Genomic DNA, 72089 nt, shown 5'->3' on the forward strand with positions numbered 1-72089 from the left:
CAATAAATAAGGATATAATTTATTCAATTTGAATTTGTAACTTGATTCTCGCAACTCATAAACAGGCATTAAAATCCTAATTCAGAAGGCATAAATTAAAGATAGATAAACAAATCTATTATAGACATTGGACCATAGTAAAGAAGAGCTATTGGAACTTATTTTGGTAGCTAAAGTTTTGAGGGTTGTTGGTTGAAAGTTTAAAATCAGGAATTCAAACTTTGTGCTTTGCAAGAAATGTAAATTAGGATCATTAGTTACCAAATTCAAGTTGAGTAATTGCAGGTGAAAAGACATGAATATATAATACTTGAAATCATACAACACTTTGAAAACAAATTATTTGAATCAAAAGTTAGATATACATTCAATTTGTTTGTTGGTGCTTTGATGTCAAAAAAACATAATAATAATTTTGTTTGTTGGCGCTTTGTGTATTGGTCTAATTTTTAAAATATTAATTTTAAAGTTACAAAAATTGAAATATGACTAAGAAATCTAATAAACTTTCACTTCTATTTTGAACAATTAGCACAAATTTCAAAAAAAAAAAAATATGATTAAGTATTGTGGAGATTGTATTTATTCATGTACATAACTTAAAATGATTATGCATAATAAAAAGTGAATATGTACAAAGTTTAGCATATCAAAATGAAATAGAATGAAACTAAACAAAATTGATCATTTTTTTTACATATTGATATATTAAGCAAGTTAAGAAGTTTGGGAAATGATTAAGAGGAACAAAGATTATTTATAGGCGGAGGAGAGTTCCCAAGAGGTTGAAAACCCCTCGAAATCCCACTCTTTTTTTTTTTTTTATCATTACAAGTGCTTAAGTTCAAGTTTATTGCATGAAAATTTCTCATTGAAGTATATATGTGATCAATCACAAATCAATAATTTTTAGAAAGAATTGGGCTTGTGTTTAGGAACATCAATTTCATATCTTGAATTTTAAATATATTTGAATAAAATACACAAATAAGAATGAAATGGGATATAATAAAATTGGTTTAAAAATTTTCATTCCATTTCATTGATGACATTCCACCAAATATTTTAAAATTATTTTATATTTTAAGTCTGCGGATGAGTGCATATCTATTGCCAACACCAATGGTTCCCAACTTGTATAATTTCAATTAGTGCCTAATTAGTGAAGTTTGGTGTTTTATTAGTACTAATATGAATTTTTTTTAAAATATTTATCAAGATTATGTGTCATAGTAAGACCCATTTGTTTGATTCGTTAGTTTCTAGACATTCGATACGATTAGTAAGAACGCAGTGACCCAATTGGAATTTCGATCTTGACATGTCAGTGGTTAAGGAAGGAACTAAACCCTAATCATATCGCACTAAACCATAGTGAATCTTCACTTGTCACCCATTTAAATAAAAATTGATGCCAAATATTTACAAATATTTACATAAAGCTTAGATAAATTAGAGCAAATATGCACATTATTCTATCCAAAGTGAAATTAAACAAATATAGCATTCATGCAATAAAATCTAAAATTGCAGTTCTTTTATGCTTAAAAATAACATAAACCAAAATCGTTGTGGCAACAAGCTTTTTCTGCTTCCTAAAACCCTCTTCCTCGGTTCCCCTTAACATCCCATCCCACAGCAGAAGTGGGTGAGGTGGGGGGTTCCTCTTTTCTTGCTTCATTATTTTTACAAATGTATTTGATCATCAGAGCTAAATTAATTCAAATTATACCAGGAATTATTTTAAAACAAATTGATTCATATTCTTCAAAAATATACATGTAAAATAATTGACAAAAACCTGCAAATAAGAACAAAATAAATAAATTCTATAATCAAGTACTTGTCAATTCTTCTTTTTTTTTTTTTTTTTTTTTTTTGTGTGTTTTCGGTTCAGCTCTCCTCCAAGATTGACTTGAAACCGCAAACTAATTTTTCATAGATTGAAAAAAAAAAACAAAACAAAACCGAGAGTCGTACCCGAACAATTGAAGAAAAATGAAAGAGGTTTGGTTTTCATCAGGTTTTTGGTTTTTGGGTAAATTCTACTACACACCTACCAACCGTCTTTGGAGCTCTTCAACAACCTTGCTTCTGGGGACTACCTCCTCCTTATTGGCCTCGATGTCCTTCAGTTTTACAATCCCTTCATTTATTTCCCGCTCTCCCACAATTATCATCCAAGGGATCCTCGACTCTTTAGCACGGTCGATGTGTTTCATCACTCTTTTATTTACCATGTATTCTGCTTTCAGTTTGGCATTCCACAGCTCGCTTACCAGCTCTGCCGCTTGGGACAGGTCATCTCCCAAAATAGCTACCAGGACTTGGGTTTCCGTGGCTCGAGTTGCCTGCCAACACCCAAAAGACCACCCAATAGCACATCAACAAGTTGGAATAGAAAACAAAATTCAAGTAGATGAATCAGAAGTAGACTAAATGTAAGAACCACAGATACTGTGTGTCAAGTTGTCAAGGCACAAGGAATCAACAAAACTAAAGCAATTCATTTCTTAATAAAATGGAGAAAAGAAGGAATCAACCTTGCCTGAATATTTAACCTTTTCAATTTTATTGCGTCATGTTCTACTGTCTTTAAGTTTATCTTCCACATGGAAAACAATACTCCATAAAATTTATAACCTCAGATAAATGAAGAACGAGGTCTAACAATAGAGAAAGAGACGCAAAGATACGTGCAAACTGGATTCTAGTTGTCATTGAGAAAAAGGAAGTCAATCAGATTCATGTATCCCTAAAAACCATACATAGAAGTTCAAGGCCTCATACAACCGCAAATGAAAGATTCTGAGGTATCTCTAGTGTATAGTTGCATGTTTTTATGGCTTCATCCTTTTCAAAGTTACAGGATGGTGGTCCTCAATAACGAAATACATAATGCAAGATCTTCCTTCCTGTTCTTTATTTCTCTTTACAGCCATCATGAACAGACAACCAGCTCATAAGGCAGCCACTTCAGTGCAGTCAAATTATCAAGGTTCACTGGCTAGGAAGGTTTGGACAGGTGAACAGTATGATGACACACATAAGGGGACACAAAATTCTAAAAGGTTTGGACATTACTCAACAAGAACATGGGAATCAATAAATGTACAACTAAATATAAATAATATAATATGATAAATCTTAGGCTTCTAACACAACCATAAATAAATTCTTAATATATGACTTCTTCCATTATAAATACCCAAGTTTATTATAATTTGTATTATATTAAATAATAATTATTAATTCTTTTATGAATATAATACAAGTTTAATTACAATAAGCCATTTATTATGCTAAAATTGTTAAGAAAAATATGTAGAGCAGTGTTTTGGGGTGTTAAGTATCAAGGTCTGATGTGCTCACTGGCATAGCTACATCACAGAAGTATCTGTGCTACGTAACTCAGCAGGGTGGTTCTAGTTTGAATATACTAGATAAGAAAAACATACAATCAAGAAGAAAATATTTTAGTGGTGCTGTTGCGGCACATAACCACAGATGCACTTCAACAACAAACTGATTTTTAACATATCTATATTAGAGACTACACTAATTTAGCACATGATCTTATCACCTGTTTCTGGTCTTTCTGAAGCTGCTCCATTATAGTAAATACTCTCTCAATTCCTAGACTAACACCAACTGCAGGAACTTGCTTCGTACCAAACATTCCGATAAGGTTGTCATAGCGCCCACCAGCCGCAATTGAACCAACCTGAGGGCATAAAAGTTGATTGTATTCTTTGAGACACAATTATCAAGACAAGTGACCAAAACACCAGTTCAAATACATATTTAATTAGAACTTGGGGATAAATTCCATTATCTACTTTATTCCTCTACACATCATCTAGCCCATGCATAGAAATCAAATGGAATATGAGGCACAAACTTGCTCTGACATTTTTACAGTATTTTCTTAAGTCAATGCCTTGCACATCTCATAACTTGGAGGGCTTACAATGATCATTCAAATGTTGTAAATTGTCTACACTCCATGACACATAAGAAGTAACCCCTTCAAAACAGCTATGTAACCTCGTAAGGCAAAATAAAATGTAAGAGAAAATCCATCAACAAAAATATACATTACCTGTGTAACCCCTTTAAAAACAGCTTCACAAATGACTCCAGTATAATAATCAAGACCTCGGGCAAGGCTCAAGTCAAAAACCACTTTGCCTATACACTTTGACTTTTCCAAAGCTTTGAATAGTATCTCCAATTCATTCAAAGCAAGAACAGACACATTATGTGTTAAAAATTTGCTGCCCTCCTGTTTAAGCTTAGATAATAGTTCTAAAGGAGATCCTCTTTCCTTCACAAAAGTACCAATTTTATCAGCTGTCTCAACACTTAAGCCCTTCTCTTCCACCTAATAATCAAAACCAATATGTTCATCAGAAGAAGACCAAATAATCACAAATAACAAAATTACACATGATACAATAATAAAACAAAATCAAGACATGAAAGGGGAAAATTTTGGAAAAGATAAAAAGAACTTAAAACATCTACTAGATAGATAGATAGGCCTGGTATATGTCAATGTAACAAACAAGCATCTGGAAATGCAACTAGTTAATATAATTAAACAATAAAAAAACAAAATGCATATCAGTAAATAATTCTACAATCCAGCTGACCATATGCGAGCATAATCAAACATGATAACTTATTATGACAAGAGTCCAGAAACACAAAAGAAGCATTAGCATCAGGACAGGCTTCCGCTCAGCAACATGTAGCATAGAAATCACCAAAGACTTTAATGCATTTCAAAAATGGCCAAAAAAGTTGAAAAAGCAAAGGATCAGTAAAAATGTTCAGTAACAAATAATCTATGGGTTAGTAAACATTCTTAACAATATGATAGCAGAAAAACCTTCAGTCCACCAAAAATTTAAGCAAATAAGGAGATTACTACAGAGCAGGGACAAAAGATTCGCCCCAAACTGACTCTCAATCACTCTGACAACAAACTATTCCAGTCCTCCATATAACCAAAATAAACACAGCAATGAATTAAGGACACCCTTGCTGAAATGATGCAGGGGCAGCATCAAGGATCTGCAGCCATGGGAAGAAAATAGAAGAAATTGAAGAGAGGAAGAGGGGTGGAAGACAGAAAGCGATACAAGGGGGAAACTCAATCTATTTTCAAACTCAAATTCAACAATTTAATTAACTTTCATACACTATTTATAAGAAATACTTTACACATCAAATCACACATATACCAATAAAACTACATTACATTACACACACACCCATACAATACACAAATATTACAAACAAGCTTCTAAAATCCCCAATACACATAATACTATATCAATTAAATTAAACACACAATAAACTACTAACTAAACCCAACAATCCTTTGATCCAATTCTTTTTAATTATTCTCCAACAAGGATCTTCCCAAGAGCTTGCTTCATATCCTACATCAAATCTACCCTTATTAGAAAAACTTTGGCCATGGATTTTGAAACATTGGAGGATCAGAAGTAAGAAGACAACTTGGACTCTTCGAAATCCTGCACTTGAGTGAGACAAGAAACCACGCTCCATCGCCAGCACCATAGACATGAATTGAGAATTAACATCAATAAACTCATCGAGGATGACAAACTCTACAATAGGAATGTTTGAAAGACCTCGTACGTCTTCAAACACATTCATTTCCTTCATTGTTGTGTCTTCAAGGTGAGTAACTCTTATTCTTTGTCCTTTTCACACCCAAAATGTCCAATCAAGGAGCACCAAGGAGTACATGGCAAATATTCATGGGTATGATATCATACCATACATTATCAAAATAGTAAACCATGAGGATAGGAACCAAACATCTTTCACAAACATGTAAAGTTATCAACCCAAGATATCTTATAAGGCGCTGGGTGAGGTTTGACAAAAGCCGTAAGCCATTCATTTTTCCAGTAAGCTGTTACCATATTGCTGGACTTATTTATATATAATGCAATTATATATCACCAAAAGCCCTTAACACAATTGCCCTCAATTCTCAATCTACTCTTGCAAAACCGCAAATTTGACTTGTAATTTCAAGAACTATCCTCAAATCACCTTTGATCTTGAGCGTGGTCCAGAAATGAAAATTTTACTTTGAAAATTCACAAAATGCAGCAAAAAAAACTAATTTTTAATGCTGGAGTGATAATTTCTAGCCTTTCATACCAAATAGTTGCACTTTCTTGCAATATATCATGTCTGCAATAAAAAAATTATGCAAAAAATATTATCTAAGGAGAAAACACCAATTTCTCGTAGCTGGAACCAATTTCTTGCGATCCTAGAAGCTGCAGGGAATTCTGGCAAGTTTTCTCAAGCACATCGCCAGTTTGTGAGGTGCGTGAGTTGCCAACAGTGAGCCTCTGGTGACGAAACTTGGAGCAAAGGGAGATCAGGGGATGGGGATTGCACTGATGGTGGTGTTGTGATGAGAAAAGAGTAGGAAATTACGGTTTCAAAGGGCTAACGACTGGGCAATCTTCTGCTGATGCATGGTACCATACAAGTGGTCTGAAGGAAATGAAAAAAAGTTGCACGTAGGCCTCTTGGTGATGTCTGTTTCTGATGGTGTGGGAGGTGTGATGAAAATCATCAAGGCAAATGGTATTCAAAAGTTTGGGGGAGCAACTAGAAATATTGAAAAAGTCTAGAAATGCCCTTTTTTTTCTTTTGAAATTTTAGAACAGAACAAAAATCAGAATCAAAAAGAGAGAGAAGAATTGAATGAAGAAGAGATAATAAAGATAGGATAATGGAGAAGAAGAAAGGAGGGAGGAGGAAGAAAGATCAGAGAAACAGAAAAGAACAGAGTTCGTTCAGATCAGGAAACAGGAAAGGCACAAGATTTGAGAAAACTAAGGGAATTATAAGGAGAGAAATAGAATAACAGGAGAAGAGGAGAAAACAAAAGTACAGAGATATAGAAACAGAAAGGCAAAATTACAGAGTAGAAAGTACAAGGCAGCAAAGAGTCAGAGAAAGAACAAAGAAGAACAAAAGGAGAAGAAGAAGAAGAGAGGACAAAGAAAAGAAGAGAAGAAACAAGGGGAAAATGGGGGAGTGGACAAACAGATATCGATATTGGGCTCTGATACCGAATGATGCAGGGGCAGCATCAAGGATCTGCAGCCATGGGGAGAAAATAGAAGAAATTGAAGAGAAGGGAGGGGAAGAGAAGAGAGGAGATACAAGGGGGAACTCCCGTTCACTTCAACTTCAAATTCAACAACCTACTTACAACATGGCTTTCACACACTAATTATAAGAAAACCTTAACACATGAAATTACACATGTACTCCTAAAACTACATAACATTACAAACACACCCTTACATTACACAAATGTTACAAACAAGGCCCCAAATACTGCTAACTAAACTAAAAGCATAATAAACTACTAACTAAACCCAACAATCCCATGACTCAATTCTTCTTAATTATTCTCCAACAAGGATCTTCCCAAGGGCTTGCTTCTTGTACTACATCTAGAAGACTTCTTGAACCATAGTTACGCAAACTGGTAGCAGGAGCAACAAAGCAGGGAGATGTAGAAGACTCTAAAATTAGAAATATCTGGGAACCATCTGCATAAAGTAATGTATAATAGTGGAAAATACATATGAAATCATTAAATGCAAACTACATATTTTCAGAAAACAATGTCTAACTCCTACACATAATTACATAAAAATAGCATTTTCACATATTAATGCCTAAGAAGTAGCAAAATTCTACTGTACATAAGAGCATCTATATTTCACCCAAAATAAAGAAGGCTTCAACATATGGCCTATCAAAAGCATTTGGAGTCTTAAAACAATTGGTGCAATATTTTAACAAGATTCAGCGTAAGTGCCAAGTTGAGGTTTTGTTATGGAGGTGTTATCTAGCAAGATGATTCCCCAAACTGCACAAAAATTCTGTTGTCATGCTCTTTATCACGACAATTGAAGTAGCAAAATCTTATTCTACTACATCTATATTTCAGCCAAAATAATAAATGCTTCAGCATATGGCCTACCAAAAGCATTTTGAGTTTTCAAACGATTGGTGCAATATTCTAACAAGATTCAGTGTAGGAAGTGCCAAGTTGAGGTTTTGGTATGGAATTTTTATCTAGTAAGTCCTCGAACTACACAAAAATTCTGGTGTGATGCTCTTCATCACAACAATTGAAAGGGCCTAAATTTAGGTGGTCTGATGCTCTTTATCACAATAATTGAGGGGCTCAATTTAGGGATTGCAAGTACACAGTAATCTAACCCAACCATTATACAACCCATTTACTGTATCCTGAATTTTTCATTTGAAAAGAAAAATACTACTGACCACACAACCATGACTGTCTTGATTGAAACTTGAAAGTAGGCTCAAGTTCTCAACTTCAAATTCCCAAGCCAAAACACTCATGATCCAAAGAAACTTCCAGATCAACTTCTACAAAGGAATTTTGAGACTCAACAACACATCACCAATCAACCTCTGAATCCAAAGGTCACGACCCTAAACACCAGCTTATACACAGTATATACAAGAACAACTGTGCAAATTCAAGCTTCTCAGTTCAAGCTCAGGCAAATTAGTCCATTGAACAATATCTTCCAAGCTCAAACACAAGTTGATGCTAATCTTCACAAACATTGAGCATTGTATGATGACTTAAGTTGCCCCCCAACCTCTGCATACTAACTACTACTAGCGCTAATTTTAACTAATGACCTGCCCACAGATTAACAGGTTGGTGAACATAATCCACCACCCTCCCAAACCATTGTTCTATAAAAGGACAGATGATGAAAAAAAACCCAGTACATTGTCATGCACCCAGGCTATTCAAGTATCCCAAATAATTATGATGTCCCTTGAAGCCCCAAAAGATGGAAAAACCCAATCCTTGAACTAGAATCCCAAACACTTATGCTCAAAAAACCATCTAATTCCTCCAACTTACACTCCACTAACCACCTCCCTAATAACCCTCTTTTTATTCCACTCCTAAATTTTGAATGTTCCAAGAATCCTCATATTGGTCAAAATAGGTTTGGAGGCAATCTTATTCCCTTTTTCTCTTTATTTCTAGACAAAGAAAGCCAATTCCACTTCCTATTTAATCTCCTCTTCGTTCTAATAGCCACCGCGCATAACCCTTCCCCAACCTAATTCCAACCCCAAAGGACTTGTCATCTGAAAAATCATAGCATCAAGAAAAGATTAAATGCACAGTGATTTTCTTCATCACCATCATCCTTAAAGACAAAGGAGATATAGTATCATTATTCTCCAACAATGGAACAGGAAATATGCTGGACTTAAAACCCCTATTATCAACATTAACCACTACATATTCTCCACTTTTCAGATGTTGAGAAATCATATTTGAACACTACGTAAGAGTCAGGAACAGGACAAGAATATGGAGGTGGTAGAGAAGATATAGAAGAGAATCGAAGCTACAGATTCCTTCAAATCATGGACGCTTCCCAATGCTTAATCCTTCCTATCACCAATACCATGTTGCTTGGATGGATGAGAACCCAAAAAACGAATTGGGGCAACCCCTAGCCATGGAAACTCTGTCTGAACTTGGAACATGAAAATCCTTCGTCTGAAGATATGTCCTGTTTGTTCATACCTTCTTTAAAAATTCAAACCCATTCTCTTTACTGCAGTTCTAACCATTTCTATTAGAAGCTCTGAATCAGAATCTGAGAATGATGGAACAACATCATTATCACCTTTGGCAGCTTGATCGACCTTGTTAGCTTTGCCCAGCCCATTGGACTTGTTCTGAAAGTCATAAGCAGTTGATTTTCATTCTGCCATATGCTTCACAATTTCAAAGATCTCCAAGAGCATCATTAAAGCCTTCAGCATAGTGCATCAAAGAACTGGCCCCTTTCTGCAAGGAAGCATCGTCTTTTGAAGAAGAAGACAACACATTTGATTCATTAAAAACATGGGCACATTTAATCTTCTCCAACCATTCTGGTTGGGTTTTCTAATTGCATAATCTATCACAAAACTTCTCCAGTTGGGGTTCTAGTAACTGCCCCCTCCTCTAAAAAGCTTATTCCAATTAATAGAAGATTGGGCCCTGGAACCATTAAAAGGCTTGTTATGATGCTGTTGGGTGTCCCTCCTTGTGGGGCCCATATCTTAAAAAAGGTTCCAATAAATTTATTAGATTGATAGCTTCCCAGTGAAAAGAAAGTTTGCAGCATGTTCTGGAACTCCCCAAAAAGGCTTCACGCGCAGCTGGGGTGACTCCTCTTCCTTCTCCATTTTTTTGCAGCAACTACCTCCACCTGCAGCAGCTCCTCAAGCCTGCAGAGCTGCCTGTTATCTTCTCCAGCAGCTGTGTCATCTTTCTCCAGTGAGCTGCCCTCCTTCGTGCAACTCTGGCTGTGGATTATTATCAGTATATTGGGATTTTCCGGTTGTGCTCTACTTTGATTGGTTTTTTGGACCTTTGTTCACAACATTTGGTGAGGTTTTTTTCATCTTGCTACATTCGTTATGCACTTTTGTGTATTTGTAAGGCTTGTGCCTTTTTTGTGCCCACTTTGTACGAATTTGGTGATAGTGGATTTGAACCGTCGTGTCCCATGGACGTACCTCAATATCAGAGGGAACCACGTTAAATTTCTTGTGTCTCATTTTATTTATTTATTTGCACTACATCATTGATTTACTTGTGTGAATCATTCATATATATTTTTCCCAATAAGTGGTATCAGCGCCGTGTTATTTGGACTCATTAGGATTGTGTAAATCATGGATGGTAATGTTGGCCATATGATTAGCTTCAACGGAAGCATTTGGATAACTTGGAAGATAAAAATGCAAAATCTTTTATTTTGCAAAGATTTGGATGGACCTATTGAGGGTGATAGCCGAAAGCCTCAAAACATGAATAATGATGAGTGGAATAGGCTTAATATAAAAGTTGTTGGTGTCATCCATCAATGGATCTATGAGAGTGTTTTCATCATGTTTCTATCGAAACCTCGGCATATGAATTATGGAAAAAATTTGAGGATCTTTATGATAGAAAGTTGGCTACAAATAAAGTTTTTCTTTTCCAAAAATTGGTGAACTTGAAATATAAAGATGGTGGTCTTATTACCGAGCATTTGAATGAGATGAAAAATATTATCAATCAACTTGCTACTATGAAAATAGTTTTTGATGATGAGTTGCAGGCCCTAATGCTTCTTAGCTCTTTGCCGGAAAGTTGGGAGACTTTGGTTGTAACAGTCAGTAATTCGGCTCTCGATGGAATTGTTAGTATGAACCAAGTAACTAGTAGCTTGTTGAATGAAGAAATTAGAAGAAAATCAGTTGGGCTCTTCTCATTCAAAGGCAGTTGTGACAAAAAACCGGGAAAGAGGTAGAAGCAAGAGTAGATCTTCTCACCATAGTGATAAATCAAAAGGTCGATCTAACTCAGTTTCAAAAAAGGATATCGAGTGTCACTATTGTCATAAGAAAGGGCATATGAAGCGGGAGTGTAAAAAATTGAAATTCAAGGAGCAAAACAAAGAGAAAATTTTTGAGAAAAAGCATAAAGACACAACTTCAGTTACATCTGATGGTGATCTTATGGTTGTTTGTGATGAAAGTTGCATTAATTTGACAAGTCAAGAGACTAATTGGGTTATTGATTCCGATGCATCATTTCATGTCACTTCTCGAGAAGATTTCTTCACTTCCTATTCCAAAGGAAGCTATGAAGTTGTTCGGATGGGAAATGAAGGTTTATTAAAAATTATTGACATGAAAAATGCTTGCTTGGAAACAAATCTTGGATGCAAGTTGGTGCTCAAAGATGTGAGACATGTACCAGACATTCGGCTAAATTTGATATCTACTGGAAAGCTTGATGATGAAGGGTCTGACAACCATTTTGGTGATAGAAAATGAAAGCTCACAAAGGGTAATTTGGTAGTGGCTAAAGGCAAGAAGACTAGTACACTTCACATGATGCAAGGAAAAATTGGTAATGGTGTTGTGAATACAATTGAGAGTCACTCTTCCACAGATTTGTGGCATAAGCGGCTTGGGCACATGAGTGAAAAAGGAATGCAACTTTTGTTCAAAAAGAAGCTTCTACCCGGAATGAAAGGTACCCCTCTTAAAGCTTGTGTTCATTGTTTGGCCGGTAAGCAACATAGAGCTCCTTTTTGTACAAAGTTTGTTACTAAAAAATCTATTATTCTAAATTTGATACATTTCGATGTATGTGGTCCTTTAAAAGTTAAGTCTCAGGGTGGTTCACTTTATTTTGTTACTTTGGGCTTACACTTTGAAAACTAAAGATCAAGTTTTAAATGTGTTTAAGCATTTTTAGGTCAACGTTGAAAGGGAGACCGGAAAGAAAGTAAAATGTGTGCGCTCGGATAATGGTAAAGAGTACATTGACCCATTTGATACATATTGTTATAGCCAAGGCATTAGACATCAAAAGACCGTCAAGAAAATCCCTCAACAAAATGGAATTGCCGAAAGGATGAACCGCACCATAGTGGAGAGAATGAGATGTATGCTCTCTCATGCGAAGTTGCCGAAATCATTTTAGGGTGAAGCAATGAGGACGGCGGTGGACTTGATTAATTTGTCTCCTTCAACTCCTCTTCTTGGCGAAGTTCCCAAAAAAATTTGGAAAGGTAAGGATATCACTTATGATCACTTAAAAGTGTTTGGTTGTCATGCATTTGTTCACATTCCGAAATATGAAAGATCCAAACTTGATGACAAGACAAGGCAATGTATTTTTCTTGGCTATGGGTGTGATGAATTTGGATATACATTGTGGGATCCAGTTGACAAGAAAGTTGTTAGAAGCTAGGATGTTGTATTTTTCTTAAGATCAAACAATTGAAGATTTTGGCACAGTTGAGCAATCACAATCTAATGGGAATGATTTTGTTGACTTAGAGTCACCGTCTTCACCTTTGGCACATGATGAAAATATGAAAGATGTTCATCCACCTCTTGAAGATGTTGGAAATGATGAAATTCCTAGTGATGTTGAAGATGAAAATGGGGGGGGAGGAACAAGTTCAAAAGCAAGCTCCATTGAGAAAGTCTTCAAGAGCCAAGACCTTCAACTAAATATCCATCAAGTGACTATATTACTCTAATGGATCAAGGGGAGCCTAAAAACTATCAAGAAGCCATGAAACATGAAAAATAAAGCTAAATGGATGGAGGGTATGTAAGAGGAAATGAAGTTCATAGTTGACAATCATACTTATGATTTGATTAAACTTTCTCATGGAAAGAAAGTTTTGAAAAACAAATGGGTGTTTAGTAGAAAAATGATGGAAAGAATCTTCGGTACAAGGCTAGGCTTATGGTAAAAGGCAATTGACTTTGATGAGATATTCTCACCGATTGTGAAGATGTCATCTATTCGGGTTATTCTTGGCATGACAACAAACTTGAATTTAGAAGTTGAGCAACTAGATGTAAAAACTGCTTTCTTACATGGTGACTTGGAAAAGGAAATTTACATGTATGGGTTGAAGCAAGCACCATGAAGATGGTACAAGAAATTTGATTCTTTCATGATTGATCAAGGTTACTCAAAAACCTCTTCGGATGATTGTATGTTTGTGAAAAAATTTCCGGATGGTACTTATATTATTCTCTTACTCTATGTGGATGATATGCACATTGTAGGACAAGACTTCTCCAAGATTGACAAGTTGAAGTTGGAGTTGAGCAAGTCTTTTGCCATAAAAGACTTGGGACGGGCAAAGCAAATTCTTGGCATGAGAATTGTTCGTGATCGTGAAAATTGGCAAATTTGGTTGTCTCAAGAAAGGTACATTGAAAAAGTGCTTGAGAGGTTCAATATGGATAAAACAAAACCCGTTGGTTGCCCACTTGCTAGTCACTTCAAGCTTAGTACAAAACAAAGTCCTACAAGTGAGAAAGACAAGGAAGAGATGAATAAAATTCCTTATGCTTCAGCCATTGGTTCTTTAATGTATGCAATGGTTTGCACAAGACTGGATTTAGCTCACGCTGTTGGAGTTGTTAGTCGGTTTCTCTCTAATCCGAGAAAGGAACATTGGTTAGCAGTAAAATGGATTCTCCGATACCTTAGAGGCACTTCAAAGGTGTGTTTGTGCTTTGGAAATGGTAAATCTATGCTCCATGGATTCACGGATGCTGACACGGCCGGTGATGTTGATTCTAGAAAATCTACTTCGGATTATTTGATGACTTTTGCAGGGGGGGCTGTGGCATGACAATCTAAACTACAAAAATGTGTTGCTCTATCTACTATGGAAGCCAAGTTTATTGCCATTACCGAAGCTTGTGAAGAATTGCTTTAGTTGAAGAGATTCTTAAAAGAGTTGGGCATGGAACAAGTAAGGTATGTTCTTTATTGGGACAGCCAAAGTGCAATTCATTTGAGCAAGAATTTTATCTTCCATTCAAAGTCCAAACATATTGATGTTAAATATCATTGGCTTTGGGATGTGTTCGACAAGAAATTGTTGCAACTTGAAAAAATTCACACCAATGATAATGGTTTGGATATGATGACAAAAGCATTGTCTAGAGACAAGCATGTGAAGTGTCGAGTTTTGGCTGGATTAGTGGCGTCGTTCCCATAAGTCGGGAGGGGAGATTTGTTGGGTGTCCCTCCTTGTGGGGCCCATATCTTGAAAAAGGTTCCAATAAATTTATTAGATCGTTGGTTTCCCAGTTAAAAGAAAATTTGCAGCATGTTCTCGAACTCCCCAAAAAGGCTGCATGCGCAGCTGGGGTGACTCCTCCTCTTCCTTCCCCATTTTTTTTGCAGCAACTTCCTCCGCCTGCAGCAGCTCCTCACGCCTGCAGAGCTGTATGTCATCTTCTCCAGCAGCTGTGTCATCTTTCTCCAGCGAGCTGCCCTCCTTTGTGTAACTCCGGCTGAGGATTATTATCAGTATATTGGGATTTTCCAGTTGTGCTTACTTTGATTGGTTTTTTGAACTTTTGTTCACAACATTTGGTGAGGTATTTTTCATCTTGCTGCATTTGTTATTCACTTTTTGTGTATTTGTAAGGCTTGTGCCTATTTTGTGCCCACTTTGTACGAATTTGGTGATAGTGGATTTGGACCGCCGTGTCCCGTGGACGTACCTCAATATTAGAGGGAACCACATTAAATTTCTTGTGTCTCATTTTATTTATTTATTTGCATTACACCATTGATTTACTTGTGTGAATTATTCATATATTTTTTTTCCCAACAGATACAACCAATCCCCACTCTCATTTTAATTCGTAGTGGGCCAAGAATATCTCTAACCCAATTGTTCTATATCCTTGATGGAATTTCCCACCAGGCTAAAGTTTCATCCTCAAATCTTGTCACTGGAAAACCTCCATGGCTAGCCATGTTGATACCAGGGAAAAACAGGAAATGCATTCCTAATATCAAGAAAACAATCAGGAACAGGAGGCTTATTCCCTGAACTCTTCTTACCATAAATACTCACATATCCATGATCATAACCAGCATTCATTGATATGCAATCCCAGGCACCTCAATTTGGAATCCTAAGCCTTTGCCAGAATACTTTCACAATTTCATGATGAAGGTTGTGATACAAAATTCAAGCTTTATCGAACAGCCAACGCCCCAATGTTCTGCCACATCTGGAATAAAACTGATTAAAGCAACACCTACCAATTTGAAAGAAAGAAAACACCAGTTATCAATCAGTCAAAGGGAACAGGAGCACCAAATGATTTGAAGCCTTATAAGTCCACACCCATGGTTGAAGGCTCTTTTTGAACTAAAAATAAGGCAGCAAATGATCTTAGTAGAGCTGGAATTTATCACATTCAAGTTTGTTCATTAAATCTGTTAAGATTCGATTAAAAATGAATGACCTCCCCTGAAGATAGGTCTCTCCCTCTATTTATAATACAAATTTAAATAAATTATAATGACAATAATACCCATACTAACTCTCACTAATTAACATACTAACACACCCAATAATAATAATACTAAAAGACATATATAACCTCTAACACTTCCCCTCAAGCTGGAGCATAAATGTCATAAGCTCCTAGCGTGTTACAAATGAATCTAACACAAGCGCCCCCCAACACTTTGGTAAACAAATCAGCAAACTGCATGTCCAACTTCACATAAGTGGTTGTAATGAGCTTCTACACAAGTTTCTCCCAAACAAAGTAGCAATCAACTTCAATGTGCTTCACCCATTCATTAAAGACCGGGTGGGAGGCAATATGAAGAGTAACTTGATTACCACACATCAACTTCATAGGCTGCGAATTCGGAAAACCCAATTCCCCCAACATGTTCTTCAACTAGACAAGTTCACAGGTTGTGTGAGCCATAGCTCTATATTATGATTTAGCACTTGACCTTGTCACCACAGTTTGTTTCTTACTTTTCCAAGAAATCAAATTACCACAAACCAAGATATAATACTCGGTGCCCCCATGGGCATGAAGCAGTGGTAAAGCACAAAGGGTTTATACGGAGCATTGTGGGTTTGAATCCTGCGGAGGCAAAGTCATGGTGCGCTTTGCTTGCTCCTCTAGGGGTCCCGTTCGCACGACGTAAAGGGGGGTCTAGGGAGGAGAACCGCATCCCGAATGTCCGGCCTTGAGTGGGAATAAGCTGCTACCGCATCCAGCTTAATGACGGGTGGTGCACTCTGTTTTTTTTTTTTTGGGGGGGGGGGGGGGGGGGGGGCATTCACTCTAGGGGGTTGGTGCCGCACCGGGGGGTCCAAAGGGCTCGTCTTTGGCTGGAGTCCTCACGTAAAAGGGTATATTACACTGTGGTGGATCTCATATAGGAAGGCCATCAAACCCAATCTGCATCTGTATATCCATGGATATAAGTGTGATCTTGATCACGATATAAAAGACCTCTCCCAAGTGCACCTTTGAGATATCTCAAGATGCGAATTACTGCGTCCCAATGACTTCTCCTTGGAGAATCTAGAAATTGACTCACAACACTTGTTGTTAAAAATATATCTGGCCAAGAAACTATGAAATAATTCAACTTTCCAACAAGTCTTTGGTATTGTTTAAAATTAGGTAGCAAACCACCTATATCCAGTATTAACTTGCTGTTAAGATCCATAAGTGTATCAATCGGTTTAGATCCTAACAAGTCAGTTTCATCCAACAGATCAAGAACATACTTCCATTGTGACACAACAAATCCGATACGAGATCTCGATACTTCTATCCCAAGAAGTATTTCAATGGTTCCAAATATTTGGTCTAAAACTTAGTCTGTAGAAAAAGTTTGAAACTCTGAATACCTTTATCATCATCATCTGTAATAACAACATCATCCACATAAACAACGAAAAGGATCCTACCCGATGAAGTATGACACTGTGACGATAAAACACGGAATGATCCACAGCACACTGTTGAAGACCAAGCTCAAGTACTACAACACTGAAACAACCAAACCATGCTCTGGGAAACTGTTTTAAACCATATAAAGCCTTTTTGAGCTAACACACTAAGTCTGACTCCCCTTGAGCAACAAACCCCGGTAGTTGCTCCATATAAACCTCCTCCCCAAGGTCACCATACAAGAAGGCATTTTTTACATCAAACTAATGCGAAGGCCAATGACAAGTAGTAGCCAAGGAGATGAACAAACATACTGATGCAAGTTTGGCAACCAGAGAAAAAGCATCAGAATAATCTAGACCATACACCTAAGTGCATCCCTTAGCAACAAGATGGGCCTTTAAACGAGTCACAAAACCATCAGGGTTGACAAAACAATAACAGTAGGGTGATAAGGAGTCATAAGAAATATAGTTTGAAATGAGTTGTTGAGTACATGTGCGTTTATCTTTTTGAACAGCAATAGGAGGATCAACATCATGGGAAGTATGATCATCAAGCGAGGAAACCAAAGGCGTGGTAGTAGAAGTTGAAGGGGACTCTCTTCCATGGAGCTGCTATCGTGAACACTTGCAAAGTAGGATGATCAAGGCAATGAGAAGGACTTGAACTACATGGATACACAAATGGTTGGTTGGGCAAGGACAACAATGTAGAATCTAGAAGATTCGGAAAAGGAAGATACTCATTGAGCTCAAAAGCGCTTAGTGACTAGGTGTAGTAAGGTGTAGACTCAAAGAAGGTAACATCAGCAGAAACAAAGAAGCGATGCAGCACATGACTATAACAACGAGTAGCCTAGAAATACATATTTTATAGCACAAGGATCCAACTTATCCACCCCAGGAGTTGATTGATGAACAAAGGACACACCCATATATGAGGAGGAATAGAAAATAAAGGTGAATTAGGAAAGAGAATGGAGTAGGGAATTTTACCACTAAGAATAGAGGGTGACATTTTGTTGATCAGATAACAAACAAGTACAACATCATTCCAAAACACTTTAGGCACATGCATTTGATAAAATAAAGTGCGAGTGATCTCAAGAAGATGTCTATTTTTCTGCTTTACAGCCCCATTTTGTTGAGGAGTGTGAGCACAGGATGATTGATGAACATACCAAACTAAATCATATTAATGAATTGTGCACTAAAAAATTCTTTAGCACTATCACTTTGAAGTATTCGAACCGGCAAACCAAATTGAGTTTTATTTCAAAACAAAAGGCACAAAATACATGAAATAACTCAGATTGATCTTTTATTAAATATAAAAAAGTCATTCTTGAATAATCATCCACAAAGGCTTTGTACCGAAAACCCAACTTGGACACGACCCTTGTAGTAACCCGACAAAAAAAAAATAAAAAAATAAAAAATAAAAAAAAAAAAAAGATATTTTGGAGAAGATATTTTGAGATATTTATATATAAATATCTTGGAGGAGATATTTATTTAGATTACTTAAGGGCTAAGTAAAGATTTATTCTATAAATTCTCTTATCCTCTCTCATTCTCTCATTCTCTCTCTCTCTCTCTCTCTCTCTCTCCCTCTCTCAAGGATTTATTCTATAAATTCTCTTATTCTCTTTCATTCTCTCTCTCTCTCTCTCTCTCTCTCTCTCTCATTTTTTCTCTCTCTCTCTCTAAGATCCTTCGCCGTTCATCATCTGTTTCCAAAAACGGAGGGTACTGCGTGGATCAGAAGAGGAAACTCTACACTTTTAGTGGATCGGATCGTCGTTTCGGAGAGTTTCGGGTTTTCCCAAGAATCGAGGTAGGAATCTGATCCTAATTTTGATTAGATATTTGGATAACAGTAGAAAACATAGTAAGGTTATGTTCTGTGGTTTTAGGTTTTCAGGATCTCGAGTTGTCGTTTTGAACCGTTTTCGTACGAAGTTTATTTCGAATATAAGGTAAGGGGAATTTGATTACAACAGTTATTTTGGAAAACTAAACCGCTAAAAAGCTAGTTTATGTTATTATGTATGATTTAACTGCTTATTTGTGAAATTCTACCGAGTAGAAATGCCGGTTTGACGATTTACGATTTTTGGTAAAAACGAGGATTTCGACGTATGATCTCCAAATTTTACAAACATCTTTATTTGTATTTATACTATAGTAGGAGAGGCTCGATTCCTTTATTTATTTAGTTAAACTATGTATATTGAATTTCTATCATTTAGCGGGTTTTTGTATTAAACTTGTGTGATATATGTTGAAATGGAAATGAATGTATTTTCTATACTACTAATATAGAATATGGGAATGAAATTCCAATTTGTTATACTGACAATGTGATAAACAGAGGCTGGTGATACACCGAGCCGCATCAGTAAACAAAGAGGGGTAAACCAGGTGGAAAGACGCCGGTTTGAACCCGCTGGAATTATTTCTATACTATTGATATAGTTTATGGGAGATAAAATCATATTTGTATAAATTGAATTTATGATACACAGAACCACAGCTTGAGAGTCCCGGGAGGGTTGAAAAATACTTTCTTTGCAGGGTGAAATGAAACCACTGTTATATGATACAGCACGATATCGTAGCTAGATGTACACGTGCAACCACACGTACTAAACGATGTGGGTACCAAGATGGTCGGCTAGCAGGGTGAAACCATTGGCTGATATTGGGCCAATGGAGGCAGTCGGATCGTATGTAGGTACTCGACAGTGTCTGCACGAACAGGGCATTGGACGAGTACCAGTGCACAACCCGAGCCACGGGGTAAAACTGGTTATAGGGATATTTTGCTGTTGGTCATCTGATAAATCATTAAATGGTCAAAAGACAGATGTGGGAATTTTGTAATATGAATAATGATATACCTGATGCATTACTGTATTGAAAATATTTGATTTATATTCCAGATGTTGAATGAAAATATGCATGTATGCAGTCACACACTGTTGTAACTCCTTCTTCCTTACTGAGAGGTATCTCACCCTATCTTACAACCTTTGTTTTCAGGTCCATCCGTGCGTCGGTCCTAGTAGATAAAAGGACTAGGGAGGTTATTTTGGTTAGCTTACGTAAGCATCTAAATTTTCGTACTAAACTTGATGAAAGTCCTTTTTGGAGGGTTGTAATATGACGATTATTCTAAGTCCGAATGTATGTAAATTATGGATGTATTAGTGAACTCTGGTATAAGGCTAGTAGTAATCCCAATGGATGTTTATGTTTTTCCAAGACATTTACATCATGATTATGTATGTTTTACACCCGTATGTCCCTGTTTAGGGCGGGTTGTTTCCATATCTTGAACAGGTATAGGTATTTGATGTATGTGAGTGACACCTGAGTCCGTGTAAAGGGCCGGGTCGTTACAGTTGGTATCAGAGCCCGTAGCCAGTCGGAAGTATGATTTGATTCATGTTGCCTGGTTAGGGATATGTGCTAAACTAAGAAGTTGCTAGTTGTTACAGTCTAGAATATACCAGGGTATAGGACATGGATATGACCTTGAGTTTTGTTTTGTATACCTGGAGATGAAAACAATTGGCAGACTTCTGTGTTTTTCTGGATCATTCGAAGGGTTCAGAAAATCATGGCAATCTATTGATGGTGTTGTTTCCAAGTGGAAGAGCAGAACTTGAGTTAGAATGATGATGTTAAATTAATGGAGTACATCGATATTCAGGATGTGGATTTAAGGAACTGAGTCTATAGTATGATAGTGTTAGTTGATGCTTAGGCTATTACCTTCTAATGAATTCTCGTAAATGTTTTCAGGATGGAATCCAGGGATATCACTGCCAATATAGGTGGCAGTAGTAGTGAGGGTGCCGGCCCCGAGGCTGGTAACGACTCTACTAGTGTGTTACGTGAATTCGCACAGCAGCTTATGGCTGAGGTAGTGCGTACGAATAGAGGGCAGGATCGTCCTATGACTGAGTTGGGTTGCTCTATTGAGCAGTTCACCAGATTGAAGCCCTCTGCTTTTGTGGGCGGTACAGATCCAGTTCGTGCTGAGAATTGGATCCAGGAGATCGAGAAGATCTTAGGTGTGTTAAACTGCACTGAAAAGCAGAAAGTCACCTTCGCCACGTTCAAGTTGGCAGGGGAGGCTGAGAGATGGTGGGGGTTGGTAAAGCAGATGGAGGAGCACCGACCGATACCGATAGTGTTGACATGGGCCCGATTCAAAGAGCTCTTCTTTGAACGTTATTTTCCGGCCACAATGAGAAATGCGAAAATGGAGGAATTTATGAATTTGACGCAGGGTTCACTGACAGTGCAGCAGTACGCTGCCAAGTTCCAGGAGCTGTCTCGATTTGCTCCATTCGTGATTCCTGATGAAGCAAAGAAGGCTTGGAAGTTTCAGAGGGGTCTGAGGAGCGAGATCCGTAAGCAGACGGCGATTCTGCAGTTACAGGATTTTGCTACGTTGGTTGATAAAGCCACGGTAGCAGAGGAGTGTTTACTAGAGGATGCAGAGGTTCAGGTTACGAAGAAGAGGCCAGCGCCTCCTAATTATTCATCGGGGGCAGGACAGAGTAAATGGAAGAAAAATAGTAGTGGCACGTCCCAGAATGCCGCAAGTGTTCCACATTGCTCTTTATGTGGTAAGAAACACCAGGGGCAGTGTTGGTTGTCTACGGGAGCCTGTATGCGGTGTGGTAGACAAGGACATCAGATGAGAGACTGTCCGAGGCAGAGGAATGATGGAGTCACACAGAAGCAATACAGAGGGAATGCTCCGACACAGCGTGGTGGTCAGCAGGGGGGTACTGCCCAGGCTAGGGTATATTCTCTGACTCCTGGTGACGCTGAGAACGCTGGTGACGTGGTCACAGGTACTATTTATGTGTTTTTTCATGAAGCTATAGTACTTTTTGATTCTGGAGCTACGCATTCTTTTATTTCCCGTAATTTTGTTAAATTATGTGGTTTGGAGGTGCAACTGTTGGATTATGAATTGGTAGTGACTACGCCGTCTGGGTCTGCAGTCGAGTGTAGTAAGTTAGTCCATAACTTCCCTGTGGAAATTCAGGGAAGAATACTACCAGTTAACCTAGTGGTCTATGACATGCATGGTTTTGATATCATCCTTGGGATGGACTGGTTGTCGGCCAGTTATGCTAGTATTGATTGCCGCAGGCGAGAGGTGTTGTTTAAACCACCAGGGGAGCAGGAATTCAAATTCCAGGGGTCGTGTGTGCGTTCTACACCACGAATTCTTTCAGCTTTGCAAGCTAGGAGGCTACTCCTAGATGGCTGCCAAGGGTATCTGGCGTTTGTGAAAGATACGCCGGTTGAAAAAAATAAGTTGGAAACAATTGCTGTAGTGTGCGAGTTCCCTGACGTGTTTCCAGAGGACTTGCCAGGGTTACCTCCAGATAGGGAAGTGGAATTCGCGATAGAGCTAGTTCCAGGTACGGCGCCGATATCGAAAGCTCCGTACCGTATGGCTCCAGCTGAATTGAAAGAACTGAAGGAACAACTTCAGGAGCTCCTAGACAAGGGGTACATTCGTCCTAGTATTTCTCCTTGGGGAGCTCCCGTTTTGTTTGTTAAGAAGAAGGATGGGTCGATGAGGATGTGCATCGACTACAGAGAACTGAACAAGGTGACGATAAAGAATAAATATCCGCTACCTCGAATCGATGATCTGTTTGACCAGCTTCAAGGCACGCAGATCTACTCTAAGATTGATCTACGATCTGGGTATCACCAGCTGAAGGTGAAAGTGGAAGACATTCCTAAGACGGCATTTCGAACTCGGTATGGCCATTATGAATTTATGGTTATGCCTTTTGGTTTGACTAATGCACCTACAGCGTTTATGGATTTGATGAACAGGGTCTTTCACGAATATTTAGACCGGTTCGTCGTGGTATTTATCGACGACATCCTAGTGTATTCTAGGAGCGCTGCAAAGCATGAGGGGCATTTGAGGCTTGTCTTGCAAATGCTTAGGAATAAGAAATTGTATGCTAAATTGAAGAAGTGTGAGTTCTGGCTAGAGCAGATTACGTTTCTTGGTCACGTCGTGTCCAAGGAAGGTGTATCTGTGGACCCGAGTAAGATTGAAGCAGTAGTGAACTGGGCGAGACCGAAGAATGTTCAGGAAGTAAGAAGCTTTTTAGGTCTTGCAGGTTACTACCGTCGTTTTGTAGAAGGGTTCTCCAGTTTAGCAGGTCCTTTGACGCGACTCACGAGGAAGAACGTGAGGTACGTTTGGACTGAGGAATGTGAGTTGAGTTTCCAGGAGCTGAAACGGCGACTGGTTACTGCTCCAATCCTGACCATTCCTTCAGGGGATGGTGGATTCGTTATTTATAGTGACGCCTCTAAGAAGGGTCTTGGTTGTGTTCTAATGCAGCAGAGCAGAGTAATTGCTTACGCTTCTCGGCAACTTAAAGAGTACGAGAAGAACTACCCGACACATGATATGGAATTAGCAGCGGTAGTATTTGCATTAAAAATTTGGAGGCATTACTTGTATGGTGAAAAGTGCGAGATTTTTACTGACCATAAAAGTCTTAAATACTTTTTCACCCAGAAGGAGCTGAACATGAGACAACGCAGGTGGCTAGAGTTGATTAAAGACTACGACTGTGTTATTAGCTATCACCCAGGAAAGGCTAATGTGGTAGCTGATGCTCTGAGTCGGAAGTCTGTTGATGCGTCTGTTTCAGCGATTAGAGTTCAGCACCAAATTTGTATGGACTTGGAAAGGTTGGGCTTGGAAGTGGTAGAAGAAAATCATCAGGCTGTCCTTGCCGGCTTGGTGGTGCAACCGACCTTACAAGAGAGGATCCGTGTAGCGCAAAAAGAGGATCCAAAGTTAGTTGAGGTTATAGAAGGAGTTCGGAATGGTTTAAAGCCAGACTTCAGTATTTCTGGTGATGGGATACTGAGATTCCGCAGCAGGGTTTGCGTTCCGAATGATGCCGTGATTAAACGGGTTATTCTAGAGGAGGCACACCGTTCGCTCTACACTGTACATCCTGGTAGTACGAAAATGTACCGGGATTTGAGGGAATCTTTCTGGTGGTCTAATATGAAAAGAGAGATCGCCCAATTTGTAGAACAGTGCCTGACATGTCAGCAGATTAAAGCAGAACATCAGAAGCCGGCAGGACCACTTCAACCACTCGACGTCCCTGAGTGGAAGTGGGAACATGTCTCAATGGATTTTGTGACGGGTTTACCTGCGACGATGCATGGGCAGAATGCCATATGGGTTATAGTAGATCGGTTGACGAAGACTGCACACTTCATTCCAATCAGAGTCAGCTACTCTCTGAATAAGCTGGCAGAACTTTATGTGCAGGAGGTGATACGACTCCATGGTGTTCCTATATCTATTGTTTCAGATCGAGATCCGCGTTTTACATCTCGTTTTTGGAAAAGTTTACAGGATGCCTTGGGATCGCGATTGATGTTCAGTACGTCTTTTCACCCACAAACGGATGGACAGTCGGAGAGAACTATTCAAACGTTAGAAGATATGTTGCGGGCTTGTATACTAGATTTTGGTAATATTTGGATACGATATCTACCGCTTGTTGAATTTGCATATAACAACAGTTACCAGGCGAGCATAGAGATGGCACCTTATGAGGCTTTGTACGGTCGTCGGTGTCGATCTCCGTTGTACTGGGATCAGGTAGGTGAGCGGCAGATACTAGGTCCAGAACTGATTCAGCAGACCTCTGCAAAGGTTGCATTGATCAGGGAAAGAATTAAAGCAGCTCAGAGTCGACAAAAGAGTTATGCTGATACTCGTCGGCGAGAGTTGGAATTTGAAATAGGAGATATGGTATTCTTGAGAATCGCTCCGATGAAAGGGGTGATGAGATTCGGGAAGAAGGGGAAGCTAAGTCCTCGGTATGTCGGGCCTTTTGAAATCCTTGAAAGGATAGGTTCGGTTGCTTATCGAGTGGCTTTACCTCCAGCATTATCCCGAGTTCATGATGTATTTCACGTGTCTGTACTGAGGAAGTATATACCAGATCCATCACATGTACTGAGTTACGAACCTCTAGAGATCAGTGAGACTTTATCATATGAGGAGGTACCAGTACTGATATTAGGTCGGAAAGTTCAGCAGTTACGGACTAGGGAAATACCGCTAGTGAATGTATTATGGCGTAACCATACAGTGGAGGAAGCTTCATGGGAGTTAGAGTCAGAAATACGCCAGAAGTACCCGCAGTTATTTTCGGAAGGTATGTAATTATGTATAGTAGTATAGGTGGTATGGTCTTCGGGAGAGTTTTGTGTGTGTAATCTTCCGAAGCATCACATTGTAACCACGGTATTCCTCCGCCATAAGCGAGGGTAGATAATAACTTCGCGCCGGAGCTGCTTTGAGGGTGGCTGCCGACTCTTCTGTAGGTCTCTGACGTAAGGTAGAGTACGTTTGGTATCAATTGGTGAATTTCGGGGACGAAATTCTTATAAGGAGGGGAGATTGTAGTAACCCGACAAAAAAAAAATAAAAAAATAAAAAAATAAAAAAATAAAAAAAAAAAAAAAAAGATATTTTGGAGAAGATATTTTGAGATATTTATATATAAATATCTTGGAGGAGATATTTATTTAGATTACTTAAGGGCTAAGTAAAGATTTATTCTATAAATTCTCTTATCCTCTCTCATTCTCTCATTCTCTCATTCTCTCATTCTCTCTCTCTCTCTCTCTCTCTCTCTCTCTCTCTCTCCCTCTCTCAAGGATTTATTCTATAAATTCTCTTATTCTCTTTCATTCTGCTCTCTCTCTCCTCTCCTCTCTCTCTCTCTCATTTTTCTCTCTCTCTCTCTAAGATCCTTCGCCGTTCATCATCTGTTCCAAAAACGGAGGGTACTGCGTGGATCAGAAGAGGAAAACTCTACACTTTTAGTGGATCGGATCGTGTTCGGAGAGTTTCGGGTTTTCCCAAGAATCGAGGTAGGAATCTGATCCTAATTTTGATTAGATATTTGGATAACAGTAGAAAACATAGTAAGGTTATGTTCTGTGGTTTTAGGTTTTCAGGATCTCGATTTGTCGTTTTGAACCGTTTTCGTACGAAGTTTATTTCGAATATAAGGTAAGGGGATTTGATTACAACAGTTATTTTGGAAAACTAAACCGCTAAAAAGCTAGTTATGTTATTATGTATGATTTAACTGCTTATTTGTGAAATTCTTACCGAGTAGAAATGCCCGGTTTGACGATTTTACGATTTTTGGTATAAAACGAGGATTTCGACGTATGATCTCCAAATTTTACAAACATCTTTATTTGTATTATACTATAGTAGGAGAGGCTCGATTCCTTTATTTATTTAGTTAAACTAGTATATTGAATTCTATCATTTAGCGGGTTTTTGTATTAAAACTTGTGTGATATATGTTGAAATGGAAATGAAATGTATTTTCTTACTACTAATATAGAATATGGAATGAAATTCCAATTTGTTATACTGACAATGTGATAAACAGAGGCTGGTGATACACCGAGCCGCATCAGTAACAAAGAGGGTAAACCAGGTGGAAAGACGCCGGTTTGAACCCGCTGGAATTATTTCTATACTATTGATATAGTTTATGGGAGATTAAAATCATATTTGTATAAATTGAATTTATGATACACAGAACCACAGCTTGAGAGTCCCGGGAGGGTTGAAAAATACTTTCTTTGCAGGGTGAAATGAAACCACTGTTATATGATACAGCACGATATCGTAGCTAGATGTACACGTGCAACCACACGTACAAACGATGTGGGGTACCAAGATGGTCGGCTAGCAGGGTGAAACCATTGGCTGATATTGGGCCAATGGAGGCAGTCGGATCGTATGTAGGTACTCGACAGTGTCTGCACGAACAGGGCATTGGACGAGTACCAGTGTACAACCCGAGCCACGGGGTTGTAAACTGGTTATAGGGATATTTTGCTGTTGGTCATCTGATAAATCATTAAATGGTCAAAAGACAGATGTGGAATTTTGTATATGAATAATGATATACCTGATGCATTACTGTATTGAAAATATTTGATTTATATTCCAGATGTTGAATGAAAATATGCATGTATGCAGCCACACACTGTTGTAAACTTCCTCTTCCTTACTGAGAGGTGTCTCACCCTATCTTACAACCTTTGTTTTCAGGTCCATCCGTGCGTCGGTCCTAGTAGATAAAAGGACTAGGGAGGTTATTTTGGTTAGCTTACGTAAGCATCTAAATTTTTGTACTAAACTTGATGAAAGTCCTTTTTGGAGGGTTGTAATATGACGATTACTCTAAGTCCGAATGTATGTAAATTATGGATGTATTAGTGAACTCTGGTATAAGGCTAGTAGTAATCCCAATGGATGTTTATGTTTTTCCAAGACATTTACATCATGATTATGTATGTTTTACACCCGTATGTCCCTGTTTAGGGCGGGTTGTTTCCATATCTTGAACAGGTATAGGTATTTGATGTATGTGAGTGACACCTGAGTCCGTGTAAAGGGCCGGGTCGTTACAACCCTACTAGGACCCCATACATCTGAATGAACTAAAATAAAAGGGCTTCCAACCTGCTTATTGACCTAGGAAGCAAAAGAAACACGATGGTGCTTTCCCAACTAACAAGACTCACATTTGAGGCTAGACACATAACACAAACTAGGAACAAGACATTTTAACTTTTCCAATGAAAGATGACCCAAGCAACAATGAATTTGGGAAGGTGTAGCAACAAGTAGTACAAGCAATAGAAGGAGATAGCAGCTAAAAGTGATATGAGTCCACTAGCTTCACACCCTCCACCAATCGTCTTCCTCATTTTAAAATCCTGAACAACCACAGAATAAACATCAGCAAATGATGACAACTCAACACTACTGAGTATTTGGGACCAAACTGCCTCAAGCTCAAGTCTCAAGCCAACTAGAACATGACACGACCCTACTAGGACCCCATACATTTGAATGAACTAAAATAAAAGGGCTTCCAACCCACTTATTGACCTAGGAAGCAAAAGAAACACGATGGTGCTTTCCCAACTGACAAGACTCACATTTGAGGCTAGACACATAACATAGACTAGGAACAAGACATTTTAACTTTTCCAATGAAGGATGACCCAAGCAATGATGAATTTGGGAAGGTGTAGCAACAAGTAGTACAAGCAATAGAAGGAGATAGCGGCTCAAAGTGATTTGAGTCCACTAGCTTCACACCCTCCGCCAATCGTCTTCCTCGTTTTAAAATCCTGAGCAACCACAGAATAAACATCAACAAATGATGACAACTCAACACTACTGAGTATTTGGGACCAAACTGCCTCAAGCTCAAGTCTCAAGCCTACTAGAACATGAAGAACTATTATTTGCTCCCTTTGCTTTTGCATCTCACGAATGTTGGCAGTTATAGGTTGCACGACGTTAAGCTCCTCATGAATACGCATCATCTCTCCAAAATAATCTGCAATGCTCCTATCTCCTTGTTATAACTAAAAGTACTCCTGGAATAAATCATACATACGTGTAATGTTACTAGGGTAAAAACATTTGACATAATCCCAAATCTCCTTGCATGTAATATGTAACTCCATCGAATTCCATAAAAGGGAAATAAATAAGGCATCTTCCTGAACCCACACGTCTTTTCTCTTCTCATCAAAAGAATCAAATTGGAGCAAGTGGTCAAATTTCCCTAATGCTGCTAAATAAATCCGAACAACTTTAGACCATTGAACATCTTTCCATCCAACTTTTGAGTCATTATTTGTGGCAGCAATGTAGGAAACAAATTTTTGGGATTCATAGATTCCATCCCGACACTCACAAATCAGCAATCACACCAAAAACAAGAACAACAATCAAAACTAATCGGGACAATCACAAACTATGTGAAGCACTTACACAATGGCGGACGGAACAACTCGACGATGGATATAGCACTGGCACAGCACTCACAAATCAGCAACCACACCAAAAACAAGAAGAACATCAATAATCAGAACAATCACAAGCCATGTGAAGCACCAACGCAACCACGGACAAGGTGAACGACTCACCGACGGATATAGCACTGTCACAGCCTCACACCTGAACATATGAACGCTGCCACGGCTCCAAAAAAAAACACTCACAAGGAACCCTTCACAAACCCTTAACAGAAATTAATGGAATACCACAAGTGCATGATTGAAAAAGGTTGAATTTTTTGGCAAAAAAACTGGCCTAACAGCTTGATAATATAGTCTAAAGGAGTCAAAGTATGGCAGATGGGAAAAAAAAAAAGTGGCTAGAACTGCTCTCACACGCTGCTGTGTGGGGTTGGCCCTGCCAGCATTTGGCAAGTGCGTGGGGGCGCGTGGGGTGCCCTTCAGCGATGGGGTTTTGTGGGGGGTCCTTCGTGGGGGGGGGGGGGATCTGATTGTGGGTAATTGGGTATATGGTTGGTTTTGTGATTTACTAAGGGATGGAGGTGGATTAGGGAAGAACAACCACGTGAATGGTGTTTTCCAGCGACAGTTGAGGGAAATAGGGTTTCGATATGATCATGCTCTAATACCATGTTAAGATTTGATTACAAATGAATGACCTCCCCTGAAGATAGGTATCTTGTAACGCCCTGAACCCGAGAGTGGGGTCCAGAGGGTTATATTAAATAATTCTCTTTGATACCAAATAAATTACACAGCGGAAGATTTCCATAACAAATACCAGAGTACTAAAAACCATCCTTTATTGCAATAAAAATCTTAGTATCACAATAATAGATCTGAATTCATTAAAACATAAATAAGATATCAACAATATCTCCAATATCAATTTAATACATCCTTAGGAAGTTCAAGATAACCAGAATAACACAATTAACATTTAATCTAAATCTCACTATCTAGTCTCACCCATGCTTCCGCTGCACACTCTGGTTACTGATATATTCCTCATAGCATTTAAAAAACATTTGATCATGATGGGATGAGACACCTCTTAGTAAGAAGGAATAAATTATCATCAGTGTGTGGCCAATGAGTTTTAGAGTATCATTTATATAAATAACATTCAATACGTGTATCATATAAATAACTCTGTAAACTATATATAGGTCATGTTGACATATAAAGAAATCAATCCTTTGGCGACCACATCTGGTGCATAACCAGGCACTCACTGACATTGGGCCCTCTTCTAACACCCTACTCCGTACGGTAGGCCTACTCAGCAAGCCTTCTCAATTCAACAAGATCTCGGACTAAGACCCGAGGATCAGAGCGTTACGTATCGCCGTCCTTCTTTACCTTGATACCACCAAACATATCCCTCAAATATACAATTGCACAATACTACGGTACCATGTTCATAAAATTCTTCCCAGATTACTTTTGACAATCCATGTGACCTCAACAGGTTTAATTTAACAAATAAATGAAATATTCTCATGTCACACATTTAAATGATAACTCATACTTTAGTAATATTCATATAATCATATACTCAGATTAAAGACCAACATAATATCCATATAGTCATATTCTGCAATTCAATCGGTTAATCTTTAAAAAAACAGTTGACATAATTTATTCCCCTTACTTGATCCTGAAGATCTACCTACCAAGTTCCCTGGAACAAAACCCTAGCTTCCGTAAACTTGTCGCGGAGAGCAAGCCGGCAAGCCGAGAATGGAGAGGGACGATCGGAGAGCTAACTGGAGTCCTGGGAGACCTTAGGAGAGCGAGAGACACGAAGGAGAGAGAGAAATCAACTAGAGGGTAGAAACCCTAGTAGAGAGAAAGAGAGGAAAGGAAATTTTCTAAAACAAAAAATGAGCTCAAACCTATTTATAGAGAAGCTGGCCCGCAGGAAACCGTCGACGGTTTTTCTGAGACTCCCTGAAACTGTCGACGGTTTGGTCCTGTGCCAAACCAATTTCCTTCTTTCCTTTTCTTTTATTTATTTTCCTAGGTTCGGGTCCTTGCATATCTCCCTCTATTTATAATGTAAATTTAAATACATTACAATGACAATAATACCCTTACTAACTCTCTCTACTTAACATACTAACACACTCAATAATAATAATGCTAAAAGACATATATAACCTCTAACAAATTCTTTAACTAAGTTCGAGTTTAAGTTGAGCTTAATGAAGCTTGAATACACCTATTCAAGCTTGTTCATCAATGAGTTCCAACTCGGCCCAAGCTCACCACCAAGCTCCAATTAATTATAATTCAAAGACAATATAATCATCAAAAGGTAATAACATCATGCAACCAAAATGATTCTTTCACAAGAGCACACATATAGAGATAAGAATTGAGATGAGAAATGGATAAGAGAAGAGAAGAGATGGGAATCACACAACAAACCTATCTTAAACACACGTTCAAAATTTCTCATGATTTTCTCAAAAGGATTCCTGCACGCATACTTTGTATGACAAAAATTTGACTATCAACATATAGAAAATTACAGACAAAAATCCAAATTTGAATAGAACATGAAAGTTCTTACCATTTCTTTTTTTATCTGCGCAAACGATAACTTATCTAACTTGTCAATACTTGAACAAATTGTCCTGAATTTTTCAGACGGCACCCCACATATGTCCAACATTCCATCCAGCAACTGCCGATGATTCAGCTTTACCTATAAAAAGATACTAAAAATTTAAAAAAATAAAATAAAAAGAGAACTAACTGCTGTGGAGAGCATTTGAAAGAGAAATTTGACCGTAATATAAAATGAAATATAGACTCTGTGCATTGTTTTGTGAATGCGCAAGCTAAAGTGTCATCAAGGGAATTGAACCAGATCTCCAACTTGCTTCAGATCAAAATTTTTGGGTAAATAGCAAAAAACTCAAAACCATTTCTAGTACCACATAATAAATATTTTGACAAAAGCATTTATTACTGTGCATAAATCTAAAATTATTCGTGTCATTGAACAATTTCTTTAATACTAGATGTTTTGATAGATAAACTACATCTCATACAAGTTGCATAGAGGTCATCCAGTAACTACATCTCAAACAAGTCACATAGAGGTCATCCAGTTTAACATCAAAATCATAAGGGTGAGAGAGAACAAAACTATCACACAAACCAAGGATACAGTCATGAAGCCTATTATCTGGAATGGCAATCTAATCTACAATCTATCATCAAATAATTCTTTGTTTTTAATAAGAAATTATAATATCAAATAGTATGTCATATGGAAGGGAAAGAAATAGAGTTTTTATTAACATTATTCATGTAGTTGAACAATTTCTTTAACATTGCATGATTTAATAGATAAACGAGATATAATACAACTCACTTACGCATAGATCATCTAGTTCAACATCAAATTCAAAAAGAATGAGAGAGGACAAAACTGCCACACAAGTCAAGGACATGATCACGAAGCCTGTTAGCTGGAGTAAGAATCTAATCTATCCATTATCAAATAGTTTGTTTTTAATAAGAAATTATAATATCACATAGTAATGCATATGGAAGGTAAGGAAATAGCATTTTTATTATCAAGACAAAAAGAACAGCATACCTCATAATCTCCAATGTCTAGTTCATCAAGCAATTCTGTTAAAATTTTTATGACCTCAAAATCTGGCCCCATTCTTTCAAATTGACCAGCAATATCAAAGTCGCACTGATAGAATTCCCTGTATCTTCCTTTAGATGGGTTATCTCTCCGATAAACCTTTGCTATTTGGTACCTTTTGAATGAGGTGATACCATTCATTGCGACATATCTAGCAAATGGAACAGTTAAATCATACCGCAAAGAACACAGCTCTCCACCCTGCAAAAACGCAAGCACAGAACCACAAGTTGACAAAAAATTAGAATGTACAGTCAATTTCCCATCGACAACAACTACAAATAATTGATGCCAAAATACACATAGGAAATGAACATGTACAAACAATAACACAACGAGGTTGAGGCAAGGATCTATCAGGTCAAGTCAAATTAAGGGGAAAAAAAAAAACAAATGTAAATTATTATATATTCAAATGTGTATGATTTCCAAATCAAACCAAGTAGCTAAAACCTATCAAACAACCATGCCACATCATTAATGTGTTTGCAGCAAGGAAGTTAACAAACTCGAAAAGAAACACATATTCATGTCTAAACACACACACACACACACACACACATAAAAAATCCTATGAATATATACATAAATTCTGACAAGAAGATACAGTTTACATACATGTGTCAAAACAGACACACACACAGACTTTTCAAAAATGAATATTGAATTAAATATTCACCTGGTCAGCAAGATCATATATTAACTTAGATTCTTCCCCATACTTGCCCATAAGAGTCTCCCTCAATTCAAATGCAGGAGTATCCAATGCTGTGGCACCATGCCTCTTGAATACATCCACTATAATTGAAAACGCCTTCTCTCTTATAGCCATCTGTTCTTTTGCGAAATCACGAGTACCCTGATATGTGACAAAAATGAGGCCAAAATAAAAATAAAAATAAAACAGATCCAAGGTACAATTGTATAAAATTTAAGGAAAAAAATAGATGTAAATGAAGAAAACAAATAGGAATTTAGCAACACTTGGCTGAGTGTTTTCTATTTCCATTTCCACTAAATCTAATTTAGCCAAATAGACCTAAATTCAGCTGAACGGGAAAATGGAACCTAGATAATTGAGATATCTGTTGTTGATGCAGTTCTAGATTCAGCTGAATAGCCCAAAATTTAGTCATGAAACAGACCTTAAAGTTTTTAAGCGAGCAACAAAACTACAGCTAGGAAAACACACTGCAAAAGAAATTGATGTACAAGTTTAAAAACATTTCATCACCTTAGGAAGCTTCGGAAGCCTTCTACTTTCATTGCTTTCCACAATCTCTTTAATTTTCTTCAACAAACCGTCCAACTCTTGTTCCTTTGGGTTCAATAATGAAAATATATCCCTTACCCATTTTTCTAGAAGTCCTAAAGCATCACCTGCATCCTGTCCTGCACTCTGCAGCCTGTCCTTAATAAGCTGCACTATAACATTTGACCCTTTACCCAAAACCTTCTTTCTCTTCTCACTCTTCTTATCCACATTCACAGCTCCCCCATTCTCAACTCTTAAAGCCCCTCCACCCTGGCTTCTATCAATTAACTCGCTGGCCTCTAGTGAAACAAAAGCTGTTACAGCCTCCCAAGCAACAATACCCCTAATCATTCCCACCAACGCATTGATCTCGTGCATGAATTTAACATAATCCTCTTCAAAAACAGCATCCAAAACAATCCTAAATGCATCTTTCAAATTATCAAAACCAGGGCACCTTTGATCCACCATTTCCACCAAACCTGACCGTAAAGCATCATTATTAATCGAATTAACGTTCAGCTTCGCACGGCTCAAGCAGCTTTCCCCCAGGTACCGAAGCACCGCTGCCATAGGTGACAACACCGTCGCCCACGCTTTCCCGATCCCACCAGTTCCAAAAGCACCTTTCCCGCATTTTACACCTGAATTCAACTCAACCCGTGTCCTAGAATGCACCAATCTCACTGCTTCCCTCAAACTCCCATGAATTTTCGGTATTTCTGATACAGCCCCGCACTCAACTTTACCCACCAATTTTGACCCATTAAGCAACACCTTCATGTCACTAGCAACCCCATTTTCATCCTTCGCGACATTTCCGTCTCCGGAATCAATCGAGTTAAATGCCGTCACATCAGCTCTCAATGCCTCACAGGACAAGGCAGAAACTGCATCGGCGATCGTTGACAAAGCCGATGATTCGTGGTCCAACATTGCAGAAATGCCATCCAATACAGCCGACGATTTCTCCAACACAACATTCTCTTCCTCAGTTACGTTAAGTTCTTCGAAACACAGTGCTTGCGAGTCCGAATTCAGGGTTTCAGAAATGAGAACAGGAAGAACTGGACGAATTGATGAACCGGAGAGCAGGAGCTTGTTCAGTAGGACTACAAGAGAAGCTCTGGCTTCTTCACGGGTCAGGAGTTTGGGGATGGAGATGTGAGACTTGACGGATGGTGGACGGTTATTGGACGATGCGGCGAGCCTATCGACGGCCGATGAATCAATTCGCACCTGAGCGAGGCCGTTGGCCACTGCGACGACGGAGGCAGAAGATAGCAAACAGCCTTTGCCCCCTAGGGTTATTGTTCGAATTTCACGCTGGTCCGCCATGGCTTGAACCCGGCGGGAGTTGCTAGGGCTTTTCCTGGGTTCAGACAGTGTGGTACTGTGGCTTAGTTAGCAGGCATAGGATTTTCTGCTTGCTGGTAGTAATCTAGTGTTCTGAGCTACATGATAAGGGGATGCACTTTCGGGGACCAGTCCCGTCGACGATTGAGGATTGGCCGGAATTGGATGCCCCTCCGGCCAAGCTTTCAAACCGTAGAATATAAATTATATAAATTTTAAATACTTTATAAACTTTTATATATATATATATATATATATATATATATATCATTTATAATTTGTGAGACTAGAAGGCTACAAAATAATACAAATTCTGAAACCTAATTTTTTATTATTTCAAATTTATGAAAGAAGAATAATTCATTAACTTAATTTTAATTAATTCATTAAATATTCATCTTAAATTTTATTAGTAATTATTTTTATATTATTCTTATTTTAAAGCAAGACAAAAAGGCATATAAAGATTTCAAATTTTTAATCTTAAATTCCATAATCTCAAATTTACAAAAGAAAAGTAATTCTTTAAACTTGATTTTGATTGGTTTATTCGGTTTGGATGTTAAATTTCATTGATTATGCCAATTTATAAATTACAAAATTTGAAGCGACAAATCGTTAATTTTATATGTTACTTGGGATAATAATTTCAATTCTTAATTCTCTAATTGATTATTTAACTTCTTAGAAGGCTTGGCAATTTAAATAATTTGGGAAAAAATATTTATTTCAGTCTTACGGTAGAATATAAAAGAGAGTCAATTGTGTCTTTTCAAAATTCGGTCAGTTGATTCTTACATGCTCCAATCGAATTTTAAATGGACATAAAGGGGATTTGATATTAAGATAGCTAACTAATTAAAATAAAAAATAATAATTGCATGTCATTTTGATCAATATGACTAAACAAATTAAGTACCATTTATGAAATGTCTTAGAGGCACTAATACTTTATTTTTACATAATGATACCCTCAAAACCTTATTGATAGCACAAGCTTAAATTTGAGAGATTGATCAATTAGCATATGGTGGTTGAGTGATTAATATGTAATTAGATAAAAACACATCGCAGTGGCGACTATTGGAATTCTAAATAATTGACTAGTTTCTCATCCTTTATTTCCATATCGATCACTGTTTCTTGAGTTGAGCTGACCAACTCTTCACTCCACGTGTTGTATATATATATATAGTGCACAATACTATGATCCTTTAAAATCACCATCTTAGCTGAACAGAGGAAATTCACAATAAAGCCTAAAAAAGGATTTTCACAATTATTTTGGCAATAATCATATGGAATATCTGAAAGAGAGAAATCAAATTGAGTTTTTAGTAACAAGGAATCAAGTTGATCTTTGAAGATTTTAAATAAGTACTTATTTCAAAAAAGTACTTTTCCAAACTATTTTTTTACAAAATTAAATATTTTCTTTTTAAATAGTTTAGAATTACTTATTATAAGTATTTTTTTTAGAAAAAAACATTTTTTCAAATAAGTATTTTTTTTATTAAGTGGTTCCAAACGATCCTTAATTTTAGGGGCAAGGATTCTCTATTAAGTAAGAAATTCTTTATTTTCTTAATTCATTTTAGAATTTAATGACATGAGCAGGTTTCTTCGTAATTTTGATTTTCACTAACACTTGCACGTTTTTTTTTTTTTTTCATACTTTTCAATAAAATCACCATATTTTTACCCTTTGAAAAAAGGGAGAAAAAATCAGGATCAACTTCATGTGGCATCTCAATCATTCAATCGCTCTTTATCGCACCAAATGACATAATAAGCCTTGAACTCAAACCCATGACCAATTAATAAAGGAGTAACCTTACAAGTTGATCCAGGGCTTGCCCTCTAAATGGCAACCTGGAACACACAACTCTTGTGTATGCTGGATCCGGAAAAGGGATAACCTACAATGCACAGGGTTATAGCATTTAATCTTATCTTATATTTTTCAAGAGGTTATTTTCACACCTCAAACCCATGATTTCTAGATTACATGGTGACAACTTTTCTATTATGCCTAAATTTTACTTTTTTTTTTCACTATAGTAATCATTATTGTTCTCATATGACTGAGCATTATAAAAACATGTACATAAATTATAACAACTATCAGTGCATATGTATATGCACATAAAAATGCAAACCAATTTTTGTTTTTTTAAATGTCAAATATCAATTAGGATTGTAGTCATATTTGATAAAGGATTAGTATTACTTTGAACCTCTAACCCATTAGAACCAAGTGCAACATACTCTTAAGTCCCATCTCAAATATCGCAAAAAATTATGGTTGGAAAGATATTTCAAAATATTAAAACCAAACTTGTTCAAACTTAAATCTCTTAGAAATTGCTTTATTGGGATTTGAAACAAGGGGTTTCACAACCTTTCAAATTCAAATAAGCAATGTTCTCATCTTGCCATGTCATATGCTAACATCATAGATACAATCTCACTTAAGGAAAAATTATATTAAGTTAGATTGTTTAATAAAGTCAAATTTTAGATGACAAATTAGATCATGATATTGTGAGTTTGCCTGGACAAATTGTAAGTATACTTTTTTAAATGGATAACCATCCAAATTAAAATTATCCACATTCTCACAATTTGATTGTCGCCAAAAATCTAATGTGATTAGGCAGTCCAACTGAGTACTTACTCTTTACTTGTGTGCAACATAAATTTTCTCATGATTCCAATATTATAAAGTCCTTGTGGGTAAGAAGTCTTAGCACTGTGCGTCCAATTCGCCAAGTAGGTGAAGACAAAAACTAGAAAAGAAGAAAAAGAAAATGCTCGTTTGTATAATATTTAGGTAAAGTTACCTAATAATATACTTAACAACCTAGTGGGACTAGAAATTAGGTACTAAGTTGATTACAAGTATTTTAAAGCAAATAGATGAAGTATTTTCGTTTTAAATCATATTAAGCATACATGGACTCAATTTGAATATTGTTGAGAGAAAATGAGGGATAAAGTAATCAAAGATATCTCATTGGAATAAAACTATGAAAGATTAAATATTTGGTACTCTCTCACATATACACATAAATGAACACAAAGGAAAAGATGCTAATAACAATAGGTAGGATATAAACATATAGCAATTCTTTCCATCTCTAATTTCTCTCAATGGTAAAGACCCACTTGGGAGTTAAAAAACAAGCTCTAGTTTATATATATTTCTATGTCAACTCTAATATTATTTTTACTTTCTTGTTGCGCATATATTATCACCTTCTCCACTGCATACATACAAAGACATGTATGTAGCTAACAAGATAATTAAGAAGAATTTGTTGTGCACCCGAATTCTCAAACTGTAAAGTCAAATACTTGTTGCCATAAATTTTTGAAGGTCAATTATCATAACAGTTATGTCATCCTTGTTGCCTCTATTAAATGATGCATCCACGAGTTTCTTGGAAGATTCCAGTGAGTATTTATCCTGTAAAACCATATCAACTGCCTCTTGGTCCTTTACCTGATTCATTTACATAGAATTAATCCACCTATCCATATGTTCAAACATATGAAACCAAAAATTTAAAAAGCTGACTTAATTAAATAACAAAAGTAACTCACCAAATTGTAGAAAAAAATATAATACATAAATCAAGATTAAAATTGAAAAAACCTCCTTTTGTTTGTTTGGTTAGAAACATTGGACTTAACTAAATTTTCTGATTTCACATCACGTTTTATTTTAAAATTTTAAATGTGTTTTTAGAGGGTGATAGTTTTATCAACCTCTCTCTCTCTCTCTCTCTCTCTCTCTCTCTCTCTCTCTCTCTCTCTCTCTCTCTCTCTCTCTCTCATACACACATTCCTACAATATTCATTAGAGTGGGTTGATCTGCTCTAGATTCGAAACTTGTTTGAGTTGGGGTGTTTAGACTAGACAAGTAGGCCTCAATTATTCAATATTTTTGGTTAGGCAATAATTAGTTTGTCAATAATAATAACAAGCTGAGACAACTAGCTAAAATAACTTAAAGAGAGATTATGTTAAGTTTAAAAATATGAAAAAGAACATGCCCTTTTGTCATTGTACCCTTTTTAGTTAAATTGTCAAGTATTTTTTTCTATATAATAAAAAATTATAACTCATTCTATGTGAGAAATTCACTCTAATAAAAAAGAATTACTTCACTAGATAAAATATTTAGTCAAAAGACAAGTCAAATGAGGTTATCTTGTCCTACATAAGAAATTAATCTTTGAAAGTTAACTAACTATTTTGATGTTGGAAAACAAGTCATCACCTTGCCAAATATTTTTCTTTAATTATTTATATTTTGTACCATTTAATTTATATATGTATTCAACCATATATTACTAGTCAGAAAAAATTAAATATTACCTTATCCCATAAGCCATCAGAAGCTACAATCAAGAACTGACACTCTGAAGTTAAACAAAACTTCGTAATCTCTGGTTCGGAAATGATCCATTCTTTTAGGTACAGGTCGCCAATAGCTCTAGAAATTGCAAGGGATCCTTGTACTCTCCAAACACCATTATGACAATGGACATATGCTCCCTATACACAAATCAATTAATGTTACGAGAATCAACCCATCATTTTGTATGTATACATATATTAATTAAAGTAGTATTTGAAAACATAGATTTCGCTTAGATTTGGATAAAATTTAATATAATGTTGTACTCCATTTTGTCTAAATACACACAAATTTAAATGGAAATTAAAACTTACATTGTGTTTGGGTCAGAGCATGGATTTCGGACATTGAATTTGAATTTGAGTATATTTGGACAAATTTCAATACAATTTTATATTACATCTTATCCAAATCCAATACAAATCCAAATTCAAAACCTCTTCAATATAGGGTTAAAATCCAAGCTTCCAAACATAAGGTAAAATTTTTATTTACAAAAAAAATAAAGGGGCATACATCAAGAGGCCTGTTAGGCTTGTTTTGTATGGAGAAGTATGAAGTATGAAGTATTAATATTGATAGACTTACTGAGCTTTCTATTCGCAAACGTTCATCTTCTCTAGTAGCAACACGATGATCATTTGTTAATGCATTAGCTACACCTTTTCTACTCACTACTACTTTGCAGTCACCCACATTTGCAACATATGCTTCTCCATCTTTGAAGAGCACACTGGCAACACAAGCTCCACCACATACACCCTATAGCAAATTGCATGAATGGAAATCCCATATATATACACATATATTAGTCACAATTAAAAAAACCCTAGCACCATATATATATATATATATATATATATATATATGCTTAAAGGAGGGGTGGGAAGGAGGATAGAGAAATAATTAAGAAGTCTAGCTATAGATTTTCCTTTGATTTAAAAATGATTGAAATTAAATGTGCATTTTTGCATTATGTGATAGCTAGTTTTATGCATGTTAAGATTATGAATTGTAAAAAGTTAAGGATGATGATTTAAAGAGTACTACTAGTGGCCACCTTGGGGAGGGAAGACTTTGAATAGCATATGTAACACCTCAACCCCCTACGTGGGCCCAGAGTGCTACTAATCTATTCGTTTACCTGATAATCCACATTCTAAAATGATGTATGCAACGGAAAACATAAATATAATCTCCACAAATATAATACCAGAGCTTACTATTTCTATCTATAATTCAAAATAACTATTCATCACTTGTATTCTCATATATATACATACAATATTCACAATCATCCATATCTCAGAAAACTTAAAACATAAAACATAAATCATAACTTAATATATATCCCAAAAATATCATCAAATTTATACCTTTTTCCCTATCCTTATCGCAACTTAATTCTATACTCTGGTATAAATCATCTCTAACCTAATACTCTAATATTTCCATAACCAGACGATGTGAATTTTGGGTTATAAAAAAAAAATGAAAGTTTAGTCCTTATGATTAATGATTCTTGTATGTTTTTGGTGAAACTAATTAAAATGGATGAAATGGATTTAGTTTTGCTTGCCCACTTCTTGTCAATGGTGAAACTACTACTTTTTAAAATATTTTTGGATCCTTTTAGAGGATGAATGAGACTGAGAAAAGGGACCCTTAATTTTCGCCCTTCTTATTCATACTAGCCAGTGCGGTAGACTTTTAGCATAAGAATTGAGAGGATGTTGGGGGCAGCTCTCTTTGTTTGGCTATATGCACAGTTGGGCTTGGATGTGGGGAATGTTTGGTTTCTCATTTAGTTTTTTGTTGAGTTTTAAAGTAGTTTTAAGTTTATGGATGAGCTTGTTGAAGTTAGAATTATTTCTATTTGGCAACAATAGGCTTTGCTAGTAGTGTTGGAGAAAGTTGAGAAGAAGTTGTTTTCTTGGAGTACTCAATACATATCATTAGATAGGAGATATATATTGGTGTTATTGGAAAGTACTTAATGTTTTAGTTTAATTCATTTATGAAGTCATGAATCTTCTAGTTTATTTTATCACAACTTATAGTTCTTGATGATGATCAAAACATACATGAATTGGAATGCATGCTAATAAGGAACTCTTATGAAGAGGACTCTTTGTTCGATGAATATAAATATAAATGGTGAATTAGAAAGAATCTTCCTTTCCCTATTTCAAGAGAGGTTTTGGACATTAAGTGGATTCTGAAAATGAATTGAGGTTTGTAGGGATAGCATTGGGAAACATGAGTGATATTGGGGGGATTTTTTAACTTTTACATTAGATTTTCCCATATATTTGCTAGTATTGTTGATATATAAAGGCATTTCAACTAAGATTTAGTTGAAATAGCAAACCTATTATGCTTAATTTCTTCTTATAATGATATACTTTCTTGAAAATTTTATTGCTCTTTCTTTATGAAAGAGTAAGATATTTTATATAGATTCCTTGATAATCAAACATGAAAATATAGATTCTTTTATATTTTTTCTTTTTTTTTTCTATTATTTTCTGAATTTTAAATAGAGCTCTAGTTTTTTTTTTTTTACCTAATAACAATAATACAAACTAAAGTCTACATATTTGGATGTGCAGTAGGCAAATTTACCTGGCTGAGAAATTCCTTGTCGGTGGCCAAATACCCTCCTCGAATTGCTTTCTCTAAATGAAAATCTCCTTCTTCCCCAACATGCTCCACTGCTTTCATTATGTTCTTTCCCAAATTTTCAGCGACATAATCAGCAGCCGCACGACCTCCATGCCCATCTATTACAGCGAAAAATGCCTTCTCCCGACAAAAAAAAAAATTAATTAATTAATTAAGCATTATGAATCACATACAACTCATACATACATGAATCTCGAAAAGAAAAAAAAAAACTTGCATCCGAATTCCACAGAGAGAGAGAGAGAGAGATGACGTATATATATGTATGAAAGAAAATTAATTAGCAACCTGGTTGGGATCTCCAAGAATGTCAACCATGGCACTATACCCATCTTCCATCACTTCTCTCCTTCCTTTCTTGCACGCCACGAAGAAATCTCTCCCTTCTACCGCCATCACTTGTGATCCATTCTCGTCGGAACAACCCCTCCCGCCGGCCGGCACTCTCCTGAACTCCGGCCCGGGACAAAACTCCGGTATCACTATCCTGGCCGGCCTTTTCTTCATCGGCCTCACTAACCCCTGCAACTCCCGACGACTTCCCATTTTCCCATCATCCCCTTGCAACGCTACTTGTACTTTATTCTCTCCGCAGAATTCTTCTTCGCGAGTAATGGCATGACAGCCGGAAGCAAACAAGGGCGCCGAGGGTCCTCCCCAATGCTCTCCGGCGAAAAGCCGCGAAAGGGAAGGCGGAGAAGGAGACGCAGAGGTGCCATAGCTTTGCGGAGATTTAAGGGTTAAGGCCGCCATACACACACACACACGCAGAGAAATATATGAATTAAACGCGGACAAAGAACCAGAAAACCCTAGCCTGAGACGAAGTTGATGTATCAGTGCATGCATGCATCTACGTGCGTACGTGCGTACCACAGATCCATCGGCTAGCTGATTCTTGCGCACAGCAATATCTCAGGTGGGAGACGGAGATTAATTAAACGTGAAAACTCACAGATAGGAATTAACGATAATGATTTCATGATCACTATATATATATATATATATATATATATATATATATATGAATACGTCTGTTTTGGTAAATGTAATATTAATGATTGGTGTTGCGGGTCAAAGGGGGTGCCTTAGAAAGAAGTATGAACTATGGAGTAGGCAGCAAGCAATAACGGCTGGACACGTGCCAGCACGTGCATGCAGAACCAGGAAGAGGTCAGGAAATGAGAATTAAAGCTAAGACTGTAGAAGGGTGGAAAGCTTCAACGCTAAGGAATTGAAGAGGTCCTGCCACGTCCAGTCCGATCCTGCGGCTGAGGAGACGCGACCGCCCGACCGCCCGCGGTGGCTCCATTGCATGTTTTTCCTTTTGGGTTTCAACCCACAAAGAATAGTTCTCTTCACTTCTCACTAGTTACCAGTTAAGGCCGACAATTTTTAAATGGGATTCATTTTGATACTTAAGTAAAAAAATATTAAATATATCGTCAAATTTAATATAATTTTATTATGTGTTTAATCATTTAATTTAATTAACATACATACAAATAATAAAACTATATTAAATTTGACGCATCACTCGCATGTATATATATATATATATATATATATATTATAATTGTTAGATTATCATTTTACCTAAAAGTTTAAGTAGATCGTGCACCGATAATGTATAACAAGTTTTAACACTCTCCCAAGTATAGCTCAATAGCATATGAAGATATAAACATATAATAAATAACATCTATTATAGGAAACACAGTAATTTTTTTTTAAATATCGCAAAATAAATGCAAGCAACAAGACTAGAATTCAAGATCTTCTGGAAACCGATTCTGATATCATGTTAGATTACCACTTTACCTAAAAGGTTAATAATAATTTTTTAAGATTTATTTATTTTTTTAATAAATTAAAAAGTGGGTGGAATTCCACTTGATTATTGACTAAGTCAATTAAGATAATTTGTTATGGATTTCATTTATCCTTTTATTCTCTTCAGATTATGCTAATCTAGAGACATGAAGGGTTGTTTAGTCGTGAAAAATAATTTTTATGATTTATTTTTATTTTTTAAAATTATGAAAAATAATTAATTTTTTAATAATATTTATAATGTCAAGAAAGTGATATAATAAAAAAATTTTGCCACTATATATGTATTTGTAGAAATAGTTTTATTTTTTATTTTTTATTTTTTTTAAATACTTACAAAAATGTCATGTTATTTTTAAATTTTATAAATTTGTATGAAAAATTAAAAAATAAGTTTTAATTATTTTATACTTTTTATTTTCTTACTCTAGGTTTGGGAATATGGAATGTTAGCACCAGAGAAGTCCATGGGTTACACATGGATGAACATCAACTTGACCCAAAAGCTTAAGTCTACTGGATCTTTGACCCAACCATGTATATAAGTATCCATTATCCACTCAATTTTTCTAATGTGGGACAAACTTACAAGTGAAATTCCTAACATGGAATTCAAATCTAATATAAAATTGTATTTTCTTCCAAAATTCAAATCCAAGTCGTAAAGTTGATATTATGAATACTATTTTATATAATTTTTGAAAAATTTAGAAAGGTCTTTTTGTAATGATTTTAAAATATGAAAAAAAAAATGAAAATTTGTTTTGCACAATTAAATAAATTTATAAAAACTTAAGACTTTATTTGAAACTTGAAATATTTGAGGAAAATGAAAGGAAAATATGGAGAAATCAACTTTTTCGCTTTTGGTTGTTAAGGAAACTAATAAATAATAAAAAAAACCAAATCAATGAATAAAATTTTAATTTTAGGCTTCAATAACATTTAATTTTTCTTAATTTCAGTTATATTAGAACAAATTCTCATATTTAGCATTATTTGATATAAAGAAAAAATACAATAAAAAATGAATCCCCTATCTATTCTCCTTTCATTTTCTTTCTAAAATAATCAATTTTATAAGTTTTCAAAATCTTTCATTCATATATTTTCTAAAGCATTTATAAGAAGTATTTAATGTTATGTGAGTTTATCCGGAAAGAGTGAAAAAGGAAAAGTTATTAATAAATGATAAGATGAAATATTTTTTAAAAATTGGTTAAGAGATTGTACTAATGTGTACTCTAATACGCCCTAAGACAGTGCTTTGCACGTTCCGTGCGCACGCACATGCACACATGACGTATTTAGATGACACACAAGCACTTAACACGCTTGCATTGTTGTGAGATCGTGATCGTTGATCATGATCAAACAACTTAAAATTAATCTTATAATTTTTATAAGATTAAGTGGTGCGATCTTAACCATATAAATAATTTAATAATCAGATATTAAATTTGAACCAATATAACTGTTGGGAATAGACATAATTCTGTCTATTTAAAGACAAAATTAACTCCAAGAATCTAATAGAAATATTCAATCATTCTCTCATTCTCTTTCTCTCATAAGTTTTTCACAAATTATATCTTCTTCAATTTTAGGTTTTGTTTTCTACAGAAATAGAATTCCACAAATTTATTCAAATTCTTCTAAGGGTGTTTGAGATCAGTTTTTCGTTTGTGTATAAAGTAAACTAATATCATATTATATTCTGAACTTCATTATATCCTGAAAACGTATTTGCTGACTCAATTACATATTGATCTAGTAAGGGCAAATAACATTTTAAGAAAAACGATATTGTAACGTGCCTTGAAACGTTTTCTGTTTTACAATATTTTCTCTATTTTTTCTTACAAATCTAAACAAACCCTAAAAGTTATAAAATATTTAAACTTTATATCAATGGTCCGCATTATACCAAACCTCACAGAAAGGCTCGTGAAAATATTAAAAAATAAAAAATAAAAAAATTATGTACATCCTTTTCCAAATTTCTTTTTCTCTATATTCATTCCTGCCGCCCCAATCAATCTTTTTCACTCACGCAATAGATGCCATTTATAGTGCAAAGTTAATGGACTTGATTATTGACCAAGTCAATTAAGATATTTAGGCTGGGTTGGTCATTCTATAACTCATTCTCTTTTTTACAAAATACCCGTTGCTTTTCACTTTCCCAAAAGTAGATAAATGTTTTATACACAAGTATGAGGAGGTATTTAGTTTTGAAAATTATTTTTTGTGTTTTATTTTATTTTAGAAATATAAAGATAATTAATTTTCCAATCTTATGATATTTATATGTAAAAAATGATAACTAATATAATTTTTTGACACTATTTATTGATATAAGTAATTTTATTTTTCATTCATGATTTAAAAAATTTTTTTTACACAAATAAAAAATGTCACGTTACTTTAAATTCTTAAATGGGAAATTTGGAAAATATTTTTTTCCTAGATTTTAAAATTTTTTTGTTCTATTTTTGGGAGTATGAAATTTAAATCTTGGATTTGGCCTTTTGAGGATTATGAAAAAATATAGCACTGATATACCCAAAATATCCTTACTCAAAATGAAGAACGATTACAAAACCACCATTAAACCTCCTTACGTAACCGATGGACAAACTAATAGAAATGGTGTGATCTCAAGAGAGGGGAGTAAATTGAGTTTTAAAACTTTTTAACTAAATTAAATTCACACCGATTCACGACATATCATATCTCATTCATCAAAATACACGAGTGTATGTGAAAACAATTAAATAATGAATACAGACATACACGAGTGGAGAATATCTCATTTAACTTAAATATATGCATGCAAAATAATTATAACCATAAATGAACAAGTATACACATACTGAATTTAAAGTTTAGAAATTAAATGAGATAGAGAGAGAGACACACATATTTGTTATCGAGATTCAGCCAATATTACCTACATCCCCGCCTTGGGCATACCCCCCAAGGATTCCACTAACTTGCTCACTTAACCGGATGGAACAGAAGCCATTTACAACCTCTTCTTATGGGGCGAGGTAAACCCCAACTCAATTACCAGGTCGAGCCAAACTGGTCTCTCTTATGGGGCAGAGATTCCCCAGTTCAATTTACCAAGTTAAACCAAATCGGTCTCCTTTACGGCGCAGAGACTATCCAGCTTAATCAACAGGCTGAGTCAAACTGGTACATAAAACAATTTTTGTACATAAAAATACTTCTAAAAAAAAAGTAGAGATGTACACATTGAAGCTCGAGATTGCACTCTCACATTGAAGCTCTAGATTGCACTCTAGTTTGATAGAAAATATGCTCAAGTAGAGTAAGGTGATTTGCTTAAAATAATATTTTCAATCTTTGAACAACGATGTATATGAAAAGCACTTCAAAGATTTTAAATCCAAATAAATATTTCTCCAAAAATATTTTTCAATAAAAATTAGGAGAACTTAGGGTGTTTGCTCATTAAAAATATTTTTGCAAATATATGATCTTTGATTAAAAAAATGAAGTATGCAATGAAAACTTCAAAGATCTTAAACCCTAAAAAAAATCTTCTAAAAAATGATATTAAAAATTATAGTTCCAGGGAAGCAAGGGTTTATGCTCAAAAATGATTTTTGCAATAAATAATATGAGCTTATGAATCTTGCAATGGATGTACAAGATTCACATGCAACTCATGTAACGACCTGCTTATTTTACCATAATTTTTTTTCTTTTATATAATAATCTTGATACCATGTTCAGCAGATAAAACATAATCAACCTAGACCCATGAGTACCAGGGATATACTTGAAATACAATTCTGATACTTAAGTAGTGGAAAACGTAAAATCATATACTTATCAACTCATTCAACCAACACAATACTAGAGTTTTACCAAAACTGTTATTTACATATACACATTCCAAAAAGACCAAAAAGTGTCGTAGGATCATAACCCAAAAATCCATCAAACCCTAGCATAATGACTTACCATTCTAATAGGGTAGAATAGTCGACCTCTAACGCTGCGGAGCTCTATCCACTCTTCTATTTGAGTTTCCTGAAATGTTTATATGTAGCTAGGGTGAGACACTTCTCAGTAAGGGAAATAAACTAACATTGGTGTATGACAGCATGAATATTTTCATGTTATACATATAACAGTACATAAATCGTATTTGGCAAACTGTTTGTATCATAACTAGATAAAACATAATTTATCATAACATGGTATGTCGTACTGAGTTTCTATACATGAAATCATCTTATATAACTGTACATGAAATAACACCTTACATGGATAGTTGGCTGGTGTCATGTCTTACCCTCATATGACTAGGTTGTGCGGCCCAAAGGCGGGACCTAACAATGGTTGACCGACCACGCTAGATCAACATACGTCTATAAGTACGATGGGTCTGCCCCTCCTGGTCCGGACTACCATAGGGACACCTGCACTACCATAAAACCACATCGACTGTTATTCTCCCACGGTCCCTTACGACATGTGGTAGCATTAACATATACATGAACGTGAACATATATCTATGGTATCGTACTTCGTGAAAGCCTAAATCAAGTCATTTGGGTTCTAATAACATATAGTAAATTTCAAATAAAGATAGATAACCATTTCATAATAATATCTGTCATGATAATATTTTTATAAATTTTGCATAACATATCATATAAAACACGGCTCTTGTGCCGACATATTATTAGATGTAAAATCATGACCCTTACGTCGGCATAGTATACATGTAAAAATCACGGCCCTTACACCGGCATAGTATATCATGTAGAAATCACGACCCTTACGTCGGCATAGTATATCATGTAAAAATCATGGCCCTTACACCGGAATTGTATATCATGTAAAGTTACGGCCCTTACGCCGACATATTTTAACATACATAGTTTTGAAATCCTTGTACTGTTTTAATACCATACTTTAAACATAGTTTCTGTATCATTTTCATGGTTTTCTAGAAAACTAAGTAAAACATGCTTAATCTAGGAAAATCTCAATATTCTGATATAATACAATTTTATGAAAATTATACTCATGCCACATAAATATGGATAATGTTTTTAAGCATAAAAACCTGATCTGAAATCATATCTCCTGATAAATAACATTAAATTCATTTTCTTGTTCAATTGTAGTATTCCCAAACATTGTGCTAATACATAAATAATTTCTAAAAATAAATGTTGTAATATGGTAAATAAGTTCATGAAAAATACTTACTTAGTTTATCCCCTTACCTGACCTACTAAGGAGCCCACCAATCACTCCAAAATTACACTTATGGTGTTCCCCAGTTCAACACCTTGAAATTACATTCCCCCCAACAAAACTTCAATATAAACCCATCTAATACCTTTCCTTAGCCCAGAAATACCAAATACCTTAATAAAAATTAAAATAATCAACTTATCCAAATTTTGGAATGGTGCCCAAGTTGGCCTAACCGACGATCTACTCTTGTAGATATGAAGAGAAATTTCCTAGGAGTAGCGTGGTAGCTTCAAATTGTCGAACCTGCGTGAAATGAGACCGGATTTCTAGAGAGAAAAGGGAGGGGACGAAGTTAGAGAGAGAGAGAGGTTTCCTGCATGTTTCTCGCAGAAAGAAATGGATTCTTGACCTTTTATAGAATGCTGGTTCATATGGACTTGTCGACGATTTACATTTCCTCGTTGACGAGTCCAAGAGATAGTCCTGTCGACAAAAACCTTCTTCTCGTCGACAAGTTTTAGGCTCTGGAAGAAGTCCTCTTGTTAATTTTTCATCGACGAGGCATGAGTTCCCGTCAACGAGCTGAAGAGCTCTGCTCGTTGACAAGCACTTCTTCACTCGTCGACGAGACCCTGCTGAAATTCCTTTTGAAAAATCTTTTTCTCTCATTTCTTTTATTATTTAATTACTATAATTCTTCGAGTCTCTACATTCTCCCCTCCTTACAAAAATTTCATCCTCGAAATTTACTGTCCGTATTGACACCATCCTTGAAAAAAAAATGGGATACTTATTTTATTACTTACCCTCACTTGTGGCGAAGGAATATCGTGGTTACATTCAGCGTCCTAGGAGATTACAATACACAAACTAAAATTCTCCCAAAATCAAAATACTATCTATTTCATAACCTACAATACTACTCACACATATATCATCTTATTTTCATAAAATTAAATCATACTACATTTACTTACTCGTATACTTAGTGCTGATCTCCACTGAATAAGTGTGAGTATTTCTTTCTTATTTCTTATTCCAACTCCAAAGAGGCTTCTTCCATCGTGCGATTTCTCCAAGAGACTTTTACTAAAGGAATTTTATTACTACGTAATTCCTATTCTTTTCTATCCAAAATCTGCACTGGTATCTTCTCATAATCCAGTGAATTTCTGAATTCTAACTCTGCATAACTGACCACGTGGGAAGGATTTGAGACATATTTCCTCAGCATGGAAACATGAAATACGTCATGCATTCTGAACAAAGTTGGTGGTAAAACTAGTCGATGGACAACTGACCCCACTATTTCTAGTATCTCGAAAGGGTCAATGAACCTAGAGCTCAATTTACCCTTCCTCCCAAACCTCATAACTCCCTTTAATGGCTCTATTTTCAAAAACACATGGTCCCCAACTTCAAATTCTAACTTCCGACGGTGAGTATCGGCGTAGCTCTTCTGACGACTTTGAGCTGCACAGATTCTTTCTTTAATGAACCGGACTTTGTCGTAGGCTTGCTGCACTATTTCTAGTCCCAACACTAGTCTCTCACCCATCTCATCCCCGTAAAAGGAGAACGACACCTCCTACCATAGAGCGCCTCATAAGGTGCCATGCTGATGCTGGGCTGATAGCTATTATTGTATGTAAACTCTACCAGTGGCATATGTTGAGTCCAACTACCCCCAAAATCTAGCACGCACACCCGCAGCATATCTTCTAATGTCTGAATCACCCTCTCAAACTGATCATCTGTTTGAGGATGAAACACCGTACTGAAAGATAACCGAGTCCCCAAAGCCTCTTATAAGCTCCTCCATAACCGTGATGTAAAACGTGGGTCTCGGTCTAATACTATAGACACTGGAACACCATGTGATTGTACTATCTCCTGAACATATAATTTCGCCAGTCTGTCCATGGAGTAGTTGACTTTAATAGGAATGAAGTGGACAGTTTTCGTCAATCTATCAATGGCCACCCAAATAGAATTCTGATTATGCGGTGCTAGTGGTAAACTCGTCTCGAAGTCCATAGATACATGATCCCACTTCCACTCTAGGATGTCAAGTGGCTGTAACTAGCCTGTCAGCCTCTGATTCTCAGTCTTTACCTGCTGGCGCGTCAAACATTGTTGTATGAACTCGATAATTTCCCTCTTTATGCCGCTTTACCAGTAAGACTCTTGCAAATCCCTATACATTTTAATACTACCTGGATGAACCATGTACAAGGACCTATGAGCCTCTTTTAAGATCGTCCTCTTGATGTCCATATCTGCAGGCACGCACAACCTAGAACGGAACCTCAAGGCCCCATCATTAGAAATATTGAATTCCTCTCCTTGTCCGTCTTGCACCTTAGCCATCTGCTCTGCTAACTCTGCGTCATCTTTCTAAGCGATCTTAATCCTTTCTTGTAGAGTTGGCTGCACCACTAGGTTGGCAATAAATGTTTGAGAACCACTCTCTACCAACTCTACATTGAGTCTCTCTAGATCCATCTGGATCGAATGCTGAACCTCTATAGTTGTCAGTGCTGGTCCCACTGATTTCCTGCTCAGAGCATCAGCTACCATGTTTGGTTTCCCTAGGTCATAACTAATAGTGTAGTCATAATCTTTAATAAGTTCCAACCACCTCCTCTGTCTCATGTTTAACTCTTTTTGAGTGAAAAAGTACTTCGAACTTTTATGATTGGAGAATATTTTGCATCTCTGACCGTACAAAAAATGCCTCCAAATCTTTAACACGTGTACTACTGCAGCTAATTCTAGATCGTGGGTAGGGTAATTATTTTCATACTCTTTCAACTGTCAGGAGGCATAAGTTACAACCCTATCATGCTACATTAATACATAGTCGAGCCCCTTTATAGACGTGTCACTGTAAATTACATAACCATCACCCCCTGATGGAATGATCAACACTAGTGCAGTGACAAGCCTCTGTTTCAGTTCCTGGAAGCTCTACTCGCAATCCTCATCCTATCCAAACTTAACATTCTTTCTAATCAGAAGTGTGAGAGGTCCTAATAAAATTGAAAACTCCTTTACAAATCAACGGTAATAACTCGCCAGTCCCAAGAAACTCCTAATTTGCTGAACATTCTTCGGTCTGTCCCAATTCAACACTGCCTCAATCTTACTGGAATCCACTGAAATACCATTCCTTGAAATAACATGCCCCAGAAAAGACACTTTCTCTAGCCAAAATTCACATTTTCTAAACTTAACACACAACTTCTTTTCCCTGAGCATCTGAAGTACCAATCGTAAATGCATCTTATGCTCCTAGAAACTCCTCAAGTAAACTAATATGTCATTAATGAAAACTACAACAAATTGATTTAAATACTGGTGAAAAACTCTATTCATCAAGTCCATGAACACAACAAGAGCATTCGTTAGACCAAATAGCATAACTAGAAATTCATAATACTCATACCTAGTCCTGAAGGCTGTCTTCGAGACGTATTTTGCCTTAACTTTCACTTGGTGGTAGCCTGATCTGAGGTCAATCTTGGAATAGACCCGCGTACCCTGAAGCTCGTTAAATAAATCATTTATGCAGGGTAAAGGAAACTTGTTCTTAATGGTTACCTTATTTATCTCCTTAATCAATACACATCCTCATAGACCCGTCTTTCTTCTTTACAAATAATATTAGAGCTCCCAGGGAAAAACGCTAGGTCTGATAAACCCTTTACCTAAAAAATCTTGCAACTGGTCCTTTAATTCTCCCAATTCTGCTGGAGCCATTCAGTAAGGGGCTTTAAAAATTGGTGTCGTCCCAAGAAGTAGATCAATAGCGAAATCTACCTCATGGTCGGGAGGCAATCCAGATAGATCTTCTGGAAAAATGTCTAGAAATTCTTTAACCACTAGTGTATTGCCCAGCTTCAATTCATTTTCTCACACCTCTTTTACAAAGGCCATAAACCCCTGACAACGGTCCAGGAGTAATTTTCTCGCCTGCATGGCTAACACCAATTGTGGCAGGAAACTCACCTGCGATCCCACGAATTTGAATTCTTGCTTCCCCAGTAGTCTGAAAATCACCTCTTTCTAGTGACAGTCAATATTAGCATAGTTAGCTATCAACCAATTCATACCCAGTATTACATCAAATCCATGCATGTTAAGCACAACAAGGTCAGCTGGTAGTACTCTACCCTGAATTTCTATTGGATAACCCCTGAGCACCCTACGACATTGCACCACTGACCTTGACGGTATAGCTACTGACAATTCTACATCTAATAACAAGGTCTCATTTCCAAACAATTTAACATATATCGTAGACACAAAGGAGTGGGTGGCACATGAATCAAATAAAATAATTACTTGATATGATAAAACATTAAAGGTACCTATCACGACATCACCTATGGTCTCGGCATCTCCAAGCATCAAAGCATAGACTCTCGCCTGAGCTACATTCCTCTACTAACCTCCACGAGGCGCCTGATAGCCTCCCCGGTGCAGTCTGAGAGTAGGAGCGGTACTGTCATTTTTTTTTAATTAAACTCTACTGTCAAAAAAATTACATGCACAAAAAGATTTATCCTTTTATATTATATATTATATATCTACGTATTTATCCAACTCTTTTGTATAAACTAAGATGTAAAGAGTAGGCCCCAAACTGCAACCCTCTCTTGTGACTTCTCCTCTAGCCGAAAACCTTGAAGAATCAGGAGCACAACATAATATCTTATGCGGAATAAAATTAATTTAAAGATTAAAAGTTAACGCAGTAGAAAATTGCACTAAATAACAAGAAGCTGGTTCGAAGGGTGATGAACTCACAAAGCCAACTTGCTGCAATATCATTAATTAGATTGCACTAAAATTAATCTAATGCCAACTTGCTGCAAAATCATAAACATGAACAAACAAAAAGTGCCAACTTGCTACAAAATCATAAACTTGCAGCTAGTTCGGAGGGTGACGAACTCACAAAGCTCCTGACGAACTCGCGAAAGGGCCTGTTGGTTCAAACTTGAAAGCGTTGAAGAAGAACTCACGAAGCTCCTATTGATTCGAAGGATCGAAGAGTCTCGCGAAGGGTCGAAGGGCAGAGGGCTTCAAAGGGTCGAAGAAGAAAGGTCTCCCTGACTCTCCCGTCTCTCGTGCGGTCGCTGGCTGGCTCTCTTTCTCTGAGTCTTTGTTGGCTCAAAATATCAAATGATGAGGGAGGTCTAGGGCTCTTTTCAAATGGGAATGGGGCTGGCATTAGGGCTAGCCTGGGGGCTAGGAGTGGGAGGGGTAGAGAGGGCGTGCAAGGCGTGTGGCCATGTGGGCACTTGGGGCTTTGGGCAGTGGGCTGGCTGAGGCAATGGGGCTGTCGGGTTGGGCTGGTTATAGCAGGCTTTTATGGGTTAATAATGTAAGCGGGTTGGCGGATATCCGCCGGATAAACCCGACCCGACCCGCTAAGGGGGCAGATATGAAAATGAAAACTCATATTTGACTCATTTAATAAATGGATGATTATGAGTCGGTTAAGATGGGTCGGATACGGTTCGGATTAACGAATTTTTATCCATTTTTCCAAGTCTAGCCACGTCACCTCGTTGATGAGGCCAAGAAGGAGGTTCGTCGATGAAAGCCTTCTCCTTGTCGAAGAAATTCATAACTTAGAAAAACAGTCTCTCGGTATCTTCTCATCGACAAAACGCACCCTCGTCGACGTGCCCAAAGTGCCACGTCGTCGACGAACGCTGCTACGCCCTCTTTTACTATTCCCATGTTCCCCTTTCTCTATTATTTAAATATTATTATTCTTCGGGTCATTACAATAGTTATGATAGTTTTGAGCTGGACGATCTTCTAAATATGCATATACATGATTTAAAAGCTTTACTGGGCAAAGTCACAAGTCTGAGTACTGGGCGGAGGGATTGTACAGTGTATGAGCCTGTACCCTACCTTAACCTCGGGAACTTTCACTTGTAATGATGCATGGGTTACACATTATCAGGGATTTATATATGTACTATATATATTACAGTATTGAGAGTGCAATTTATGTAACTTTTTTCAAACAAGAATATAACTGTACAGTCACACACTGATGCAATATCTTCCTCCTTACTAAGAAGTGTCTTACCCCAATCTTACAACCTTGTTTTCAGGAGTTATAGGAAATCGGTCCTAGTCATCTAGAGAGGCTATGAAGCGTAGGGCCCTATTAGTTAGCGTAATTTTCTGTATGAGTATTGGGTTGTTAGCCTAGTTGTTTTTGGGAATGTAATATAGTTTATGTTTTACGTATGGTTGAATATATGTAAGAAACATTTAGATACTCTTGTATGTCTATTAGAATCCATATGAATGTTTATATTTTTCCGCAATATATGTGTGTACAGATCATTATGAAATACTTGTATGTCCCTGTTTAAGGCAGGTAGTTATGTATGTCACAAGATTTGCACATGATATGTATGTATAGTAGCATTGTGGGGCCATATTAAGGGTTGAGGAGTTACACCTACACTTTAGAAACACAACTCGACAATAGTTTACTATGACTTTCCTGAAACCGTCACTCACCCCAGGAAAGACATAGAAATCATCACGAAAATTCTGCCTCTAAACTACAGAATAAAACCTCAAATCATTTTTCCTATACTTTGGTATTGTTTTCGCTGCACTCTAGAGTTTACAGAACCTATTAACCTAAGCTCTGATGCCAAACTATAACGACCTGCCTATTTTACCATAAAACCTTTTTTTTTATTTTAATATAATAATATTGATACCTTTTTCAGTAAATAAAACATAATCAACCTAGACCCATGGGTACTAGGGATATACCTGAAATACAACTTTGATACCTAAGTAGCGAAAAATGTAAAATCATATACATATCAAATCATCCAACCAACACAATACCAGAGTTTTACCAAAATTGTTATATACATATACACATCCCAAAAAGACCAAAAAGTGTCCTAGGGTCATAACCAAAAAATTCATCAGACCCCGGCATAATGACTTACCCTTCTGACAGGGTAGAACAGTCGACCTCTAACGCTGTAGAGCTCTATCCTCTCTTCTATCTAGGTTTCCTGAAATGTTTATATGTAGCTGGGGTGAGAAATCTCTCAGTAAGGGAAATAAGCTAACATCGGTGTGTGAAAACATGAGTATTTTCATGTTATACATATAACAGTACATAAATCATATTTGGCAAACTATCTGGTATCATAACCGGATAAAACATAATTTATTATAACATGATATATCATACTGAGTTTCTATACATGAAATCATCTTATATAACTGTACATGAAATAACACCCTAAATGGATAGCTGGCTGGTTTCATGTCTTACCCCCATATGATTAGGTTGTGCGGCCCGAAGGCGGGACCTAGCAATAGCTGGCCGACTACACTAGATCAATATAAGTCAATAAGTACGATGGGTCTTCCCCTCCTGGTTCGGACTACCAGAGGGATGCCTGTACTACCATAAAACCACATCGACTGCCGTTCTCCCATAGTCTCTTACAACGTGTGGTAGCACTAACATATACATGATCGTAAACATATAACTACGGTACCGTGCTTCGTGAAAGCATAAACCAAGCCATCCACGTTCTGACAACATATGGTAAATTTCAAATAATGATACATAACCGTTTCAGAATATAATCTATCATGATAATATTTTCATAAATTTTGCATAACATATCATATAAAACACAGCCCTTGCGTCGACATATTATAACATGTAAAACCACGACCCTTACGCTGACATAGTATATCATGTAAAGTCACGACTCTTACGCCAGCATATTTTAACATACATAGTTTTGAAATCCCTGTATTTTTTTAATACCATACTTTAAACATAGCTCCTCTATCTTTTTCATGGTTTTCTTGAAAACTAAGTAAAACATACTTATTCTTGGAAAATCTCAATATTATGATATAATACAATTTCATGAAAATTATACTCATGCCACACAAATATGGATAATGTTTTTAAGTATAAAAACCTGATCTGAAATCATATCTCTTGATAAATAACATTAAATTCATTTTCTTGTTCAACGACAGCTTTCCCAAATACTGTGCTAATACATACATAATTTCTAAAAATAAATGTTGTAATATGGTAAATAATTTCATGAAAAATACTGACTTAATTTATCCCCTTACCAGACCTACTAAGGAGCCCACCAATCACTCCAAAATTACACTTGTGGTATTCCCCAGCTCAACACCTTAAAATTACATTTTCCCCAACAAAACTTCAGTATAAATCCATCAAATACCTTTCCTCGGCCCAGAAATACCAAATACCTTAATACATATTAAAATAATCAACTTACCCAAAATTTGGGATGGTGCCAAAGTTGGCCTAACGAACGATCTACTCCTGCAAATATGAAGAGAAACTTCCCAGAAGTAGCGTGGCGGCTTCGAATCGTCGAACCGACGTGAAATGAGATCGGATTTCTAAAGAGAAGGGGGAGGGGACGAGGTTAGAGAGAGAGAGAGAGAGAGAGAGAGAGAGAGAGAGAGAGAGAGAGAGAGGTTTCCTGCATGTTTCTCACAGAAAGAAATGGATTCTTGACCTTTTATAGAATGCTGTTCCACGTGGACTCGTCGACAATTCGCATTTCCTCGTCAACGAGTCCAAGAGATAGTTTCATCGACGAACACTTTCTTCTTGTCGACGAGTTTCAAGCTCTGGAAGAAGTCCTCTTGGTAATTTCTTGTTGACAAGACACGAGTTCCCGTCAACGAGCCGAAAAGCTCTACTCGTCGACGAGCACTTCTTCACTCGTCGATGAGACCCTGCTGAAATCCCTGTTGAAAATTTTTTTTCTCTCATTTCTTTTATTATTTAATTACTATAATTCTTTGGGTCTCTACAAATGAGTTTCCAAAGATATTTATTAAGAATAATATGGGATAAACTCAAAGATTACTTTCAAAATGATTTTTGAAATTAAAAGCCCAAGTGAGAATAACTATTTTTAATGTAGAAGAAATAAATGCCCAAACAAAATAAATGCTCTCTCTCAAAAGTATTTTTCTAAGGAATGAAAAGAAAGAGAGTGGGAGAGAATACAAAAATTTACCCCAAAAATATTTTGTAATAAAAATAAAAGTGGCGAAACTTTGATTAAAAAAAAATATTTGAGAGAGTTTTGAAATTAATCAAAGTTCCTAATTGTGCTAAAGAAAGGGGTATATATAGAGTTTCTAAAAATATGACCGTTTGGGGACACATAGAGCATTTTCCAATTTATTTAATTAAAAAGTAATTGCCTTTAAGTGCTGAAAAATACCGAAACTCGAGAGGTTCGGTCGGTTGTCCTCACACATCAATTTTGAATTTCTCACTGGGTTCGGTTGGCTGAGCAAATGGCTAGTTGGCTGACTTAGGGCGATTTTCCTTTCTTCGTAGGTTCAGTCAGCTAGCCAAATTACTGGTCAGTCGAGCCTTGAAGGCCGGTCGACTGAGGCAATTTTGAACTGAAAGCGCCGGTCAACTGGGGAAGGTAGAAAGGCCAAGTTCAAAGGTCGGTAGACTATGGAAGCTAAGTTCAAAAAACTGTTGGTCAACTGGGTTTTGTCAAACTTTGACTTCTGGCCTAAGGTGTGGTCGATCGATTGAGCTGATTATAACTTGAACTAGTAGGTTGACCGAGGTCAGTGAAAAACTTAAGGTTTAGCCCTATTTTTGACCTTAAATGATTTAAACCTTTTTGTATGATTTTAGTTGTTAAGAAAAAGGTTTTTTCTTTTACTGTGTTAGGTGTCCTAAGGTCAGTCTATGGTCATTCTGAGCTTTGCAATAATATCATATAAGACCTATATTATTACAGACCGAATATAAAAGCTAAATGCAATACAAATTAAAATAGATGTCTTCTCATTTTTCTTTGCTCTTCTGTCTTCATGGACTATGCCAGATCATATAGGCTTTAAGTCCTTCAAACTTCCATTTGCATTCTCTTGTGTGTGTGTTAAATTAATGGACTCGTTCACATGCTAAATACACATATAAGAAACTTGTGCTTTGTCTGTATCAAAATAAGAATCAGACTCAAAAAGTCAACACAAACTTTAATATACACACATTGATGAGAGGGATGATTACAAAAGTATACTTTAAACTTCCACATAAATGCCAATAAAACCTTTGTAACCCCCATAAGCACAATAATGTCCATCAATGCCGGATTGATGGAGGGTCAACCTCCACCACTATAAAAAGGGACTTGGAAAAGAGGTAAGCATCTCACTCATACTCATTTCTTTCTTTTGTTGTAATTCATAACCTCTTATTAGTCTCTAACTTAATCATCAGAATGATCCCCCGAAGTACAGCCTAGGTCGTCCAAGTCATTCTTACTTAATTCTTTCCAGGTGGTCGTGATCAGGAAACGATTCACAAAGATCGTTTGATTTTCAGGCAGCAACAAGCATTGAAATCCAAATCAAGTCCTAAAATTCATGATAATGAATATATACTATCTTATATAATTTTTTAAAAAAATTTTAAAAATACCTTTTTGTAATGATTTTAAAATCTAAAAAAAAAAAATGAGTTTGTACAACTACTTTTTTTTTTCCTACATTTTCAATATTAGTCTTCAAAAACCATAAAAATAAGTTGAATTTTTTTTAATATTTCTTTGAAAAACTAAAAATAGAAAATGAAAAATATTTTATACAATTAAATGGGTCTAAAAAATTTTAAATTAATTTAATTAAAATAAAAATAAATCCAGACTCAAGGTCTAATATCCATTCTTCCAAATATATGATAAGAATAAACTAACTTCTAATTAAGACCTAAGGTACTACTTAAGAGAATGAGTTTGGGGACTTGAATTTGTTTTATGTGGATTTAAAAGGAGGTTAATATAATTTTGTGTTACTTTTATTTAAATTGGCATAAAATTCAAATCTAAGGTTCAAACTTTATTTCACAAAGAGTGCACTTAACTGTATTTACTTAATAGTCACAAACTAATTTAGTAAGTATATCTATTTCACAGTGAGTGCACTCCAAGGGGCGAAAATAAAAATTAAATTCAAGCCTAAAAATGCTATACTCATCTCCCCCTCGTCTCTCTTCCACTAGCTTATCATCGGGACCAATTAAGTCATATACATAAATATTTGTAAAATTAAGGTCCTATTTGTAACTCGAAAAATATTAGGCAAAAAAAAAAATATATTAAGGAATTCACATTTTCGTATTTGGTCATCGAGGACAGTGAGAAGAGAAATAAAAAATTTACCAAATCCATAAATAAAGTTTTGATTCTACACATTATAAATATTTTTTTTCTATTATTTAGTCATATTAAAACAAACTTTCACTTTTAATATTATTTAACATAAAAGAAAAAATTCAGCCAGGTTAGCTCAAGTGGTAAGAGCAAACTTGTGACTTTGGAAACCCAAGATCACGAGCTTGATTCTTCCTTGAGACATTACGTTGATGAATTACCTAGGGTATGTCAATGGGTGAGCGGCTTTCACTCCTCCTGGAATTTTGTGAATTATAAAAAAGAATATATAGAAAAAATATAATGAAAGTTCTCAAATTATCGAAAAAAATATATAGAAGAAAAATACTTCTTATAGTTTCTCTTTTCTTTTAGTAAGAAAAATCTTTAATCGGAACATACTATAAAAGTTTAAATAAAATTTTATAAAACGTTTGAACTTTATATAGGGTACACTTTTTACCAAACCTCCTTTGCCCCATAATCATTCTTTTTCACTGTGACACTGATAAGAGTACAAAAGTTGGACTTGTTCTAAGGGCAATTGACTAAGTCAATTAAGATATTTTGGCTTGGGCGGGGAAGGGGGATGGATCTCATTTATCCGTTTATTCTCCTCAGATTATACTAAGCTATAATTTAGTCTCTGCTCAACCAAATAACTATTACTCTTCACTTTCACAGAACACAAAGAAATGTTTTGTGGACATGAAGATTTATTTGGTTGTGAAAAATAATTTTTATATTTTTTAAAATTATGAAAAATAGTTGATTTACTAATTTTTTTTTTAAATATGTATATTGTAAAAAAAGAGAAACAATAAAAAAAAAATTGGCACTACATATGTATTTGTAGAAATAGTTTTATTTTTAATTTTTATTTTTAAAATATTTAAAAAAATGTCATGTTATTTTTAAATTTTATATATTTGTATGAAAAATTAAAAAATGCATTTTAATTATTTTATGCTTTTTAATTTCTAAATCCAAGTCCTAAAGTTGATATTTTAAATACTATCTTATATAATTTTTGAAAAATTTTAAAAGGTCGTTTTGTAATGACATTAAATTCCAAAAATAAAAATGAAAATTTATTTTATGCAATTAAATAAATTCTTTATTTTCTACCTTATTAATATGAGTTTTGAAAAACTATAGAAATAAGTTGGATTCGTTTATAATTCTACGAAAGCTATAATGAAAAAGGAAAAATGTTTCTCACAACTAAATGTGAGTGAAATATCAAATTAATTTAATTAAAATAAGCATAAATTTACTTGATTAATTATTCTGATAGGCCAGTTAAAATAAAAAGAAAACAATGGGTATCGTTAATAAACTAAGAATGAATTAAAAATGGTGAGTCAACCTATGAGTCATGTTGTATGCACTAGCATGTGTGCCTAAATATAGGGCTCTTAGGAATATTTTGTTTAACCATAATTGGATCTTTGCCGATAAAAATCTTCATTAGCTTCTCTCGAGGGTTTGGGATAAGAATTGAATCTAGATAACAAAAACACTAGCTTACTTGTGAAGAAAATCCCAACTTCCACTTTACTGATTCTCTCAACTAGAGTCACATACCATATGGAAAGATCAATCAATGATCGAAAATTGAATTAAAACTTTGCTTGTGTGATATGCTTTTTTTTTTTGCTCAAACATCCAAGCTTCATGATTAAACTTGTGTTCACAAAGGTTAGATGTAAATTCATTTTTTGATAGATCATCAATTTCATCGTTTAAAATATCCACCATTGCCTTATTCATGAATATGTTCCTCGAGCCATCGAAGTGTTAAATTCTTTTTTTTTAATCGAGATCAAAGCAAAGTATTATTTACTTTCTTCATTGTAAAGAAAACATACAAACATGCAATATTCTTTTTATCAATAAAAAATTAAATAGTTGCTCTAATTTTTCCTGTCTTCTTTTTATGGCATGAAATTTGCATTTGCAAATTTTTGACATGATCAATTTGACATTTCTACCTCTCATTTCCTTCTCCTTCACAACTAGTTTTTAATTCTACATAATTAGATCCAATGATTCTCATGAAAAATCAAGCCAATAATAAAACCATTGCAACCTTCATGGCTTTCGAATTTGCAAGTATCAATTCTACTAACAATCTTACTGTTGACTTTTTGAGTCTGATCCCTATTTTGATATTGACAAAATACATATTTCTTATGTGTGTATTTAGTACTTGAACAAGTCATGTTTCAACTTGTTAACTTTTTGAATCTGATCCCTGGTTTTAATAATGACAAACCGTATATTACTAATGTGCGAGCTTAAGTACTTGAATAGGTTAATCATTCAAAACACACACATGAAAGTGAAGTGGAAGCCAGAAAGAATTCAAAACACATAATCCTGGCTGATTCCAAGAGTCAGGAGCAAAAGAAGAACACATTTGTTTTAATTGAAAATGCATTTTGTTTCATTATTTGGTCTGTAATGTTGTGGTCTGTAATGACTGCATCTCATGCATGATAGACTTATATGCTCAATACCATAGATTGACCTTAGGGATCGGTCGACCGACGTCAGATTTTTGGGGTTAACTCTCAAAGACCTTAGATCGACCCTAAGTCCCTACACAATCACTTGCACATATCCCCTCTGTCTTGCAAATCATACCATATGTATTAGGGGTAACTTCTAGAAAAAATATGGACCTTAAATTAAATTTGAAAGGGTTGCGGTTGGCCGAACCCAGCTGTGTATATTCAGCTCAGTCGACCAAACCTCTCAGGGGTCAATAGTTTGACCAAGGCTCAGTTGACCGAACGGTTTTTGAACATATCTTCCTCAGTCGTCTGAACTGACTCATGTTTGACACCCAACCATTCAGCTGACCAAATCTCTAGTTCATTTTTTATTGGGTCGACTGAACTATATGTTCAGTAGACCGAACTTAGATATAGTCGATCGAACCTTGAAGGATTCAAAAATCGCCCTACGTCAGTTGACTGAACCTTTAGTTCAAAAGTGTCTCGGTCGACCAAACTTGGTAATTGGGTCAACTGAACTTAAAATATAGTCGACCGAAACCTCTCGGGTTGGAATTTTTTAAAGCACTAAAACGACATTAATTTTTAATTAAACTTTTTCAAAATACCAAGCGTGTCCCCAACGGTCATAATTTTCGTAAAATCTATAAATACCCCTTCATTACTCCAGATTAGTAACTTTGATTAACCCAAATTTTCTCTCTAATCCATTGTTAATCAAAGTTCCCCCAAAATATTTTTTATTGCTAAAATCATTCTTTTGGGGCAAAACCTTTTACACAAATCTCTCCGACTATCTTTCATGCTGTTATTTCAAAATCATTTTTAAGGAAAGTATTTTATTTAGGACATTTTATTTACATATACTCTCACTTGTTATTTATTTCTCGAAAATTATTTTTAAGAGTATTGCTTAGGTTTTCTTCCGGTTATTTCTTTGATAAATATTTTTGGGGAGAAAATTATTTACAACACAAATATTTTCTTGAGCTTAAATTCATAGATTTTTCAAATATTCTTTATTTGCAAAAATATTTATAGGAGAACAATAATACTCATTTTTCATTTACATTTTATTTGCGCAAATTTATTTGATAGCACCCTTACTCTATTGAGCATAATGCATACCATATTAGAGAGCATGTATTTAGAGCTTAAATATTATATATCTCTGCTTGTATTTAGAAGCATTTTATCATGTACAAAAATGATTTTTATTGTACTGGTTGGATTCATCCCATTAATTGAACTGGGAGTCTCAGTCCCGTAAGTGAGACCGATTGGGTTTAACATGAAATTTGAATTAGAGAGTCTCAACCCCGTAAATGAGACAAGTTAGGCTTAGCCTTATAATTGAGCTGAGGTTTTTCTCACCCTATAAGGAGAGGATGTAAATGGCTTCTGCTCCGCCCATTTAAGTGAGCAGGGATAGTGTAATCCTTGGGGGGTATGCTCAAGGAGGGGACATAGGCTGGTTTGGCCAAACCTTGATAACAAATATCGTGTTGTGTGTGTCTCTCTCCTTATCTCATTTACTTTCCGCACTTTAATTTCAGTATGTGTATGTCTATTCATGTTTTGTTATAACCATCTTGCATGCACACAAAATTAATTTAAATGAGATATATAGCACACGTGTATGTATGCACCCATTGGTCACTTAATTTACATACATGTTTTATTTCTAATGAGATATGAGATGTGGTGAATCAGTATAATTGTTTAAATTAGTGAAAAAGTTTCAAATGTCCAATTCGCCCCCCCTCCTCTTGGGATCACACCAATTCCAACACAACTCACACATAAGGACAAGGGACATGGAAGCCAGGAGGAACCTGAAGATTATACACTTGATGCATTCCATGGAAGACAGAAGAGTAAAAGAAGAAGAAGAAGACATATTTGTGTTTATTGTAATTGCATCTAGTTTTCATATCTGATTTGTATAATACATACATCTTGCATGATATAATTTGAATGCTCAGACAAAATCGTAGACTAACCGTAAGGAATCAAAAACTATAGACTGACCTTAGGACACCTAAAGTTTAATCAAAATATTTTTCATAAAAGTTATAATCAAATAAGATTTTTGAAATATCTATATGGTCAAAATCAGGGCTAAAATTAGTTTTACAAAGACCGGCGTTGCATTTTTAGGCTTAATTAAAAAGTGTCGAACACCTCAGTTGACCAAACTCACCCTGAGGGAAAAAATGTAATTTTAGTCAAGCTCAGGCCACCAGCCCCTAAATGAGCTAAAATGCTTGGTTGATCGAACATACATTTTAGGTCCGTTCTTTGCTCCTTGGCCGACCTACCTTATAGGTCAAAAGGGTTTCGGGCAACCGAACCTCAAGAACCGGTAGACCGAACCTTTTCCCGGGCAACCCAACTTAGAAAGGCTCGGGAAATCGCCTTGGCCAGCCGACCGGCCAACGCCCACAATCGACCAAACCTATACCAAAATTCAAAATTGCTGTGTGTGTTCGGTTGACTGAAGTTGAAGGTCAGCTGACCAAATCTCCTGGGTTGGAAATTTTTTAAGCGCTAAAATATAATTAATTTCGTAATTAAACATTTCCAAAATACCAAACGTGTCCCCAACAGTTATAATTTTCCCAGAGTCTATAAATACCCCTCATATAACCTCAATTAGCAACTTTGATTAGAAAATTTTTTCTCTCAAATATTTTGGGCAAATCTCTAATCAAAGTTCCCCCATACATTTTATTTTGCAAAAATCTTTTTGTTGGACCAAATTTTTTTTACTCTCTCTTACTTTCTTAATAATTCCTTGAAAATTTTCTTCACGAGAGTATTTTTATTTGGGCATTTATTTTAATCATCTTGGATCATTTACTCTCATTTATATATTCATCTTGAAAAACATTTTTGGAGAGTAAAGCTTATGTTTCTTCACATAATCTCTTTTGATAAATATTTTTGAAGAAACAATAAATCTTACTTGAATCCTTGAGTACTTATCACATATAATATATATATATATATATATATATATATATATATATATATGTATGTATATTTAACTTAAAGATTATCATTTGCAAAATGCCTTTGAAAGCAAAACCCTAGGTTCTCCTAGTTTGTATTGAAAATATTGTTGTAGAAGTATTTTATTAGGGTTCAAATCTTTGAAGCAACTTATTATATACATCATATTCAAAGATTGTATAAATTATTTTAAAAAACACCCTTACTCTACTAAGCATAAATTCATATAGTCATAGAGTGCATACTTGAACTTTAATGTTGTACATCTCTGCTTATATCTTCAGAAGTATTTTTATACGTACAAAATATTTTTATGTAACGGTTGGGTTCAACTCGTTAATTGAACTAAGGAGTCTCTGGCCCATAAGGGAGACCGGTTGGGTTCAGCTCGTAATTGAACTGAGGAGTCTCCACCCCGTACACCAGTTTAGCTCAGCCTGGTAATTGATTTGGGGTATTCCTCGCCCCCTAAGGAGAGGTGTGTAGGTTGGGGTTAGCTTTGTAATGTGACTTGGGGTATTCCTTGCCCAGTAAAGAGAGGATTGTAAATGGCGTTGCTTCACCCGGTTTAAGTGAGAATTTAGTGGAATCCTTGGGGGGGGGGTATGCCCAAGGTGGGCATGTAACGACCCGACCCTTTAAACGGACTCAGGTGTCACTCACATACATCAAATACCTATACTTGTTCAAGATATGGAAACAACCCTCCCTAAATAGGGACATACAGGTGTAAATCATACATAATCATGACGTAAATGTCGTGGAAAAACATAAACATCCATTGGGATTACTACTAGCCTTATACCAGAGTTCACTAATATATCCATAATTTACATACATTCGGACTTAAAGTAATTGTCATATTACAATCCTCCAAAAAGGCCTTTCATCAAGTTTAGTACAAAATTTAGATGCTTACGTAAACAAAAATAACCTCCCCAGTCCCTTTATTTACTAGGATCGACGCACGGACGGACCTGAAAACAAAGGTTGTAAGTTAGGGTGAGACATCTCTCAGTAAGGAAGAAGGAGTTACAACAGTGTGTGACTGCATACATGCATATTTTCATTCAACATCTAGAATATAAATCAAATATTTTTAATACAGTAATGTATCAGTTATATTATTATTCATATTACAAAATTCCCACATCTGTCTTTCGACCATTTTATGATTTATCAAATGACCAACAGTAAAATATCCCTATAACCAGTTTTACCCCGTGGCCCGAGTTGTGCACTAATACTAGTCCAATGCCCTGTTTGTGCAGGCACTGTCGAGTACCTACTTACGATCGGACTGCCTCCATTGGCCCAATATCAGTCAATGGTTTCACCCTGCTAGCCGACTATCTTGGTACCCACATCGTTTAATACATGTGGTTGCACGTGTACATTTAACTACAATATCGTGTCGTATCATATAATAGTAGTTTATATTTCAACTCTGCAAAGAAAGTATTTTTCAACCCTATATCAATAGTATAGAAATAATCCCAGCAGGTTCAAACTGGCGTCTTTCCACTCAGTTTACCCCTCTTTGTTTATTGATGCAGCTCGGTGTATCACCAGCCTCTGTTTATCACATTGTCAGTATAACAAATTGGAATTTCATTCCCATATTCTATATCAGTAGTATAGAAAATACATTCATTTCCATTTCAACATATATCACACAAGTTTAATACAAAAACCCGCTAAATGATAGAAATTCAATATACATAGTTTAACTGAATAAATAAAGGATTCGAGCCTCTCCTACTATACTATAAAAACAAATAAACAATATTTGTAAAATTTGGAGATCACACGTCGAAATCCTCGTTTTTACCAAAAATCGTAAAATCGTCAAACCGACATTTCTACTCGGTAGAATTTCACAAATAAGCAGTTAAATAATACATAATAACGTAAACTAGCTTTTTAGCGGTTTAGTTTTCCAAAATAGCCGTTGTAATCAAATTCCCCTTACCTTATACTCGAAATGAAAGTTCGTATGAAAACGGTCCAAATCGACAATCCGAGATCTCGAAAACCTAAAACTACAGAATATAACCTTACTATGTTTTCTACTGCTATCCAAATATCCAATCAAAATTAGGATCAGATCCCTACCTTGATTCTTAGGAAAACCCAAAACTCTCCGAAACGACGATCTGATCCACTAAAAGTGTAGAGTTTCCTCTTCTGATCCACGCAGTACCCTCCGTTTTTGGAAACAGATAACGAACAGCGAAGGACCTTAGAGAGAGAGAGAGAGAGAGAGAGAGAGAGAGAGAGAGAATTTATAGAATAAATCCTAACTTAGCCCTTAAGTAATCTAAATAAATATCTCCTCCAAGATATTTATATATAAATATCTCTAAATATCTCTTTTCAAAATATCTTCTCAAAAATATCTCTTTATTTATTTATTTACTTTAATTTTATACATATATTTATTTATTTTATTATTATTTTTTTCTCGGGGTCGGGTTACTACAGGGGATGTGGGCCGGTTTAGCCGAATCTCGATAACAAATCTGTGTCTATGTGTGTGTGTCTCTCTATCTTATTTAACTTCCTGCACTTTAATTTCTACACATGTATGCCTGTTTATATTCATTGTCATAATCATCTGAATACACACATTTAATTAAAATAAGATTTACTACATACATGTATGTTTGTGTTCATTGCTAAAGTTATTCTACATACACACATGTACTTTGAATGGGATATAATTTGTGATGAATCGGCAAAATGTTTAAATTATCCAAAAAGATTTTAAAACCCAATTCACCCCCCTATTAGGAATACACCATTCCTAACACCTACATAATGGTTGTTCTCATTAATTTGTAGCATATTGAAGGCCTTATATTGGCCTATAATACCTCATTTCAACACATTCTAAAGGCTTACCTATACTAAAGTGAATCTCCAAACATTCTTAACACAAATAGCAAACTCAAGATGAGAAATTTGAATATGGGTTAAAAATTATACCAACAAAGCCACAACTAATCTACTTTATCTTAGGTGAGATTTGAATGCCTATTTAGTTACTATTGATTGATTGCTCAACTAGCTAATCTAGGGTTTAAGGACTTGACAGTCAAAGGTCTGCCCACCATAGCTAAGTTCAGAAGTGTGGTTATGTGAGAACCCGACCTGAGATAAGTGTATTAAATAAATAAGAAAAGAGAAGGAAAATTAAAAAGGGTAAAATCAGCAGGGCTCGTTGACGAGGCCTCTTTTCTCATCGACGAAGTCCCTTGTGCAGCTTGGCGACAAGATTCAATGGCCCGTCGACAAGGAGATACCGAGGGATTTTGGGAAATCCTGAAATCTCAGGCTTATCGACAAGTTGACCTTGACGTCGACGAACTTCTTTCTGTGGCTCTTCAACGAGGATGCCGTCTCGTCGATGAGTCTGGCTGAGTCAAAGGTCTATAAGTTGAATTTTCCATTGCTTCATGGTTAAGAAATCTAAACTCTCTCTCTCTAGAACTCGAATCTCTCTCTCTCTCTCTCTCTCTCTCTCTCTAGGGATTCGGGCTATCTGTTACCTGAATCAACGATCCGACATTATCACGTGGATTAGGAGGAGAATCTATACATTTATAGAGGATAGGAAATTCATTTCGAGGATTTTCGGGTTTTGACCCAAAATCGAGGTAAGCGTTTGATTTCGTTTTCGTTTCGGTAGATTTGTAGAGAATAGTATTGTAAGGAAGTATTGTTCTTCGTTGTTTAGGTTTTGGTACCTCGGTTCGTAATTTTAGAGTCGTAGAGTTCGTGTTTTGGTTTTCAGATTAAGGTAAGGGGATTCTATTTATATCAGTTATTTTTTAAATCGGAATCGGTAAACATTTAGTTTACTTGTATGTATGATTTGGATACTTATTTGGGAAAATCTATTGGGTGAAAATACGGGATTTTTGGGTTAGTTTTGAGAAAAGTTGGGGGTTCGGGTATCATCTCTATTTTTGTTGGAAAATCGTATGTTGTATAAAACTGTGATATTGAGATGATCGTACTTGTATTTGTATTAAACTATATTCTCGAAATGAAAATGATATGATTTGTTGTATACCAAATAAGTGGGGAATGAATTGTTGTATGTAAAATGTTCCAGGTTTGTAAAACAGCTGTGACGGCTAATTACTGTAAGCTGAGGGGTATAGGAACATGAGTTCCAAATTGTTCCAGGTTTTGTGAAATGCCATGTCTCGGTTAAATACCGTGGGCGAGAGTGTCTGACTTTATATTCAAGGGTGTGAAATATCGCCTGTTTGTTCCGGTTGGTCACTGATAGGTGTGAGTTAACACCGTATTGGCAACGATATCTTTGTGGGGCTTTGGCTAATGCTAGGTTATAGGGTGCTCGTATTAGCAATGATATCTCTGTAGGGGCTTCGGCTAATTCCAGGTTATTAGGTGCTCCGTGTAATGCGGCTGGTTTCGGCCAAAGAGTGTGACGACACTGACCGTATACTTTGTATCGTATGTATTGGAACTAGAATGTGAAAATATTGGAGCTGTATCGTGTTATGTTTTATGTCGAAATAACACTTGTATGCCATATACTGATATAACCTGTTTTCTTCCTTACTAAGAGGTGTCTCACCCCAAATATACAAATATTTTTTTTTCAGGTCCTTCGAGTAGTCGAAACTAGCGTCCTAGTGTTCGGGGGCGTGGTTGTTAGTTAGCTACATATAGTACTAGTGTAAGTACGGATTTTGTAACCGGGTTGTCATTGTTGGGTTTTTTAGGCACCCGTGGTATGTATGGTATTTTGGAGCATATACTTTAGTTATGTATAGACTCTGGTATGGTATGTTGTATGTATTAGAAAGAACATTTCCACTGCGTATTTGATGTGTATGTACGTGTATGTGATTGTGTATAGGGTATGTGTACCCCACAGAGGCGGACCCTCATTTATTGTAGTATCATGTATGTTTTAAATGATACAGAGACAAGTTAGGTTACTAAATTCACATCTGCGGCCCATTTGCGGGTTCGGAGCATGACATGTTATGTGAAGGGAATGTACTAACATGCCTACACATCCTTTTATAAGCAATATCTAATTATCATATATATTACTTTTTTTCCAATTACTAAATTTACACCAAAGTTTTCATTTTTCCATTTATCAAACCTTCAAGATATTTGATAATTATAAAATGATGACCTTTCTCAGGGATTGTCTTGTAGCTAGGCAGGGATTCATTGACGATATTCTGTGTTTTTCCTGGAATGACGATTTAAGTAAAACCACGACAAACCATTGATAGTTTTGTGTCGGTGTGGTGGGACAGGCTTGGACCCGTGAGAGTTGTAGTTGACATGATTAGCTATCAATGATTGTGTTAACTGTGTATGATATAGGAATTCTAACCGATTCCTATCCTATTTTCAGAATGGAGCCCAAGGATAACAACTTGGAAAGTGGTTCCGA

General features: G+C 36.0%; 2 protein-coding genes across 2 annotated transcripts; both read right to left on the bottom strand.

Moving 5' to 3' along the window:
• Window positions 1–1697: 1697 nt before the first annotated feature.
• LOC131161307 (histidine--tRNA ligase, cytoplasmic) lies at window positions 1698–35851 on the bottom strand. The gene is made up of 7 exons (XM_058116966.1): window positions 34265–35851; window positions 33710–33889; window positions 32974–33231; window positions 31936–32070; window positions 4103–4384; window positions 3584–3724; window positions 1698–2351 (listed from the first exon to the last, which is right to left on the bottom strand). Exons 1-7 carry the CDS (start codon window positions 35621–35623, stop codon window positions 2049–2051), a joined length of 2658 nt encoding a protein of 885 aa, XP_057972949.1. The 5' UTR covers window positions 35624–35851; the 3' UTR covers window positions 1698–2048.
• A 2784-nt stretch (window positions 35852–38635) lies between these two features.
• Window positions 38636–43728, bottom strand: LOC131161308 (probable protein phosphatase 2C 74). The gene is made up of 5 exons (XM_058116967.1): window positions 43042–43728; window positions 42694–42870; window positions 40657–40830; window positions 40026–40205; window positions 38636–39146 (listed from the first exon to the last, which is right to left on the bottom strand). The coding sequence occupies exons 1-5, from the start codon at window positions 43600–43602 to the stop codon at window positions 38991–38993; spliced, it is 1248 nt and encodes a 415-aa protein (XP_057972950.1). The 5' UTR covers window positions 43603–43728; the 3' UTR covers window positions 38636–38990.
• Window positions 43729–72089: the final 28361 nt, after the last annotated feature.

Source organism: Malania oleifera, chromosome 8 (assembly GCF_029873635.1).
Source record: "Malania oleifera isolate guangnan ecotype guangnan chromosome 8, ASM2987363v1, whole genome shotgun sequence".
NCBI classification, from domain to species: Eukaryota; Viridiplantae; Streptophyta; class Magnoliopsida; order Santalales; family Ximeniaceae; genus Malania; species Malania oleifera.

What these genes read in the sequence shown, in the direction of transcription:
- LOC131161307 (XM_058116966.1), bottom strand. Translation starts at nt 35,623, where the DNA reads ATGGCGGACCAGCGTGAAATTCGAACAATAACCCTAGGGGGCAAAGGC. An exon ending in CGCAGATAAAAAAAGAAATG is followed by an intron (nt 4,385 to 31,935) that starts GTAAGAACTTTC and finishes TTTGATTATTAG; the next exon opens with GTGGAAGAGAAGGGCTTAAG. An exon ending in TTCAGAAAGACCAGAAACAG is followed by an intron (nt 2,352 to 3,583) that starts GTGATAAGATCA and finishes GGGTGTTGGCAG; the next exon opens with GCAACTCGAGCCACGGAAAC.
- LOC131161308 (XM_058116967.1), bottom strand. Translation starts at nt 43,602, where the DNA reads ATGCATGCACTGATACATCAACTTCGTCTCAGGCTAGGGTTTTCTGGT. An exon ending in ACAAGGAATTTCTCAGCCAG is followed by an intron (nt 40,831 to 42,693) that starts GTAAATTTGCCT and finishes AATTTGCTATAG; the next exon opens with GGTGTATGTGGTGGAGCTTG. An exon ending in GTTTGCGAATAGAAAGCTCA is followed by an intron (nt 40,206 to 40,656) that starts GTAAGTCTATCA and finishes ATTTGTGTATAG; the next exon opens with GGAGCATATGTCCATTGTCA.